This window comes from Nicotiana sylvestris, chromosome 9 (assembly GCF_000393655.2).
Source record: "Nicotiana sylvestris chromosome 9, ASM39365v2, whole genome shotgun sequence".
Lineage (NCBI taxonomy): Eukaryota > Viridiplantae > Streptophyta > Magnoliopsida > Solanales > Solanaceae > Nicotiana > Nicotiana sylvestris.
This window is the reverse complement of record NC_091065.1, coordinates 3,978,548-4,050,636: the sequence shown is the minus strand read 5'-3', so window position 1 is coordinate 4,050,636 and position 72,089 is coordinate 3,978,548. Positions and strand designations below refer to the sequence as shown.

Sequence of the window (72,089 nt, the reverse complement as noted above, 5' to 3'; positions counted from 1 at the left end):
AGTGTGTTATGCAGTGACTTATCTACCGCAAATCGTGCAGGTATCACCCTCGCATCTCTTCATTAAAAGCAAACAAAAAGAAAGTTTTTTTATTTTATCAGAAGCAAAACAAAGAGAAAAAAATGAACGAAGAGAAAAGGAACAAAGAAGGCAAAATCAACTAGTGTGTGATCTAATACCCCAAGTGTGTGCTCATAAACAACGTCACTAGTATGTTTTCCTTTTCCCAATTCCATTATTGCAAGCTTTGGTTGAACATTTATTCCTATTCTTGTTCCCCCTGTTGTTGTTTCATGTTTTCTTTTCTTCTGTGTTTTTCTTTCGTACTTTGTAATTAGATACTTGTTCATAGTTTGCTCTTAGTAAGTAATGTGTTTTGGGGGTGCTGGGTAGTGAAAAATAGGTCCGCCATTACTGAGGGTCAGTTCAAACGTTGGGAACGATGACATTTGCGGCTCACAAAATCAAAATGTCGTCCGCATTTTTGTCGCATAACTGAACCCCAGATTGGCTGAAGAAGATGATGAAATGCGGCGAGTATGCGATCGCATAATTGATATGCGGACCGCAAACTCACCGCATATTGACACAGTACACCAAGTTTCACAACATGATTTTTGCGGCCATTTTGTGATTGCATTTCCTACTTTGCGGTGGAATTTGCGATCGTATTTCATGATTTGGTTTTCTGAGCAATTAGGTTTGTGATGGTTATGCAGTTCGCATAGTGGTTATGTGATTGCATAACCCATCGCATACTTGGATCATTTCAAGAGTTTGCAAGTTTGCGACAAGTTTTCGATCCGCATAGTGGTTATGCGACCGCATACCTGTCTCATTCTGAACTTCTTCTTTGTTTTTCATTGTTGCCTACTCGGTTTCTCACATGGTATTTTTGTGCAGGTATGGCTCCCAAGAAACACGCATCCTCTTCCAAGAAAAGGGCCTCCATCATTCGTCAAGCAACAGCATCAAAATGTCCACGACCGGATCCTACTGCGGCACGTCCCTCTCAGTCTGATGAGGAGGAGACCTTGCCTTCAATAGACCTACAGGAAGAGGCGAGAAGAAAAAGGGGCGATGACTACCAACTCCGGTTTGCAATCGATGGTTCTAGGGAACTCTATAGAGAAGGGCTAACAAAGAGAAAAATCCTTTCCGAGAAACAAGTGAGCATGAACGAACTTAAAGAGCAGCACCCCATATTTGGGAGAACATAAAAGCTAGAAAATGGGAGTGTTTCACTGAGCTACCGGATGACTACAATGAGACCCTTGTCCGTGTGTTTTATGCCTCATACGGAGCTTCCAGGAATTCTCACCACAAGCGCAACAGGGTATTATGTGATACTGTATTAGTTCGGGGGAAAGACGTGAGCTGCAGCGCTAAGACTATTAATAAATTTTATATCCCTGACTGGAGCTCGGGCCAGCTGAGTACCAAGCCAAATGGGTAAACCGGGAGAAAGAGCAGAGTTGGATGGCATCTGTGATAGTAGAGGGGACCCCTGCTTGGATCAATCTTGTGCACAAAATATTCAAGGAGGATCTCACACGAGAGGGTCGATTTTGGCTTAGTTTCGTCACCTCTCGACTCATACCATCCACAAATGAGACTGACATAAGCATTGATAAGGCTCTTCTCATTACATGCATTATGACGGGAATCAAGATCGACGTGGGTGCCCTTATCTTCCAAGAGTTAGGGATCCGAGCAAGGCAGACAGCCACTTCACTGTCATTCCCCTGTTTGATCACAGCCCTTTGCAAGGCTGTGAACTTCCCACTCATGTCACACTCTAACAAGACAAGGAAGGTGCTGAAGGATATTGACATCACACGCATTAGTGATGCGGTTACTCCGCCAGAGGTTCAGACTCTGATTCCAGTTGATGTAGAGCCATCAGAGTCCCAGACTCTTGTGTCCCCTCAGGCTCCGGTTGCATCCACTTCCACTGCATAGCCCGCCTCTCAGTCTACCATTGCTCAGCCTTCTGCTACACTGCCAGCCGTCTCGAGGCTTGGTCTCATTGCTCAGCATGCCAATGCTAAGGTAGACCAGCTCCTAAAGACCTTACCGAACCTCATCAAACAGGCCTTGACTCCGAGACAGTCCTCAGTGACAGCCCTCCAACAACAACAAACAACTTATGGGGATCGCCTAACACAGCTTGAGTTGAGGGTTGAGAAGATAGAGCGAGGTAAGGTTTGTGACCTGCCTAAGCTCCGGGAGGAGGTTGCCACTATGAAGATCGAGCTCCACAAGATGCAGACTTTGGAGTTCGATCTATCATCCCTCCTGCCCAGGGAAGGTGAGCAGGGAGAAGACATAGCAACACCAAATTTGGGTCTTGACTTCACCACTTTGATGACAGACATCGCACCTCCGACTGCCGAGGTTTCCCATTCTCCAGCTCCTCCTGTACGTATTGATATTCCTGATGAAGAGGTTTTCGGACGCTCTATTGAGTCCGAGGGTAACGAGGCTGATGAGGGAGAGGATGAGGAGGATTCATGGTCCACGGATGATGATGGCCCTCAGGAGAAGGGCAAGCAAATTGTTGCTCCTACAGCTGAGAACGAGGAGCAAGCAGCAATTCGGATGGCGATACAACATTCGCTAGCAGATATGGCCACCCTTGCAGATCCATCGGCCACTCAGCCATCAGCGGGCGAGGCTAGCAGCTCACAAGCCCTAGCTCCAGTATTGGGCCAGCCAGAGATCCCTCATCCATCAGTGGAGGTCCCTCCTCAGGCCGAGATCTCATCGGTACCAGCTTCAGCATCAGAGGGCGACCCCACCATCACTCAGCCGGCTGACGACTCCCATAGCGCTTAGTGCACCTCAGGGAGCCCCTTTAACTCTATTCTATGTTCTTATGCATTGGGGACAATGCATGCCTTTTAGTTGGGGGTGGTAGCCTTGTATATACTTTTGTGACATTGGCAACTATTGTACATGTTTATGCTTTTATATGTACTTATGTGTATTCTGTAATTCTGTATATATTAGTATTTGGTGATTTTCGCACATAAGTTATGTTGTATAATTCGTGAGTATATATTGCTTTCAGTACATAAGTTATGTTATCCTTGTGTATATTAAAAAAAACAAAATCAAGTAGATAGTTGTCCATCTTTAGTACTTAGCAATGAATTCTCCTTGGTTTTTCTTCGCCAGGTTCTTTTCCAAGGGTGTAACAATAGAATCGAGACAGTAGAATATAATATGTTGACCAGTTTGTTGTAAGTTTCTAGTCTCAAGCATGCTACGTGTATATAGCCTATACCCTTCCATTCATAATAAAAAAAAGATATATCAACTATGTGAACTTGAGGCTCGCTTTGTGACTCTATGTCTACCTAGAGTTATACATGTATATATGATGAAAGCTTTGAGTTGCCAAGTGTTGACTCGGGGGCTTCAAACTATGCAAGCCAAATAGTTCGTGTGCCATGTGTGTGAGTTCTTTGTGTAAATAATTCTTGTGTTTGCTTCTACCATCTAGAACTTGCCCGGTTGGTTTTTTGATGCTTATAATAATTACATTTGGTTGGAGAAATGACCTTAGGCAGTCTTTGTGATTTTTGGAAAACCAGTTAGCCTTTCAAGCCACCAATTGTACAGATAGTATCACTAGTCACCCCATTTGAGCCTTTGACCTTTTCTTTGACTACCTCATTACAAACCTTTCCCTTTTTGTGAAATAATTCCCTCTTTTGAATCCGTCCCTCCTTGAGCATTAAGAATGAGGCTAAAAGCCTAAGTTGGGAATGTGGTGTCAAGCCGGAAATGGGCTAGGTTGTACAGTGAATGTAGAAAAGTATACTTCAAAGTGTGAAACTACTCAAGATCCAAAGGCAAAATATAGAAAAAACTATTTATATAAAATTGGCAAGAGAAAAAAAAAATCTTGTCTATATATATATATATGGAGTCGTGAAAAGAATTGAAGGGGTATTTAAGGTGGCTAAATGGTGAAAAGGTTGATGCTAATAAAGGTTAGGTGGTTTGAAAAGAAGCAAATAACAACAAGAAAGAAAAAGTTGATGAGTGTTCAAGGAGGGTGCAATCACTTGTACCTAAATGCTTATCCGACTCTTCCCTAAACCTACATTACGAGCTTAAAAAGTCCTTATAGGATCTCCAACCGAGCGTTCTTAGAATTAAGCGACGAATTAAATAAGGGCAAGCCTATGGTATGGTATGGTATGTCGTAATACTTGAAACTCTTTTTGAGAGTGAGTGTATTTGTGAATTCGTCCCATTTTGTTGTCATTATAAATATTGTGATTTTGGGAATTTCTTTCTAGTAATGGCACATGAACTGTGAGGTTGGACAGAAGTTGAGCTTTTGGAATCAAATACAAGTGCACTCACCTGAGGGTAACATTTTGTCAAATTGGTCGAGGCTCAAAGTTTCACAAGTTGATTAGTTCTTTGTAAATATTGATTATTCAGGAAGGGTAAACAATTGAGAACTGCATGCTTGTAGTACTGACAATGGATACCGTCCACGGTCACTATTGTTTCATATCTGTTAGATGGAGTCTAGAATAGGATAGTGTCGTTTTAGTTGCTTGAGGACAAGCAAGAGTCTAAGTTGGGGGTGTTGATATGCCTGAGAATTTCGGCACATTTCAATGCGAATTGCTTAGATTTTAGCTTGTTTTGAATGCAATTATCTCATATACTTATGTAATTTTAGTGTTTTTGCAGTACATGAGGTTTAAGGACCTAAGAGCATGAAAATGAAAGCAAAAGGCCACAAAAAGACAAGAAAAGAGCAAAATGCAGCACAAATGTAGAAATGCGGTCCAAGATGCGATCGCAAATCCTACATACGAACCGCATAATGTGCAAAGGATCGCAAACCACAATAGAATGTTGGCCAAAGTTCAATAAAAGAAATGCGACCCAGAATGCGATTGCATAATAGGTTTGCGGACTGCATAATGGACCGCAAACTCATGGAGAGAAATGCTTATGGTAGAAAATGCGACGCAAATTGCGATTGCATATGTGGAATGCGGACGGCAAATCAACAATGCGATGACGGCCTGAAAACTAGGGTTCTGAAATGCGATGGGCATGAAGAGAATGCGGACCGCATGTCTGTTATGCGACAGATATGCGGTCGCATATTTGACCTGAAAGGGCATTTTTGTCCGCTTTTTGTCCCGAATTTTGGCCCTCTATAAATAGATTTATTGAGGTTTTGTGGGCTCATCTTGTCTGACTTTGATACTACAATACAAGGCTTTAATTTCCTCTCTTTTGGAAGCTTTTGGGTCAAGAATCTTTCACTTTGTAAGCTTTATGGCATTTAATATTCTCTTATTTTTGTATTTTAGTATGAGTAGCTAACTTTAAATACTAAGGTTGTGGACCCTAAATGGGTACTATGTTAATGGGTGTTTAACATTGAATATATATATAATGGTTGGTTGATATTTATTTACTTCTCATTCTTCATTTATTGTTGATGGTTGCAAACATCAACAAGTGCCATTAAATTCTTGCTTTGCTTGGAAAGTGGGTTAGAATTTGGTAGAAGTAAATATCAAAGACTCAAGGCTTTAAACCTTGTTTAATAGAATCGCTTAGGAATAAGTGGGTTTTATTTGGCATATATTGATTGTTCTTAATAGCAACTCTTTTATATTTGGAAAAATCATAAAGAGGAAATACTATCCAACTATTGAAAAATATTGGGTAGTCATTTAGACATCATTTGCATATCAAAAAGGGACCTTCCATTAGAAATATATCATATTAACACCGATAACATTACACTTCATTAAAGGGGACACAACCTTGGTTTCTCTAATCAAATTATTTACATTCTCAATATTACAATTAGTCATTACTTCAAACCAAAATCATTTCATACTCTTGCTACCATTAATTGAATAAAACTACGACTTGAGTCAAGTAACACACTATTTGAGTAATCTTTTCACACCTATTCCCTGTGGGATTCGACCCCAAACTTGTTGGGTTATTATATTTGACATCGACCGCCTTACACTATTTATTAAAGTTTAATTTGAGTGTATCAGTCCCCAATCCGCAGCTACGAAAATGACAGAAGCAGCAAAATCAGCAGCATCAACTCAATGTCAATCTTTCCGATGACCGCCCAAATTCATCCCGAGGCCCTCGATACCTCATCCAAACATACGAACAAGTCATATATCATCATTCAAACTTATTCCAATCTTCGAAAAACTCAAACTAACATCAAAACACCAAATCACCCTCGGATTTGAGCCTAAGGATTTTCAAACTTCCAAATTCCGCAAACGATGCCAAAACTTATCAAACCTTATCCGAACAACCTAAAATTTTGCACAAACATACCAAATGTCCTAACGGACCTTCTCCAATTTCCGTAATTCCATTCCGACCCCGATATCAAGATTTTCATTGCCGACCGAAAATGCCAAATTTCTAATTTTGCCAATTCAAGCCTAATCTACCACGAACCTCCAAATTACATTCCGAACACGCTTCTAAGTCCGAAATCACCTAATGAAGCTATCTGAATCATCAGAATTCACATCCGAGATCTCCTACACATAAGTCAACATCCGGTTGATTTTTCAAACTTAAGCTTCCAAATAAGAGACTAAGTGTCTCATTCCACTCTACGACCACTCCGAACACAAAAAAACCAACACGATGTGATGAAATATAGCTGAACAACATACAAGGAAGTAGAAATGGTGAAAATGGGGTTGTGACTCATGAAACGACTGATCGGGTCGTTATAGTTTGTTCGGCTGAAAAATTATCTATTGGGCTTCAGCAAACATTTCTTCCCTTGCTTGAATTATGTCTGGATAATGATAGTAAAGAGAAATTGTAGGGATCACATCAGTAGAGCTTTAGACAATGTCAAATGGCCTGTGGAATAAAAATATTTTGGCTCTACTAGAATTAAAATGATGAACCCAATATTTTTGAGGTTTGAACCACAACAAAAATATTTTAGGTTGGGCTCAAGATTTTCAAAATTTGGGAAGTCACCGCAATGTAGTATTGATGACATAGATACAAAAGGAACCAAAAGAGCTCTTGTGGAGAATTCCTAATATGTGCTATGAAAATCTGGCAATATGAATACTCCGGATGGATAATGTCTGCTCTAAAAACTTGGAGTTTATAAAAATTCCTGCTTCCAAGTAAGATGAACGGATCAAGAGGATCCAAAAATTCGAATCGCTCCAACGAGTGATGTGATGACATTGATGAGGAACTTGGCCACGGGGTCTCTGAAAACATGAACATTTGGCTTGTCGACCTCTTTTTCCTGTGTCTGATACGACAAGGGGTGGAACCTTTTGAAACCTTTTGAAAAATTCACCTGGCCTTGAAAGGAAATCAACAAGAAAATTATCTTTTCCTTTCAAGTGATTGTCCTAATATTTGTAAGGAGAGAACCACTAAGCCCATCTGATAATTTGTAGATTCGTATGATCTTTGGATTCAGCTGGATCATCCTAGCAAAAACTTTCATATCCATCTCAATAAGAAACTCTGAGTGAATTAGGAAACAATTGAACTTTTTAATCCTATTTTTCACTGCAAGAATCTCCTTGAAAGTGGAATGATAATATTGTTCAGCATCCTTGAATCTTCCACTGATATTCATTACTGGCATCTGCCTACAATATTTTGTTTCCATTGGAGGGAATGTGCAAAGGTTTTACACTTTGGGACACCTCTTTTATTTTGTTAACTGCATCACTTTGCTCCTTGCCTCATGGATGGGCATTCTTCTTCAATATTTTTGTGAGAGGAGAAATATATGTGGAAATATTTTTTGTTTTTCTAATCATAGGAAAGAAAGATTGCTCATGTCAAGCGCCAAGGAAGAAGTTCATAAGATTCAAATTGCCAAAATTCTTAGGCGATAGGTCCAGGTTCAGAAGGAAAACAAAATACTTTCGAATAAGAAGGTCGGGCAATGCAAGGAGAAATACAGCCTATTTTATTTGTAATAAAATAGGACATTTTTCATGGAACTGCTCGTAGTCCAAAAAGTCTATTAGGCTTCTCTCTGAAATTTTAGATTACACAAGCATTCATTTCGGTGAGGATGACGACCTTGAATCAGTTTTGTCACTTGAAGATGAGCCCACAGAAGAGACTCTTATTTCCCTGGATTTTTATGAGGAATATGGTAGTAATCATTACTAAATTTCAGAAACAAGGCCAAAGGTAAAAGAGGTGATTCACAGCATCACAGTAATCCTGGAAGTAGAAATCAAGGTCTATGCATCCAAGTGGGACAAACCAACACATGTCATAGATTTCTTTGACATGGGAGTAGTCTCCTCGCTCATTAATCCCGCAGTCTTTCCAGATGAGTATTGGGTGACGTACTTCAAGAAGTTCAACAGAGCATCAAATGGAATTCTGATCACAACTGTCATTACCAAACACCCGATCACTATCGAATTCTTCCATGACCAAATTGATTGGTTCAGATGTCCCAGGTAAGGATTTGATTATTAGTTTTGACATTTACAGGGGTTTGCAGGACAAATCCATATCAAAGCAAATGGGATAGCATTCAAAAAAAAATTCAATCCATATTGTACAGTTTCGAGATTGTTCCAACTCACAGAAGAAGATTAATTAAGGAAAATTGAAGCATAAATCACACAACACTCCTATGTAGAATCTCATATTGAATTCTTAACCAAATGTGACAATCCTTTTATGGAAAAATAACGAGTTCTTCATCAAGTTGCCTTTCAAGAAAAATGAGAATATCAATCCTACAAAGGCAAGCCACTCTGGTATGAATCCCGACCACCTTCAGCTTGCAAAAAAGGAGTGCCAAGAAGTAGTGGATTTTGATCTCATTGAGCTATCAAATTCACAATGGGCGTGAGAAGCATTTTATGTCAACAAAAGAGCCGAGCAAATAAGAGGTAAACTGATATTGGTAATTAATTACCAACCACTCAATCATTTTCTTTTGGATAAAAAGTTTCCTATCCCGAATAAACTCACTTTTTCCTCCCAACTTGCCAAGGTAAAATATTTTCTAAGTTTGATCTCAAAACAGAATGTTAACAGTTGGAATCTACCGGGATGATAGAGAGAAAAATTTACATCCCGATCACCATTTCAGTGAAGATCATGCCTTTCGATTTAAAAAATGCCCCATCTTTGTTTCAAAAGGCCATGATAAAAATATTTTAGCCCATCATCCACACATCATTTGTTTAGATTGATGTTATTTTGCTATCCATTGATACTCGGGAGGAGCACATTAGTTTTCTCAATCATTTTGCTTCTTTTAGTGCGAAAAATGGCATCATGCTTTCAGCCAAAAAAATGGTTTTTGCAAAAAAAATGCAATTGAGTTTTTGGTCATGCATTTTTTCCATGGAGAAAACACTTCAGATCGTCATATTACTCAAGAACTTCTCAAGTTCCTCAATATCGGTTTCACGTCGAGGCAATCCAGTAATTTTTGGGAATATTAAATTATGTGAGAGATTTTATTCCTAATGTTTCCATATATATTTCTCCTCTCACAAAAATGTTAAAGAAGAATGCTCGGCTATGGGAAAAGAGCAAAGTGATGCAGTTAGAAGTAAAAAGGAGGTGTCTCAAAGTATCAAATCTTTGCACATTCCCTCTAATGAAAAGAAAATATTGCAAATAGATGCCAACAATGAATACTAGAGCACGATTTGTTTGAGGAAGAAAATGGTGAGAGAAAATATGGCCAGGGGAGGAAGGAAGTTGGAATTATTCTTCCACTAACCCGCATTGGAAAAATGTTAAGGCAACACTTAAGGAATACCGGGAGGTGTTAAGACTCACTAGACCCCTATGATATTGATCCAGCTGATTGCGAAGATCAATTTTAATGGAGATATCAATATTTCATTGCAGAAGAATAAAGGCAAAAGAGCAGGAATTATAGAGGAAGATGATCCGCATGCAAAGAAATATTTCACAAGAAATGAAAAAACGAAGGCTAGAAGGGTTAAAGACAAGCATAATGCGTAATCGTGAGCCAAGAAATAATTTGCATAAGTCTTCTAAACCTTTTTAGCCAACAACCCTTCCATAATTCCCTTTTCCCTAAAACTAAAAAATTGCACAAGTGTCTTAATCCATTTTCACATCTTAAGTACTCATTTGAAAAAAAAAGTATGTACACCTTCTTTTCCCTTTTCACAAATCTACCCCACAATAAATTACCATGGAAAAACAAAAACAAATCTTCCTCAACTACTAGAGCAATCTTCGACAACTACTAAAGTATTTCGAGACTCAGCATCAAGAAAATTCATTAACTCGTGTCCGGCTGTAGCATCAATCATTTGATCAATGTTTGAGAATGGGAAAGAGTCTTTGGGGAACGCCTTATTCAAATCCTTATACTCTATGCACATCCTGAATTTGTTATTCTTCTTAGGCACTACTACTACGATAACTAGTCAATCTGGGTACTTTACCTCTCAAATTGAATTGATGTTAAGTAATCGGGTTACCTCTTCCTTAAAGAACTTGTTTCTGACCTCTGTTATCGGTCGTTTCTTCTGGCTTACCAGAGGTAAGTTTGGATCCAGACTCAGTTTGTGGATCGCCATCTCCAATGGAATGCATGTCATATCTGAATACAAGCAAGCAAAACAATCAACGTTAGATTCCAGAAAACCTATAACTTTTAACCTGAGTTCGGGACTCAATCATGTTCCTCAATGGAATTTCCTTTCCAAAAACTCTTCGAACAAAGACACTTGCCCGAGCTCTTCTGCGGTTGACTTGATTGCATCCATATCCTATGGTGCCTGAAAAGACCTCAGCACCTGATATAATTCTAATGACTCCTCGTCTTTATCATGTTCAGTTGGAAAGGGAGAAGGCACCGGATCCTGTAATTTTTATTTGTTGGTATCTTTGCCCTTGCTACTGGAAATTGTTACTTCTTTCATCTCCCTTGCAGCCAGTTGATCTCCTCTGATCTGCTTGATTCCATTTGTTGTCGGAAACATCAGCAATTAATAGTAGGTTGAGGGCACGGTCTTCATTTCATGTATCTATGGCCTCCTAAGGATTACACTATAACCTATGTCGCCATCTACCACTTTGAACAGGGTAGTCTTCGTTACACCTTCGACATGGGTGGCAAAGAAATTTCTCCTCAGGTTGTCACACTTGTTAGATTGAAGCCATCTAGGAGCTTTGCCGCAAAAATTATGTTTCCGATTAACTTCGCTTGCTCCAAGACTTTCCATTATATGATGCTGGTTGAACTTCCTGGATCAACTAAAACACGCTTAATTTTGAAACCTAAAACATTAAGAGAAATTACAAGAGCATCATTGTGCAGTAGAAGAAGTCTATCAGCATCTTCCTTCATGAAGGTGATGTAATCTTCTTAGACTTCTCGGATCCTCTTGCCATAAGTCACTGATATCTTCATCTTTTTTTTTTGCCAAAAAATATCACTCCATTGCTTCATTTCCTCTGTATATCATGTTTCTTTTCATCCGAGGTGACTCCACTGTCGGTTTGATGGCTCTACATTATCCAGGCTTCTCCCATAGTTGTTCTTGGCGCGGTCACTTAAGAACTCTTTGAGGTGACCATTCTTCAGCAGCGTTGCCACTTCTCCTCGAAGATGTCGGTAATCCCCAGTCCTATGGTCGTGAGTCCCATAGAATTAACACTGTAGATTAGGATCTCTCTGGCTAGGATCCGGCCGAATTGGTTTCAGGAACATAGCTTCTTTAATATTTCTTATCACCGACACCATTCATCCAAAATGGTGAGCATCCTTGTCAAAATGCTATGGCCTACCAAATAATAGATGGCATGCATCCATGTCTACTGCATTGTAGTACACTTCATCTTTGTACTTCCCAATTAAGAGAGAAAGTATGCATCTTTCTGCTACTTGGATATTTCCTACTATTTTGATCCATCCAATGTTGTAAGGATTTGGATGTTTCTCCCGTAGTAACTATATCTTCTCAATAATACTCTTTCCAGTGATTTTCTTTTTTCTACCACCATCAATTATAAAGTTTCAATGCGAAAGAGTAAGTGGAGCTGAGTCATCTCTTCCTTCTTTGGGACTAGCATCATCTTTCGAACTACATAGATCTGTCTTTCATCAAAATCCTCTCCATCACTATCACCATCCAGCCCATATATCAATTCATTACCCTTTTCACCATCTTCTATGTGTTCTCCCGACTCTACTATGTTGATTCCCTTTCTCTGTGGACAATCACTAGTATTATGCCCAATTTGATGACAACCGTAGCACTTTTCAGTTGGTCTACCATATGGATTCACATGTGTTTGCTTGTGTGCTCCATTCACTGGTCTTTTCCCAACAGCTCTATCATTAGCAAATTTTTCTGCTTGTTTCTGGGAATTATAGGTGGGTGCATCCTGGTCAACAGTCGTTGGTGCGGACGAAAAGCGATTCTTCTTGCTCCAATCTCCCTTCTTCTCTTGCATCATCATTTCTGCTTTTAATGCCATATTTCGTGCTTCGGCAACATCTGTCAACATCTGTATACCATCTTTTCCTGGATTGAGGGATTTAATCCATTGATATATCTAGCTATTTTTTGGCTGTCAAACTCCATCAGATTGTTGCGTTCAGCAAGCCTCATGAATTTAGTGGTATGATCATGCACAAATCTGTCACCTTAGCTGCACCATTGATACTGCAGAAAAAAATATTGCTCATAATCTAGGGGCAAAAATCGACCCTTGAGCAGTTTCTTCATTCGATACCAAGTACGAACTTGACCCTTTCCTTCACGACGTCTTGTGTCATGTAGACGTTCCCAATAGGAAATGATACACCCTTTAACTTGTAGGCTACTAATTTGACCCTATGCTCCTCGGGAATCTCCATATAGTCAAAGAATCTATCCACTTCTGCAATCCAATCTGTGAACCCCTTAATGCCAGCAAAAGTAGGAAGATCTACCTTTAGGCAAAACTCCTCATTCCGAGGAAATCATTGTGCAGCTTGACGTTGTTGATTTCCTCTCCCCCTGTTGAACAACTCAAGATCTTCTTCGTCTTCGTCTTCGTCCTCCGTGTCTTCTAGAATGACTTGTCGTTTACGTGGACGAACAATGATGCGTCCTTCAACATGTGATGCTTAGGCAAATTCCCCAGCTTCACCCCTTGGCCTCCTACTTGTATTATGAAAATCTATATGTAGATTCATCTCGTCTAATCTACGATCAAGATATTCCTGCAGCGCGCGAAACTCCTCTTGGAAGGTCAAGGAAGTAGCAGTAACGGTAGTTGCTTGATTTCCTTGATCATCTCCTCCTATCTAGTTGTCACGGGATCTTCCAGTTGCTCCGTCAGCCATAGGAAAAGCGTTGGCTCTAACACTAGTTGTTGGGCTAAAACGACCCAAAGATACTCTTAACGTGGTATGATGATATCCGCTTTGAGCCAAGCCCGCATGGATTTTCTCAAAAGGCTCCAACCCATTAAAAGATTCATACACGTTATATGTAGGCTCCCAATCTATTCAACTACTAATGTGGGACTTTGTTCGTACAGTACCCAACAATTCTCACTCGAACTAAGTTTCACGTGGCTCACTATCACGATTCATGGTTCTTCCCTTTGAACTAAGTTCCATGTATCCCATTTCCACAATCAACGAGTCAATTTTTTAGATTCACTATGTGCAACCCACATCTTTATAAGATTTATGGCAATCGAAGCCACAACTAGCTTCTTATTGTATGAGCGTATCCAAACCGAGTCTCGCACCATCACTCTGTCATCATTATACATGTCACGTTGAGCCTGGGCTCGGATACGAGAATTGATGTAGGACGAATAAACAAGAAAATAATTAGATGAATAGAAGACTATTTTACGAATAGTCTTATCAAAGAAATCTTGCTCACGACAAAGCCAGCAGAAAGACACAAGTGTTTAGAGTAATCTTAAGGAGAAAATTGTTATTCTCTTCACGATGATTTACAATGAGTTCTAAAGTGTTACTTATAGGCCACCTCTAATATTAGAATCTTCTTATAATTAAAATCAAATGCAATAAAAACTAAGATCCACGAAATCCTTTCAACCAAGATTATTGCAATACCAATCAAGAGGTAATCTTTTAGAATCTCAAATGGAAATCATTGGATCTAATTCTTTGCCTGATTTTCTACTCGTAGTATCTCAGAATTCTCTACACAAATCAATGTTAGAAAGATGGTCTATTTCATACCTACTCAATACGTGCACATTATGCCTTTTAGAATAAGATAGCTTAGGTACCAATTCCCAAACATCCTCATGATTAAAATAGAAGTTCACTTTATTTATCATCATTCTTTAGATACATCCACATGCAACAATAAAAAAAATAAGGGAATAAGGGATCACATCAACGTATCCTAAGGCATAATGTCTAAATATATCAAGCAGCAAAGAAAAAATGAAACCCCCAATAACAAATATACAAATCCCAAAAAGCCCATAGTTGTTACATATCGGACAAAGAGGACATGGACAACCACAAACAAGAGTGTAAAACAAATCTATAAACGTACAGAAAATATAAATGTACAGAAAATAAATCAGATAACATATTAAACCCCAAGAAAGAGACAATAGTTGCAGGTTTAACAAACCCTATAATTTTTAAACTTAAAGTTGTAAACACTTACATTAATCGAAGAAAGATTGCAAGATAATGCTAAAAATGAAAGATTCTTCAGTTTCGTCCACCAAATCAAAGCGACCAACTAACCTTACAAGAACCCTAAAATTGCCATCTGAACCACCTCTGACCAAACGAGAAGAGAAATGGCAAGAGAGGAGTTTGGTTGGTGGGATTAAGGGTTATTTTTAACACGGATAATTTTGACTTTTTTCGATCATCAATATTCAAGGTTGATGTTTTTTTGATATCGTAGAGAACGGGTATTAATAGTCAACATTTACGAAGTCAATGAAAAATAATCACTATTTTGCTGCAACAAAGGCCGATACAGCATAATATGCTGGAGTCTGGTGCACCTGTGTATGAACTCCAGTATATTATGCTGGACCGATATACTTTGCTGACTCCAGTATAATATACTTGCGTATTTTTCGGGTTTTGAACAGTGTTTTCGCTTAAATTTATCTTTACATGAAAAGTGGCTAAATTTCGATTACTTCTGAAACTGGGCTATTTTTGAACGACCAGTTGTAAATCTGGCTATTTTTGAATTTCTCCTAATAGACAGCGCTCCAAAAGTTGATTTGTTTTCATGACAATCAAAACACTGACTGATGAAACTAACTTAATAAACACATACAATAAGCAAATTAATATAAAACCATTCTCAATATATTTAATTACTTGACGCTATTCCCTCGTCAATGTATCCGATAGTTCAAAGCTGACACATACTGATTGGATACAGCAAAATCATTTGATCCACTATTGCACAATCTCCACGCCTGAAGGATTTTTGCGGCATCGTAAGGTCCCAAAGAGTCCATGAAGCAAGACCTCTCTTCTTCTGTATCCTTTTTTCCTGTTAATATTTCCGTAAGCCTCATTTACACCAAGCTAGCACCTTTATATTCTACTGTTGCTTTCAATAATGCCTTTGACTAATGGTTGTAATCAACAACAACAACAACCACCCAGTATAATCCCACTTAGTGGGGTCTGGGGAGGGTAGTGTGTACGCAGACCTTACCCCTACCCTGGGGTAGAGAGGTTGTTTCCAATAGAAACTCGGCATCCTTCCCTCCAAGAACTTCCCACCTTGCTCTTTGGGGAGACTCGAACTCACAACTTCTTGGTTGGAAGTGGAGGTTGCTTACCATCAGAGCAACCCCTCTTGTCTAATGGTTGTAATCAAAACTTAAATGGTTGTAACCCCTCTTGCTCTTGGGGAGACTAATGGTTGTAATCGAAACATAAAATTGGACAGATAGCTTTCAAGGTCCACATAGACACACTGGATAACAAAATAAAATTTACATTTTCTATTCATCGGACTATCCGAAACAACTACTCACAAGAGAAACCAGAAGCTGTCATGCTATAGATGTAACCCGAACCGAGTGATCTGCAGATCCAGTCAAGAAGATGGGCAACGTCGGATGCCAGTCTACTGTTGTTATAGATGCACTGTGAGGAAGACTTCTCATCCCATATGCATGATCGCGGACCTAAGACAATTAAGAGGAATTATTAATAGTCAAAAAATCTTTAAACTGAAGTAAACCAGCAAGGCAAGAAATAACAGTAACTGGAAATGAAGAGGGGGCATAGCAAGGACCGATGAAACATCATCTTATAAGACTGCTCCTAGGCCTTCTGACACCATATGTGCAGTGCTATTCCCAACAGTACTTGTTAAATACTCATAAACCACTACTAAAAGAGAGATCCTATTGGTTTACTGATGGGAAAATTCAGTGACCCCCACAAGTGATCTCCATTTTCAGATAGAGGCCAACCTAGAGCTTATGAACAAATAGTTAAGCTCTGAAACAATCAAGGCAAAGGGACCTAAACACATCAATCAGCGTGAAACAAATTTACCTGGTAAATAGGCGCTCTCAGGGAGTTGGATGTCACCAGAAGTCTTCTTCCATCAGCATCGAGAGCCATTTCATGTTTATAGTGTAACGAATTCTGAAGGTTACATAATCTGCAACAGGGGAAGAATAGATGTCAAGAGTCTTATTCTACACCAACACAGGGAAAGAGAACATCTTTCAACTTAGAGAACAATTTAATGGGGAAAAGAAGAAATTTTAACAGATATTACCCTGCTACTTGATAGAAAGTATATTCAAGCACAATACAGTCCTTACGAGCAAAAACATTCATGTATATTTCTTTTATTCTTTCCACAGTTGGTATACAGTTCGAAGGTCCAAACAACTTATTTATGCAGTTTTATAGAAAACAAGGAATTTATGGCTGAATCATCCCACAGAGCTAGTATGAACAGTTTGAAGGAGACTTCATGTCAACCTAACCATGTCGTTCTCTTCATTGCCTATTGAATAGAGAGAACTGATCTTTACTCATCAAAACCTTCATAAAGTGTCCTAGCACCATGCCAAAATGAGATGGATATGAGTTTTCATTGCTTGCCAATGAAACCTACTAAATATTCGTACATCCTTCACAAGCACCACAAGATTCCCCTTAAGGTAAATGTCACTATCCTAAAAGTTTTAAAGCCTGCATTATGATGAGCGTAAACGAGTTAGATGCTTTGACAATAGTAACTCTCAGGGGTCATTTGGTAAGCGAACTAAGTTATCCTGGGATAATAATCCCAGGATTATAATCCCTGGACTATTTTATCCCACCTGGGACGTGGGATAAAATAATCCCAAGTTTGATGGGATAAGGGAGGATAATGTGGGATATCCAGTATCAAGTCTGGGATTAGATTTATATCATGTTTGGTTGATGGTATAAATTAATTCCAGGACAAATTTATACCATCAACCAAACATGATATAAATCTAATCCCTTACCTTATCCCACCTTAACCCGTGTACCAAACGACCCCTCAGTGCATGACCAGTTTTTTAGTAAAAAAACATAACTCCACCCACAACTATACAATTATCCATGCAAGTGGAGAAGCCTTCGAAGAAAGGTACTTGTGAGAAATAATGAAAAAAATTATATTATTGATGTCTTGAGTGTTTTTACAATAGCCCTACTCATATACAGTCAAACTTCTCTATAACAGCCTTGTTTGTTCCGAATAATTTTAGATGTTATAGCGAAGTGTTGTTATATAGAACATATATTATAACATAACATGAAAATTGGTTCCGGAAAAGTTTGGCTTTTATAGTGAAGTGTTGTTATATACGGATGTTGTTATAGAGAGGTCTGATTCTATAATGTTTACATAGTATTATATAGCTAGTTTTCTGCTAACTATCTAACACTCTCCCTTAAGCTGGTGCATATAAATCATATGTACCGAGCTTGTTACAAATATAACTAATATGAGGACCAGTAAGGGACTCAGTGAAAATATCTACAAGTTGATCACTCGACTTCACAAACTTTGTAACAATATATCCTGAGAGTATCTTTTCTCTTACAAAATGACAATCAATTTCAATGTATTTAGTCCTTGTTAGATAGTTATGTGTAAATAGTCCTAATCTCATATGTAGTAGGAGTTAGGGGTGGGAATATTTTGGTCGGAACTAAATAAACCGACCGAACCGAAATTTTTTTTTATTTCGGTTTTCGGTTATTAAGTTATTTAGTTCGGTTAACCGAAAAACTGAATTATTAGCATATAGGTTCTTTAACTTATATATAGGCTAAGCCCATAGGTCCAATTATCAAAGACTCAACCCAATTAAGTAAGTTCATCAACTTCCCAATCTTAAAGACTTTCACTCTATTAAAACTTCCATAGCATATATGATAGATACCGGGAGAATTTCACACAGAGTTGTAATTTACACTATGTTTGAATTTTATGATCCATAATAGTGTGCAAAGTTTAGTCTATTTTTTTTTTATAAACACAATATTTCAAATAATTTTGAAGTTTTGGGAAAAAACAACAAATTCGCCGGTCCTATTATTACATAGAAGGAGCCCAATATGATAATGTTCAAACCGAAAACCGAACCAAAATTAGAGAAACCAAACTGAACCGAACCTATTTCAGTTCGGTTTCGGTTACTACTTTTACAAAACCGAATAACCGAACCGAATATCTTCAAACCGAACCGAACCGAACACTCACCCCTAGTAGGAGTAGAATATGTATTATATATAGCGCTCATTGTATCATTGTTAATAGGTCAATAATATAATTTTCCCGTGTATTATTTTTCACAAGGTATCACAGCGTGAGTGAGACACATCTGGGAAAGTCGGACAGTCGTCGCGCGTCAATTTCCGACGACTTTCTAGGGCAGATTTACGGCAAATCAATTTCTCTTGGTATTGTACAAAAACCAACACCACCACAGACCCCCAATCCCCGATGACCAAACCCCAACAAAAATCTCCGGCAGCCGACAGCTCATGCGCTCTCACGCGCCATTCGGAGGTCAGATTTTCTGGCGACATCTACTCCATACGTCGGCGCGTGGAAATGGCCCATCAATTCAGAGCCAACCCATACTTTTTTTTAATTCCGATCACTTTGAAACTTTTCCGACAACTACAGTCCTTTTTTCCCGGGAGGAACGGTGTTTTGGAATTTTCTAGTTATTTTTCTGACTAGTTGAAGCTGGTCATTGATTTGGTTAATTAGAACTCACTTCAATCCAATAATGTCTCTCAATTTAGATGTTTTTGGCTCCAAAAATAGTGGAGCTGGAAATTCAGCCTTTATGATTATTTCTGAACCCTTACTTGGAAGATCAAATTATTTATCTTGGGCTTCATCTGTTAAGTTGTGGTGTAAAGGTCAAGGTATTCAAGTTCACTTAACCAAAAAGGCTAGTGAGGGAGATGAAAAGGCCAAAGAGTTGTGGGAAAAGATCGATGCTCAGTTATATAGTATCGTGTGCCGATCTATTGATTCCAAGTTGATGCTTTTGTTTCGTCCATTCCAGGCATGTCATTTAGTTTGGGAAAAGTCTCGTACTTTATACACTAATGACATATCTCATTTTTTTTTCTTTTTTCCTATTCATAGAGCTATATTTTTGCCTGTTATTTCTTTTGCTTCAATTATTTAACCGTTGTTGTTTATATATCGATGTTGTTACTTCTTATTGCTACTGCTTCTTTTCATTTTGTCTTTGAGTTATTCGAAAACAGCATCTCTACCTCCACGAGGTAGGGATAAGGTCTGCGTACACACTACCCTCCCAAGACCCCACTTGTGGGATTATAATGGGTATGTGGTTGTTGATTATAGTGACACTTTCTCTCCCATGGCTAAAGTAGTATTTGTTCGCCTTTTTCTGTCCATGGTTGTTCGTCATTGGCCTCTTTATCAATTGAACATTAAGAATGCCTTTTTCCATGGTGATGTTGAGGATGAAGTCTATATGGAGCAATCACCTGGTTTTGTTGCTCAGTGGGGAGTCTAGTAGTCTTGTATGTCGATTACACAGGTCACTTTATGCAACAACAACGACCCAGTATAATCTCGCTAGTGGAGTTTGGGGAGGGTAGTGTATACGCAGACCTTACCTCTACCCTGATGGGATAGAGAGGCTGTTTCCGATAGACCCTCGGCTCAAGAAGACGAAAAGACAAAAAAAAAGACAATATATCAGTACCATCATGGAAATAATAACACAAGAAGCAGTGAATAGATGAAAAGCAGAAATAACCAGTAAATAAGGTCTGATAGCAGTGTTTTGGAGAGCGAGAAGCGGAAAAAAGCGAGGAGGCCTCGCTTCACCAAAGCGAGAAGCGCAAAGCGAAGCGCGCGCTTTTTTCATGTGAAGCACAATTTAACACATAAATAAAAAAAATTAAATAGCCACAGAAAAATGGCCAAGAACTCAATAAAAATAACATATTAAGCAAATGTTTCAATTCTTAAATCAAGAATTGATGCCATTGAATAAGATTGAATTTACTACAATCAACAACCACAAAAAAAAGAACAAAACAGAACAGTTAAAAACAGAACAGAACAGTTAATTTTTTTTCGAACCAGAAAAGCCTGAACAGAAAAACAGAGAAATACAAACCAGAAAAACAGAGCATAGATTAGGGCACAAAAACAGAGCAATAAAAAGTGAAAAATAGAAAGAAGAAGAGAAAAGCAGGGCATAGAAAGAACAGAGCGGAAATTAGGGCACAACCGCACACGAACAGAGCAATAAAAAGTGGAAAAAAAAAAAAAAAGAGAAAAGGAGTCGAACAGGAACTGAAGAAAATCAGAGGAAGAGAAGAGAAGAGAAGAAGAAGAGAAGGAGAGAGAAGAAGCACTGAAGCAGTCGTTGGAGCAGCAGTCGCTTGGAGAAGAAGTGTTTGTTTGCGTTAAGTTTTTGCCAATTTATTTTTAAAAAAACCCTAACAGATGCTTAACCTCGCTTAAGCGCGCTTTTTGGATCGCTGCGCTTCTCGCTTAACAGGGTAAAGCGTGCGCTTTTTTCATGTGAGTCGCTTTTATGGTAGAAAAGCGAACTAGCCTCGCCACGCGTCGCTTCAGCGCTTTAAGCGAGAAGCGCACGCTTTTTACAACACTGCCTGATACTATGAAAACAGAAGAGTAATGTAAACACAGCACTGACCACTAGCATCTAAGACTAAATCCTATCAGCCTAGCCTCACACTGGTAGACTAAATATGCTCAACTATCTCCTAACCCACAAACTTAATGCTCAACCTCTATAGCTTCCTATCGAGTGTCATGTCCTCAGAGATCTGAAGTCTCGCCATATCCTGCCTGATCACCTGTCCCCAATACTTCTTAGGCCGCCTTCTACCTCTCCGTGTACCCACCAACGCCAACCGCTCACACCTCCTTACCGGGGCATCCAAGCTCCTCCTCTGAACGCGCCTGAACCATCTGAGCCTCGCTTCCCGCATCTTGTCATCAATAGGAGTCACGTCCACCTTCTCCCGAATACCTTCATTCCTAATCGTATCCATCCTAGTGTGCCCGCACATCTACCTCAACATCCTCATTTCTGCCACTTTCATCTTCTGAGTATGTGAGTTCTTAACTGGCCAACACTCAGCCCCATACAACATGGTCGGGCTAACCACCGCTCTATAACACACAGGTCACTCTATGGTTTGAAATAATCTACTCAAGCATGTTTGGTAAGTTCGACACAGTTATTTAGGAGCTCAGCACGACTCGTACTGAAGCTGATCACTTTGTGTCTTATCGGCATTTTGCTCCTAATCTGTGTATTTATCTGGTGGTTTATGTTGATGATATTGCTATTACTAGCAATGATCAGGATGGTATTACAAATCTGAAGCAACATCTCTTTCAGCACTTCCAGACTAAGGATCTAGGTAGATTGAAGTACTTTCTAGGTATTAAGGTCGCTCAGTCTAGATTTCATATTGTTCCTATTTTTCCTATGATTTCTGTGGTGATACTAATATTGTCTCATTTTTGTCTTTTTGTTTTCTTGAGCCGAGGGTCTTCCGGAAACAGCATCTCTACTCCTTCAGGGTAGGGGTAAGGTCTGCGTACACACTACCCTCCTCAGACCCCACTAGTGGGATTTTACTGGGTTGTTGTTGTTGTTGTATTCTTGAGGAGAAAGGAATGATGGGCTGCAGATCTGTTGACACTCCCAAAGATTTGAATGTTAAGCTTCTGCCATGACAGGGGAAGCCTCTTAGCGATCCTTCGAGATATAGACGATTGGTTGGAAAATTGAATTAACTCACACTGACTAGACCTGACATTTCATTTCCTATGAGTGTTGTGAGTCTCGCAATCTTCGGTATATAAAACCAACTCCATGCAAAGGATTATGATTTGAGGATCGCGGCCACGAGCATATTATTGGATACACAGATGCTGATTGGTCAGGATCATCTTCTAATAGACGTTCTACATCTAGATATTGTGATTTCGTAGAAGGTAATTTGGTCTCTTGAAGAAGTAAGAAACAGAATGTAGTTGCTCGATCGATCGCATAAGCAGAATATTGAGTCATGGTTATGATAACATGTGAGCTAGTTTGAATCAAACAGTTGCTCAAAGAATTAAAATTTGAAGAAAGCAGCCAGATGAAATTTGTGTATGATAAGATAATCAAGCTGCCCTTCATATTGCATCAAATCTAATGTTCCATACGAGGACTAGATTGACGTTCGCTTCATCAGAGAGACTCGAGAGATGTTATTACAAAGTTTGTGAGGTCAAATGATCAACTTGCAGATATTTTCACCATGTCCTTCAAGGGTCCTCGTATTAGTATGTAACAAGCTTAGTACATATAATTTATATGCACCAGCTTGAGGGGAATATTAAAGTTAGTTCATGTAAATATAATCCCACATGGAATAGGAGTAATGTATATATTGTGTATTGTTATAAATAGGGGTCCTTGTATTATAGTTTAAACACATCAATAATATATTTTTCCCGTGTCAATGTTTCTCACAAATAGCATGTGAGATGCACATGCATGAGGCTAGGGCTAGAAAAACCTTGCTAGTTAAGTGGAATTGTCATACAAGAATGAAAAACCAAAACTAAAGGATTAAACAATCCTATTTACCTGCTGCAATCTCTTGACCAAAGTACTTTGCCTTGATTCTGCAAACTCCACTCAAATATCTGCTTCACGAGCTAATGAGTTAGATTCTTCACAATGCAGCTAACAAAGCAAAGCTTTCAGCAAGGAAATAACCGTACATATATGGAGAAGCACTCAAATGCATGAAAGAAAAATAAAGTGGATTTGGTGACTGCTGAATAACTTGCCTTTCCATCTATACCCAAAGTGAAAATGCTTGTCTCATCAGAACCAAACAAAACAGAACTAATTGCAGAATCATGTGCCGGCCATCCGGTAATTTGCAAGCCAACAGACATATCTATCACCTTGTTAAGGTTATGCTGACTATGGAGGCCAGCGGAGTTAGGAAAGCATCTCAACTAACTGAACAGGTTCCTTCCCTAAATACCATTACTCACAATCATCCAGAGAGAGAAATAGGCAGAGACAATGCGAAATAAATTCAAAGGCTTCTAATGCAAGGTATAAGAGAGGACATCGACACGCTATATTCACTAGTTCAGACAAGGATACCAAACATGTGTATCATTCCATCAGTAGCAGCAGCTGCTAAAAGTTTTCCATTGTGATTGAAGCATACTGAAGTAATTGCAGGTGGATCTTCGCCAAGAGGAAGGACCGACTTCAATAAAGTTTGAAGAAAGTTAGGCTTGAGAATCCTCTTGCTGAAAGGAAAAGAAATAGTATTGAAAATTCAGCATTGGATACAACTGGGACCCAGAATATGAACATACCATAGCCTTCCACGTCCTCATGTTCCAGACAGTTAAAGAAGCACAGCCCAATTTGCCAATTTCACTCGAACCACGCCTACAAAACTGCCATTTAGGATCGATTCTTGAGGCTAACAAGAACTATCAAATACATCTTAATTAAGCATATCAGAACTCTCACATAGGTCCCCTAATAATTGTTTAACCAGAATAAATGAATAAACTACAAAGTAAAACAAGTGAATGTTTTAACTGAAAAAAGAATCTTGCTTCCATTAGCAGAACAGTTTTTTTAGAACAGTTTTTTTTTTAGAAAGGTAACAGGTATTTACACTTGCAAAAGGCATTGTTCATCTTACAAAGGCTTCAAAAAATTCAAAAGTTTCTATATCCTCTACATAATTTTCTTTACACCAGAAAAGAAAGGACAAAAAGCACTTCATCTTGATTTTCTGTATAGATCAAGAATTGTCTTCAAAACACCTAGCGACCCTTTCTTGTCATACAGTCCACCAAATGCAGGCAGGAACCACATTCCACCATTTCTTCTGTCTGATACTACCTGCTGCATTCTTTCAGCTCCCCAACAGATCCTTTGTATCTCTAGGCATTACACAATTGATCCCAGCCAAGGACAAAAACCATTGCCATAAGATACAAGTGACCAAAGGATGAAGGAATAAATGGCTATTATTTTCTGCTTGCTCTCGACATCAAAGAGAAGATACTTTCAGAAGATATTATTACAAAGTTTGTGAAGTCAAATGATCAACTTGCAGATATTTTCACCAAACCCCTCACTGGTCCTCGTATTAGTTATATATGTAACAAGCTCGGTACCTATGATTTATATGCACCAACTTGAGGGGCAGTATTAAAGTTAGTTCAAGTATAGAGTGTGTTGTTTGTATAAGTGTCCAACATTGATAGTGAAAATTTTAGGTATATGTACACACCATAAATAAATAAGGCTCCTTGTTTTATACTCCCTTCGTTTCAATTTAGATGATGTAGTTTGACTTGACACAAGGTTTAAGGGAAAAAAATTGAAACATGTGGTCCTAAAAGCTTAAGGGCAAAAGCTTTATCGGGTCATGATATTTGTGTGGCTGTAAAAGCTTCTAATTAAGAGTAAAGTAGGTAAAATGAAATGTTTAAAGTTAAATTGTTTTCAAATATAGAAATATATCATTTTTGGGAACGGATTAATAAGGAAAATGTGACATTTAAGTTGAAACGGAAGGACTAGTAAATTAATTTCAACAATATAATTTTCCTGAGCTATCCTCACATGACCTTTATACCTATTAGGTTTTTTAGAATCAAACCATGTTTTTTTCATGCTTCCTCCTTAGATTGAAGGAGATATTGAAGTAGCTAATTCATTTGAATAAGGCAAGTCACGGTCAAAGCATTAAGGTGACTGGTAACCTTCCCATAACTGGTTTTCTGATATCTAGCATGTTTTCTATTGAATTATGCATGTTTTAAAGGGAAAAAAGGATAGATTTCAGATTTTTTGTTCTTTTTTTTTTAGAGAAACAAAACTATAGATTTTGAGAAAGATAAAATTTCAGAATTTTAAGAATGTCTTTTTGCATATACAATGCAACTTGCATGAGGTGAGAACAAGTGAACGCTTGTGTTGAAGAGTTTTCAATTTTGGCTAATGTTTTAAGTGCTTAAATTAATCTATGCCTATGATAAAATGCATGATGTGTTTTCTTATGTGTATATGCTAAAGCATGTTTCAAATTACTAAATGTTTGTTTTTGACTTGCTAATTTGTTTCAAGTGAAGCTTTTCAGTTATGTTCTAATGCATTGAGATACATTATGCATTCTATACAAGTTTTGCTATATGGCTAAAGTAGAAGTAATGTTTTGGAGGAACCTCTAGTAGGGCTAAGATGATATTCCCTTTCGGAAAGGGGGTATATCGTATAATGCTACACGTCAATGTTATGGTTCTATAACACTTACGCTACTCAATGCTCACACAGTAGCGACAAAATCAGATGTGCTACCACCCTTAGCTGACGAGGTAGCATTATACTTCCGTGATGTACACATGATGTACCAGGATGCCTAGCTGATTGGGTTAGGATCGGATCGCCATGTATGTATGCATGGTCACAAGGATACTTTGCTGACCGATACTAATCACAAAAAGAATAAGAGCGACTTTGCTGAACATTTTGGGACGACGCAAAGTGGTCAGACTCTAAAGATGTGTACTCTCAAAGTAAAGGAATAAGTATCAATTTTCAGCATTCAGCTTGTATACTAAAGAGGATTACTCACGAGTTACAGCCCATGAGCACAATGTACAGATATTCACATTACCGTTTCAGAGACTATTTTTATATTTTAAAAGGTAGAGCTTTCAATTATGTTAACAGCATTTAGCTCATTATATAATCTTTGGCGGATCAGTGTTTTCAACTCTGTACATAGCATGTATTTTGTATAACTTTTTGTCCAAAGGGTTAACACAATTTAAATTTAGCGCCCTCAATTAACTAAATAATAAATAGATTTTAACATAAAAGATTTATAGAAAAATAAGTTAAACAAATTTAACAGAAAAATAAGTTAACTTTCTCTCATATCAAGTACTCCCTTCGTTCCAATTTATGTGAACCTATTTGATTGGGCACGAAGTTTAAGAAAGAAATGAAGACTTTTAAAACTTGTGGTCCTAAATAAGTCATAACATTTGTGTGGCTATAATTCTTTTGAAATGTGTGGTGTTAAACATGTCAGAGTGTTCGTGTGGCTAAAAAAGCTTCTCATCAAGGGTAAAATTGAAACTTCAAATTAAATTGTTTCTAAATATAGAAAGGGGTCATTCTTTTTGGAACGTAACGAAAAGGAAATAGCTTCACATAAAATGGAACGTAGGGAGTAACTAATTGGCATATATGCTATAGTTATACATTTCATAGTCATGTTGCAACACACTTGATCATAGTTATGTTTGTGTACCATACTTGTGTTTTTGTACCATACTTGTGCTTGTCTCCCATACTAATGTTTGTCTCCCTGAATCCTAAAATTTAGTAGATTCCGAATTTGATTCTTAGATCCGTACACTAGTAGGATATTTGCACCCATATCCTTGCAACATAGTCGGTAAGTAGCTGAGACAATATGATACTTGAAGGTGTTGAAGAGGGAGGACGATATAAGGATGTTAAGAAATGGGTCTTAGGACTAACTCAACCCCAAAAGCCACGTCAAGAGAAGAGCGTTGCCCAAGACCATATACGAGAAGACAACAACCCATTTTTTCTACCAATATGGATTCATCCCCCCCCCCCAAAAAAACACAAAGACTAGACATCTGGAGGGGGGACAATATAATTTGAGGGTCTAACATTGGGCAAACCCATATATGAATGAATCCAGCTCGAATACCATGTTGAATTGTGTAACCAACTAGTTTAAAAGCTTAATGAAATGGTCACACACACTTCAACATGTTACCAGAGCAGTTAGAGGTCTTCAGTTTAAGTCTTACTACCACCCATTATCAAAAAGAATTTTTACGAAGGTGCCTGATTCTTTATGTCCAAGCATGTGGAAATTCTTTTTGATAATAGGTGGCAATGAGACACGAACTCAGCACCTCTGTCTGCTCTGGTACCATATAAAGAAATAGACTTTGGGCCTAACTCAACCCCTAAATCAAGACGTGAGGATTTGCCCAAGATAATATAAAAAGACAACATCCTATTTTCTCCACCAATGTGGGACACTTAACACCCCCTTCATGCCTAAGACTGGACATATAGAGCATGGATAATATAACATGGGGCCCAATATTGGGTAAACCAAGATAGAAATGGGTGCAGCTTTGATATCATGTTGAATTGTATAACCAATTCGTTTAAAACCTTAAGCGTTTAGATGAGATGGTCACACATACTGCAACATGGTATCAGAGCAAGTAGAGGTAACTTAGGTCCGAGTCTCAACACCACTCATTATCAAAAAGAATTTTCACGTGTTTGACCCATGAAAAAAGAATCATGCCTGCACGTGAGATGGCGTGCTGAAGACACAATTAAGAAAAATAAGTGTTCTCTTTCTGACGGCATAAGCATTTAGATGAGATGGTTACACACACTTCAACCAAAAAATTGTCTTGCAAAACCTAGAATCTCCAGAAAAATCATCACGGACTTAACTGAGAACAGAAGACAATGAAAGTAAACAATATATATAAGCAATATGTACTAATTGGGTTAAGCCTTAACTGTTGTTGTACTTATATTGAGTACATTGTTTGTCAGGAATTTTTCAATCTTTTTTATATGGTTAGGGATTTGTATGGTAATGTAGGAATAAATGTGTGATTTGAAGGAACCTCTAATTAGAAAACCTCTTAATTTGTACTAAAAGATGACTATTTACTAGTATTGGGATGAAATGGACCCGAATTAAGGAAAAATAAATATCGAGAACTGCTGGTACTAGTTATTAGTATTAGTATTTTCACTAGACAGGTATATATCTACAATAGCTTAACGCAGAGAAATTATAAGAAAAACATTCTTAAGCTATAACCTTTACATAACAAGACATCAAAGTAATAACATTCTTAAGCTATAACTTTTAAGTAACAGGACATCAAGATAATAGATAGAGAACTTTGGAATAAAAAAGTACATCGAGAAAGTAGAAGAACAGGTAGAAGCAGAAGTTACCCTCTCGATGCTGCAGCAGACACAAAAATTGGCTCCACAGGGCTGCATTTTAAGTCCAACACACTACTTCCAGGAAACATGAAATAGGAATGAGAAAAAGAACAAGTAAAATAGTGTCCAAGTATTTCATTTTTTTTCCCCAAATAAGAGAGTAAACCAATGTGTGAGGAACCTCGGGAATGCTTCAGTGCAGCTAAGATCACAGACAACACGCTTAGCATCGACATTCCATACTTTGATTCCTCCATCGGATGTGCCTATGAGAAGCTTTTTCAAGATGAACATTAGTTCCAGAAGCATTAGAGTTCAATCCAGTATTGAAACTAGCAACTGTGAGCACGTGATTTTTGTTTCGCACGACAATCGCTCCAAAAGAAATAAAAAATAATAATAATTGGCCCTGTTGTACAAATTTTGGATTTTACATGGCACTTTGTTGGTTATTTACAATTTTGCCCATTTTTACTTTATTAAAACAAAATACAAAAAATGTGTGTGTCATGCATAATTCGAACCGTAATCCGGTCGTTAAATAGAAAATCATAAATAGGCATCTTCGTCCGTGATTTTGATTTGTTTTGATTTTACCTGTTTTGAAATATCTTAGTGTGCGTGCAAATAATTGTATTGAGTGTGTATTTAATTTTTAATTTGATTTTTTGCTTAGTTTTTGTTTTTAAAATAAAAAAAAAAAAAAAAAAGAAGAAAAAAAGATCAGCAATTATTCCGGATTGGGCCAATTTATTGGCCCAAACAAATAGCCCAGAACCAGGCTTGCCCGGCCCCAGTCCAGCTGATGCCCAGAGAGTCCAAACGACGTCGTATTGATACAGGTTGATCTGGGCCGTTGATCTCAGATTGATCAACGGCCAAGATCACATTTCCCATACCCACGAACAGAACCCGACCCGTTTCCACTCGGACCAACCCAAACCCTTTACCCTCGAAACGACACCGTTCCACTTAAACCCTCAGATCCAGACCGTAGATCTAGATTGATCTAACGGTTGAGATCAACCCACCCATTCCATATATAAGCCCTTAACGTACCCTGCCCCCCCTATCCAATACCCCAGCCTCCGTCTTCAACCTCATCCCCATCAAACCCTAGAGCCGCCCCTGTATCCTTCACCATGAAAGCCGGCGGCATGAACGCCGGTGACCTCGCCCTTAACACCATAGAACCCCCTTACCGTCCTGAACCCAAATCTATCAACCACACACCTCGAATCCTATCCCACCTTCTCGAATCTTCATTTGAAGATTCGAGTCGGAACCCGATTTACACCAACCGACCCCAGCTTCACACCAGACACTCCCCAGACCCTCCTCGTGACCAAACCATACTTGGTTTGGTCCGAATCTGATCAGGGAAGCATGAATCCCAGATCTGAGTTTTGGAACTTTGTAGTTCTTCGTCACTGGTTCAACCGAAGAGATTAAGGTCTAATGGACTTTAATCAAAGTGTTTCTCATCTGAGAAACACTTCGATTAAAGTCCGTTCAGCCTTAAGAAAGGTCTGTTCGAATCCAAGTCAAGACTTCTGATTTTTCGAGTTTTAAGGTGAGTCTGCTTTCTTTCCTTTACTTGTTTTAGTCTGTGTGATTTGTTTTAAAAGTCTGTTCATATTTGTTTTAATTTTATCAACTTTTGTTTGTCCACTTTACCTGAACCTCTGTGTTTGTTTGAATTCCCCCTCCTATTCTGATAAGGCATATGTATTTGTTGTGCAATTAGTTTGAATTTCAAATTTGTACTGATTAACTGATTCCTCGAAGTACAGTTCTGTTTAATCAGTATAAGTCGAGTCATGTGTCCTATACTTTTGAATGTCTGATTTTTGGCTACGATTGTGTATGTTAATGCTAATATAGTCGAGTCGACATGTGTCGTCAATTAGTTTCAACTGCCTGAACAAAATAAATCGATTTGCTTCTGTTGAACATTTGCCTGAATCAATTAAGAACCAAGTTCAGTTAATTATAGTTGTTAATATGATTTCAGAAACCTAAGGCTTGATCTGTAATTGAAATCTGAGTTGATGGCATGTGCACTTGTGCACAGCATGTGCATTGTGCACAGCATGTGCATTGTGCACAGCCTGTTTCCTGCATAAAAGGGTTTTTGAGTTAAAAATGGTTTGACAGCATATGCTGTCAGATATATTCTACTGCCCATACCTTGCTTTAGTTTAAAAGTATTAAACCTTTTAAAAGTTAAGTCTGCCAGGGAATGTTGATGGGGGTTAATACTTAAATAACTAATTGGAAACTGAAAATGGAAGGCACATGGGAGGGGTACTGTGATACTCTAAAACAGGTTGTTAAAAGGGGTAATGGGAAGGCTTATAAAAGGGAGGACCTGGAGATAAAAAAAGGAGACAGAGATATACAGACCTAAAAGAGAATTAGAGGTTAGAGAACCTAGAAGATTTGAGAAGAAAAAAGACACACACTGTGAGGAATTTTTGAAAGGGAGTTTGGAAATAAACACAGATAGAGCATACAGAGATAGGGAGAGACACTGAGAGGGAACACCTGAGAGTTCAAATTCTGGAAACAGAAGACTGGAAAAGAATTTTTGTCTGATAACTCAGACAGATAAAAACTAGAAATTACTTCCTTTCCTTTTGTCTTGATTTCACTAAATCTGGACCTGTTTTGTGCAACACTGATTTCTCCCAACTGAGTCTGCTTGGTTGTTGTTTGTTCTATTCGAGAGTTTGGTCTAGTTGGGGTGTTGATCTCACTCCGATTGTTTTGTGAGTTGTGGCTGCTACTATTCTGTTTCCTGTTGCTGCTGCTATTCTGTCCTGCTGCTGCACTTGTTGTCATTGTTACTCTGCTGACTGCCATCTTCTTCAATTGTCAAATATTTCCAGGTACACAACCTTGAAACCATGTATTGTTGAAAGTTTGAAGTTGAAGCAGAAATAAAGAAATGAACATTTGTTTATGTTATAACATTGGTGTTAAGAATAGGTTGAATGTTAGTTGGGCCTGTGTTTGTTTGACTGCAAACTGCAAACATTCTGTATAAACAAACATACATTCTGTTTGAGATGAACTATTAGATAGCATTGTTTAATAGTAATGACAGTATGACATAGACAGTATGTTTGATTTAGTATACATTCAGTTCAGTATAACATTCTGTTTGATTTAGTTATGACAGTATAACATAGAGTCATGGCAAGCACTTGTATGTATTTTGCCCTGACCACTGAATTGACAAATCTGTGGTACTAGGTCTGGGATAAATGTATCCCAAACAAGCTCTCATGCAGTCACATTAAGAGTCTGGCTATGAATGCCAGCTCTCCTGTCAGATTATTTGTTCCAATATAGGTTCGATATCGGGTCTCGGTATAGATTCCTTGTTTCGAAATGATGTGAAGACTGTTGAAGAAAACTAATAATTGTATTGAATTCAATTAGTAGTAATTTTCCTAATAAACAGCCAATTTCGTTTATCAAGTTCAAATAGGTTAGAGTTTAAAAATAAAACTTGGAGGTCGTTAAATATAACTCAGTATATGTTGTTAGTTTACTTGCAATCTCACTTAGCAAATTAATAAGCGTATTCACTCGATGAAGACAAAGCATGAGGTAACTCTCACCTCATAAACAATCAATCAGGTAATCAAACAAATTTAGGTTCGGCAAACATAATAAAGATTCAGTCTGTATTTGTTCAAACAAGTAAGTTCGGTATCATCTTTCTTTTTTTTTTAGAGACAAACGTAGTAGAAATGTAGTCACTGTAGGATACCCTTCTAAAATAATGAGACGAGCCTCGCCAAATAAAAATGCAAATTGCGGGGCCCTCAATAAATAACCATAATAAATATTTTAGAATTCAGGCTAGGCCGTTTAGTGAATCTCATGGCCTTCCACTAAATAATAACGCGCTAGACTCTTTAGGCGCGACTTAATTAAATTACATTCTTAAATTCGGGTGCACATTTATGTGACCCAAATTCAAATCTCAACGGAGTCGAAATGTGTTAACAACTACGGGTGCATTGATTGTGACGTGGTTCGAGATGCATTTTCACGACGTTGCAATTCTATAAAAATAAATGATAATAATAAAAGCGGTTTAAACTTAATAAAAGCACATAAGTCACAACATGTATTTAAATCAGATATTTAGCCATTATAACAATTTAAGCGACCGTGCTAGAACCACGGGATTCGAGGGTGCCTAACACCTTCCCTCGGGTCAACAGAATTCCTTACTTAGAATTTCTGGTTCGCAGACTTCATTTGGAAAAGTCGAAAATTTCCTCGATTTGGGATTCAAGATAAACCGGTGACTTGGGACACCAAAAGCCAAACCTTTCCCAAGTGGCGACTCTGAATTAAATAAATAATCTCATTTCGAATATTGTCACTTAAATTGGAAAAACTCCCTCGCGCATTTAACCCTTCGGGGGCGGGCGCGCAAAAAGGTGGTGTGACAGCTCTGGCGACTCTGCTGGGGAATGCAAAACCCAGAACCACTGGTTCAGGGTTCAAGAATTCAAGCTTAGAATAATTGTTATATTTGGCTTTATTATCTGATCTTTATTACATGTTTTTGCATAACGTGCTAAATGTTGTCTTTTACCGCTTTGATATTATCTGAACTGTATATAAACTGTGCCGAAACCCTTCTCTTCTTACCTCCGGGGAGAAGCTCGCTGGTCGAGACTCCCTATTCTGTTAGTGTCAATACCTGAAATAAGAAAGAGGTCGGACAAGTTACAAAGCCGGACGATCTCGCGGGTCCCCGGTACGTAGCCCCCTCCTCGACTCGAGTTGTCCGCTCGGGTACACAGTCTAGAACAAATACCCAGGTTACGAACCTAGAATAACTTGACTTCATGCCGGATCCCTAGTAGGAACGCTTATTTGCATCATGTTGCATTTGACTTAGGGGACTCAACACAGGGGTTGGGTCCGTCTAGGACTAGCAACCTGAAATGAAAAGACCATCCTGTTGCATCCTATTTGTTTCCGTGCATTTATTTGTCTCGGACATGCATGCTGCCTGACCTAAAAAGGGAAAAATAGCAGCGTAGGGGAGATATCCCCAATAAAATCCCCGTTGAGAATCTCCAAGCAAGATGGGACCCAAAAAAAAAAAAAAAAAAGAGAGCCTTGCGAGGCAAATCATCACAAAATCTGGAAATACAAAGCCTGAGCAGTCAAAAGAGTTTCGCCATTTGAATCCAATCAACGGCAGGACTTCGCGACAGAAATAAGGACGCAACAAAGCAACATGAACGATCAAGGTCACCAAACCGACCGTCATTTCCGAACTAACAATTGTTCTTTGTCTGAAAAGTTGAAACAGGTATAATCCAAGACAACCGTGCAAGAAGCAGGTGTCACCCAAAGAAGAAGGTACACGGGTACAAGAAATACTTTGGCAATGATGAATTCACTCGAAAGGTAAGTTTCCACGAAACTCCCTTTTATCTTCTACTAAAACAAGAAAATTCAAAAAAAGAGATCGTTTAGTATTCCCGAGCTTTTCCATGCAATCAGCATTAGGGTTTTAAACCCTAAACTGAATTTTTCCTTTAGTCAGCATTAGGGTTTTAAACCCTAAACTGAACTTTTTTCCTTTCAGCCAGCATTAGGGTTTTAAACCCTAAACTGAGTTTTTCCATGCAATCAGCATTAGGGTTTTAAACCCTAAACTGAATTTTTCCTTTAGTCAGCATTAGGGTTTTAAACCCTAAACTGAACTTTTCCTTTCAGTCAGCATTAGGGTTTTAAATCCTAAACTGAATTTTCCCTTTAGTCAGCATTAGGGTTTTAAACCCTAAACTGAACTTTTTTCATTCAGCCAGCATTAGGGTTGTAAACCCTAAACTGAGCTTTCCATGCAGTCAGCATTAGGGTTTTAAACCCTAAACTGAACTTTTTTCCTTTAATCAGCATTAGGGTTTTAAACCCTAAACTGAACTTTTTTCCTTTCAGCCAGCATTAGGGTTTTAAACCCTAAACTGAGTTTTTCCATGCAATCAGCATTAGGGTTTTAAACCCTGAACTGAATTTTTCCTTTAGTCAGCATTAGGGTTTTAAACCCTAAACTGAACTTTTTTCCTTTCAGCCAGCATTAGGGTTTTAAACCCTAAACTGAGCTTCTCCATGCAATCAGCATTAGGGTTTTAAACCCTAAACTGAATTTTTCCTTTAATCAGCATTAGGGTTTTAAACCCTAAACTGAATTTTTCCTTTAGTCAGCATTAGGGTTTTAAACCCTAAACTGAACTTTTTCATTTAGTCAGCATTAGGGTTTTAAACCCTAAACTGAACTTTTTTCCTTTAGTCAGCATTAGGGTTTTAAACCCTAAACTGAACTCTTTCCATTCAGCCAGCATTAGGGTTTTAAACCCTAAACTGAGCTTTTTCCATGCATGTCAGCATTAGGGTTTTTAAACCCTAAACTGAACTCTCTCCTCTAGTCAGCATTAGGGTTTTAAACCCTGAACTGAACTTTTTCCTTTAATCAGCATTAGGGTTTTAAACCCTAAACTGAACTTTTCCCCAGTTGGTCAGTATTAGAGTTTCAACTCTAAACTGAACCTTTCCCCAGCTAGTCGATATTAGGGCTCCAACCCTGAACTAAGCATGCATATCCTTTTTCATCAATTTTATGAACTTCTGGCGAATAATTCACGAAATTTTCCTAGTGAAACTGGGGCAGAAAATTTCGTTCATTTGTTTTTCCCGCAGGTCTAACCTTGAGCCACACGGATCGAAACGACCCACAAGATGAGTCTCAACTCAGATTCTAAGAAGAAAACGAAAAAAGATGTCCCGAGGCACCGGAGAAAATGGAAGGCTACGATAGAAGTCCCCAGCACTCAATCCAAGATAGAAGCAACAAGATGCTCGCCCCAAGAATGCGAGTCAACAGTCTGAGAGGGTCAACAAAAGCTAGTCACAAAAACAAAAAGAAAAAAAAAGAAGAAAAAGAAAAAATGAATGAATCCGAAGCACGGATGTGGAGAACAGATGTGGTCTGCTCAAGAACTAGCGCCTACAACTAGCAAGTATCAAGGTTCAAATCCAAAAGTCTGTATGAAGCACCATTCAAGACTCAAGATCAAGTTTCAGAAGACTTAGAGATAGGAATCCTTGTAACTAGTAGCTGATAGGTTTAGTTAGTCTTTTTTCAGTTATCATTTTTTGTTGTAATGACAGGACCGCGGACCGGAACCTCAACGGAACGGCACCTCGATCGGCTCTTCACCTCGGTACACTTTACCATCTCTCTCATATCCGAACTACACGTGGCCTGATTCCTGTAAAACCAAGGATATGTAGGCAGCTCAGATGTCAGGGCTCGGTCACATTCCCTCCCTTTCCTTAGTGTAGTCCGTCCAAGTAATGGTCGGGTCAAAAACACGTCTAGTCGTTCTTTGTCGGAAAACTCTTCGTGTTTCCAGTCAAAGAGGGGCAGCTGTAAGCACGTGATTTTTGACCCTCCCCGAGAATTTTCACATTTTTAGCGTGAATATGTGAAATTGGGTCTAGTATAGCTATTTTAACTATTTTTACTTTATTTCGTTGCAAAAAGAAAAATTTCAAAAAAATATATATATAAATTTTAGTTTATGTATCTCTCATAAACTTGAAAAATACAAAAATTGCACTTTATTTTGTACTTTATATAATTTCGAAAATTACAAAAAAATAAATAAAATATAGTTCTATTAAGGTTTTATAGTCATTTTAACTTTGAAAAATACAAAAATATTACCTCATATTTTATCTTAATATTTAAAACGAAAATTACAAAAAAAATAGTTTCATTAATATTTTGTAGCTATTTTAAATCTTGAAAAAATATTTAAAAAGATATAGTTTTGTTTAAATACTAGTCTTATTTTTGGTAGTTATTTTGCTTACATAGGACTAGTTAAGCAACGTGTTCCTATTTCTCGGGTCCGGGCAAAAGAATAATATTCGGGTTCAAACTACCCGGTTTTAGGCCTAATTTTCGGACCTAGCCCACAATAAACCGTGTCCAGGACACGTGGGGAACCCCACCACGCGTGGGGGACATATGCCTCGAACCCCACCACGCGTGGGGCTCATTTTTCTTGGCAAAGCATTACAAAACACGGACAAGGGGGACCAACAAGGGGGACTTTTGAAAAATTTTGGGAGAAGAAAGCACTATTCATCTTTCTTCTTCCTGAGAAGAATGAAAGAGAACCCTAGCCAACCCTACACCAAACAGACCCTCCCCGGCGCCCCCTACAGTCGCAACGCCCCCAACGCCTAAACACCAACTCCCTCCACCCCGTCCAGCGTCCTCGTCGACCACCTGCCCCGACGCCATAACCACCAACCTTCGACGTAAAACCAGTCGCACCCCGTCAACCAGTCGCACCCCGTCTACTACTAACTCCCTCCACCTCCATCAATGTCCAAACACCACCACCACACGGACCCTCCTCCTCCTAGCTCCACCATCATCACTACCCAGCCCGACGAGTAGCAGCAGCGTCGTCACCTTCACTGCCTCCTCGCCGCCGTCCTCACCTTCCCAGAAACCCCAAAACCAGTCAAAACCATCGTCAAAAACCACCCGACACCACCACGACCTTCCACCTCCAGCTACCAACCTCACCATCAAACACCATCGCCCAAACACCATAACCAACACCCAAACACCATCACCCTCGTCCCCAGCTGTTCGTCGAAGCTGCGTCTGCGTCCTCACCTTCCCATCGTAACCCACCAAACCAGTCGCAACCCTCCGACGCCGGAACTCCAGCTCAACCTCACGTCCAAACCCACCTGCTCGTCGACCTCTTGCTGCATCCTCCTCGCAGCTTCAACCTACTCCCTCACGTCGCTGCTGCCCAGTTCCGTCGACCACTACCCACGACGACTCCCGTTGTCATTGCACCCCAAAACCACTGCCCAAACAGCCCGTTGCACCCCCCGTCGTCAAACACTGCCCGTTGGCCCCACAGTCGTCGACCAAACAGTCTGTCAGTGAGGTCGAGTTGAAGTCGAGTTCCAGTCCAAAGTCCAAAAGTTGAGTCGAGGTCCGGTTCGTCGAGTTTGTTCCGGTGTTTTCGTTGTTGTTCCTTGTTCAGTGAAGTCCGGTTCGAGTTCCGTAGGGAGCACTGTTTGTCGTTCTAGGATTGTCGAGGTTCGAAGGTTGGTGTTCTTCGTCCTTTGTTTCTTTTCATTCATTTTTGCATATTATGGTTCAAGGCAATAAATGAGAATATTCGATATATATGAATGTCAACAATGTAATTTTTGTTGTTGTGTTGAGAAGTAAATGTGAGCATATGAACGAGGTTATTCTATTTTTTCATTTTTACCCTGGATATTATTACCTGTTAGAATCGTTGTTTTTTTGTTTAACCTCAGATGACGTCATGGGTAGAAAATCTTAATTATTTTTAGGCTTGCCTTTAATAAAAATGAGACGAGCCTCGAAAAATGCACAAGTTGCGGGGCCCTCACAGATATATGTATCATAATGAACACTTAGATTCTGGGACGGGCCGTTTAACAAATTTCACGGCCCTAGCCCAAAATAATAATGCGTTAGTTGCTTTAGGAGCGCCTTTAATAATGTTATCTCCCTAAACTCGGGTGCACATTTATGTGACCCAAATCCAAATCTCAACGAAATCGAAATGTGTCTCTAATCACGGGTACATTGACTGTGACGTGGTATGAGATGCATTTCCACGACGTTGCAAATTCCTTTTAAAAATAAGAATGAGATGAGCCTCGCCGAATAAAAGCACAAATTGCGGGGCCCTCAGTAAATACTTGTTTAAAATTACTTAGAATTCAGGAGGGTCGTTTAGCGAATTTCACGGCCTCCGCAAAATAATAACGCGATAGTCTCTTTAGGCGCGTGTTTAATAATTTACTTTCTTAAGCTCGGGTGTGCATTTCATGCGACCCAAATCCAAATCTCAAAACATCAAATAAAATGCGTTCCGGATTGTGGGTGCATTTCATGTGACGCAGTCCAAAGACGTGTTTTAAGCGATGTTCACATTCTTGTAAAAACAATAATAATAAAGCGGTTAAAAGTTAAAATTTGCACATAAGTTCATACTTGTATAAAATCAGATAATCAAGCCGAATATAACAATTGAGCGACCGTGCTAGAACCACGGAACTCGGGAATGCCTAACACCTTCTCCCGGGTTAACAGAATTCCTTATCCGGATTTCTGGTACGCAGACTATAATATAGAGTCATTATTTTCCTCGATTCGGGATTAAAATTGGTGACTTGGGACACCCTAAATCTCCCAAGTGGCGACTCTGAAATAAATAAATAAATCCCGTTTCGATTGTCCTTTAATTGGAAAAACTCCCTGCGCCCCCTCGGGTGCGGAAAAAGGATTTGTCCGAAGGCGGACTTGCTGGGGAAGATTTCAAGATTTCTCTCTTTCCTCTTTACTCTGAAACACCATCAAACGTCATGATTCATCATGCTTGGGCAATCATACCAACGAGATGAGGCGCTTTCCTTCATGAGACGGGATTCCGTGCAAACAAACCTGCCACCTGCCCTTTCTGGTGTGTCCTGAACTCGGGGTTAAAATGCAAAAGGGATTCGAAAAGAAACAAAGAAAAGGGAAAACAAATCAGAAAAGGAATACCCTTTTCGGGACGAGAAAGACTTATCTGAGGAAGATAACGCTGGCTTTAAATGATATGACATGCTCTTTGGACTGGACGTCCGACCTTCAAGAACTTGCGTTTTCCTGAACCAGAACGGATCTGTGATTCCAAACTGGTGGCACTCTGCCGAAACTTTCTTGGGGTGGCGTCATTCTTTTCGGCCAACAGCGCCCTTTGCGGGTTTTCGCTGGCTGACCTCTCTCATTTCTCTTCCTGTCATCGCTTGATAGCACTCTTTGCGAGTTTTTACTAAACAAGCTCTCTCATTTTGGTTTCTCTACTCCCGTCGCCTCGTGGTGCCCGAAGGTTTTCACCGCCGAGACTCTCTCATTTTATCTCTCTCAATTCAGAGTGTGCTGGTCTCCATTTGTGACGCTTATTGGTTCCCCACCATATTTGGTAATTGATTTGAAGGCTTGTGCTTGGTAAAGAGAGGTAGTGATACTAACTTCTCAACTGCTCGACGTGCCCCGGTTTTCAATTTCAGGGTGAATGGGATTTTATTGTTGGTGTGACTGAACCTCAGGGAGAGGCTGCCTACGTATCCTTTCGGAATCAAGTCAAACGTAGTTCAGGCCTCAATCAATGTTTTGTTTTGTTTTTTTTTTTTTGTGTTTTGTAAGCGGCTCAAAAGTTGGTAGAGAGAATTGGGTAGTGTTTGGGGAGTAGTGGGGAATAAAACCTTCGCCATTTTCAAACGTGTCAGGACCACTGGAGTATGATTTAGACGTAGTATCTCTTGACTGCATCTGCATTTACTGCTGTGTCGGGGTCATTTCCTTCGATATCACCTAGATACAATGCTCCTCTCGGCAATATCTTCCTTACGATGTATGGGCCTTTCCAATTTGGGGCAAACTTTCCTTTTGCTTCTTCATGATGCGGCAGAATACGCCTTAGTACCAGCTGACCTACTTCGAAATTCCGGGGTCGGACTTTCTTGTTGTAAGCACGGGCCATCCTTCGTTGGTATAACTGTCCGTGACAAACTGCGGCCATTCGCTTTTCATCAATCAACGTTAATTGCTCCAGTCGAGCCTTAACCCACTCGCTGTCTTCGATTTCTGCTTCGACAATGATTCGAAGCGAAGGAATTTCTACCTCTGCCGGTATTACAGCCTCGGTCCCATAAACCAAAAGATAAGGAGTCGCTCCCACCGATGTGCGTACCGTAGTGCGGTACCCCAATAATGCAAATGGTAACTGCTCATGCCACTGTCGGGAACTTTGGATGGTCTTCCTCAAAATCTTCTTGATGTTTTTGTTTGCCGCTTCCACAGCACCATTGGCCTTTGGCCGATAAGGCGTGGAATTCCTATGCGTTATCTTGAATTGCTCGCATACATCTCCCATCAAGTGACTGTTCAAGTTTGCTGCGTTATCTGTAATGATAGTCGCAGGAATACCGAAACGACAGATAAGATTTGAGTGTACAAAATCCACCACAGCTTTCTTAGTGACCGACTTGAGAGTGACAGCCTCTACCCATTTTGTGAAGTAGTCTATGGCAACCAGTATAAACCTGTGTCCATTCGAGGCCTTTGGTTCAATTGGTCCAATGACGTCCATGCCCCAGGCGACAAATGGCCAAGGTGCGGACATGGGATGCAGTTCCGTGGGAGGTGCATGAATCAGATCACCGTGCACCTGACACTGATGACACTTCCGAACGAAGCTAAAGCAATCCTTTTCCATGGTCATCCAGTAATAACCTGCTCTAAGGATTTTCTTCGCTAAGACATACCCGTTCATGTGAGGTCCGCACACACCAGCGTGTACTTCGTGCATGATCTTTCTCGCTTCCTCGATATCGACACATCTTAGGAGATTGAGGTCCGGGGTCCTCTTATATAACAATTCACCGCTTAAAAAGAAACCACTTGCATGTCGCCTAATGGTCCTCTTTTGATCTCCAGTAGCGTGCTCGGGGTATTCTTGCGTCTTCAGGAACCTCTTGATGTCGTGGTACCAAGGCTGCGTATTTGATCCCGCCTCGATTACACTGCAGTAACCGTGTCTTTCCTTGATTTGGATTTCCAAAGGATCGACGTGGGCGTTGCCTGGGTAGGGTAGCATTGAAGCCAAAGTAGCAAGTGCATCTGCCAGTTCATTGTGACACCTCGGAATATACCTGAACTCTATTGAGGTAAAGCGCTTGCTGAGGTCCTCCACATGTTGTCGGTATGGGATAAGTTTGACATCCCGAGTTTCCCATTCGCCTTGAGCTTGCCGGATGATCAGGTCAGAATCTCCCATAATCAGTAAGTCTTCGACATCCTGATCGATTGCCATATGCATGCCCATAATGCAGGCTTCATACTCAGCTGTATTATTTGTGCAAAAGAAACGAAGTCTAGCTGTGGCGGGATAATGCTGACCGGAAGGCGAGGATCAAAATTGCCCCAATCCCTATACCCTTGGCGTTCACGGCTCCGTCAAAGAACATCTTCCAAACATGAGCTTCCTCCGAGATCACTTCTACGGTGTTTACCTCTTCATCTGGAAAGTAGGTATCTAATGGCTGGTATTCCTCATCGACCGGATTTTCGGCCAAATGATCTGCTAACGCCTGGGCTTTCATTGCCGTGCGAGTGACATAAACTATGTCGAATTCCGTAAGCAAGATTTGCCATTTAGCCAGTCTCCCAGTAGGCATTGGTTTCTGGAATATATACTTCAAAGGATCCAACCTGCTTATGAGGAATGTAGTGTGGGCTTGGAGATAATGTCTCAGCTTTTGAGCAACCCATGTGAGAGCGCAGCATGTCCTTTCCAGCAGAGTGTATTTGGCCTCGTAGCCGGTGAATTTCTTGCTCAAGTAGTAAATTGCTTGTTCCTTCTTTCCGGTTATGTCGTGTTGCCCGAGGACGCAACCGAAAGAGTTCTCCAAGACTGTTAGATACAAGAAAAGTGGCCTTCCCGGTTCTGGAGGGACCAAGACCGGGGGATTCGAAAGGTATTCTTTGACTTTATCAAAGGCTTCTTGACACTCAACTGTCCATTTGATCGCCGCGTCTTTCCTTAACAGCTTGAATATGGGCTCGCACGTGCTTGTCAGCTGGGCAATAAACCGACTGATGTAGTTCAACCTGCCCAACAGACTCATCACGTCTTTCTTTGTTCTCGGGGGAGGTAGATCTCTGATGGATTTTATCTTAGTTGGATCTAGCTCGATTCCTCTCCTGCTTACGATGAAGCCCAAAAGTTTGCCCGACGGAACTCCGAAAGCGCATTTGGCTGGGTTTAGCTTCAAGTCATACTTCCTTAATCTCTCGAAGAATTTCCTCAAGTCTTGGATGTGATTATCCTGCGTCCTGGACTTGACTATCACGTCGTCCACGTACACCTCTATTTCCTGATGCATCATGTCATGGAAAATGGCAGTCATGGCCCTCATGTAAGTAGCCCCCGCATTCTTCAGACCAAATGGCATGACCCGGTAGCAGTAGGTGCCCCAAGGCGTGGTAAAGGCAGTTTTCTCGGCGTCTTCTTCATCCATCAATACCTGGTGATACCCAGCATAACAGTCTACAAAAGACTGTATCTCGTGTTTGGCACAATTGTCAACGAGGATGTGGATGTTGGGCAGCGGGAAGTTATCTTTAGGACTCGCTCTGTTCAGATCTCGGTAATCTACACATACCCGAGTTTTCCCGTCCTTTTTGGTACTGGAACCACATTCGCCAACCATGTTGTATATTGGACTACCCGGATCACTCCTGTTTTCAGTTGCTTGGTGATCTCCTCCTTAATCTTGTCACTGACCTCAGTTTTGAACTTTCGTTGCTTTTGTTGAACTGGAGGAACAATCAGGATGAATCGGCAATTTATGAACCACTAGATCAACACCTAGTCCCGGCATGTCATCATATGACCAAGCAAACACATCTTTGAATTCAAAAAGAAGTTGAATTATCGCCTCTCGCGTTTTCTTGTCCGTGTGAATGCTTATCTTGGTCTCCCGGATTTCTTCCGGGGTTCCTAAATTTACCGGTTCAGTGTCATTCAGATTTGGCTTAGGTTTATTCTCGAAATATTCCAACTCTCGGTTTATCTCCCTAAAAGCCTCTTCCGCATCATATTCTGGTTCTGGGTTCATTAATTCGCAGTTAAATAACTCATTGTGATCTGGGCGTGAAGTCCGCAAGCATGTCATATTTAAAGCCGCATTATTAGGACTGAAAAGGAAGATAAAAGGAAAAATGATAAAAATCAGAATAAAAGAAAGAATAGGAAAGCAATGATGATTTTTTTATATTTTCTTTGGAAAGTTGGAAGACAACAATGTTTACAACTAGGAATTCAAAGCAACAATTGAAAAGAAGAAAACGTTCAAATTATGTCCTGGAGATAACTTGTGACACAGGAAAGGTGGCAGGACAGGTCTACCCGGACTTCCGTCTAGTCGGGAATGGCGTAGCCTCCCAGTTTTGGAGTTGGGCGCTCGGCCCCATGTACAGCATCTCAGCAGTGCTCGTTCCTTCACCTGGCTGAACCATGTGGATCTCGTAGAGCATCTCTCTCATTGCCCCACATATCTCCTCGATTTCCTCAGCCGTGAAGACCTCATCATCTTCTTGTTCAATGTACCTCGGCCTGATGAAAGTTGCATATAAATCCGGCAGTGGTTGTGGTAACTTCCAACCCTCATTTTTCCTTTTCTTTGCCCACTCTTCGTCTGCTGGAGTAGGTTTGAAACCTAGTCCAAAAGGTTTCTTGATGATTGGCAAAGTAATGGGTTCTGTTATTCCCTGAAGGGTTCGCCCAAGCCCCTTCCCTGGCCTAAATCCGTGCCGGATCATCTCTTTGGCCACCATAACCGAAGCGTTAGACAAGAAAGGCTGGGGGCAGGGTATTCCTTCTTCGTGCTGCTCTGCCAGTACAATCTCGAAAGCTTGATAAACCGTATGTTCGCTTCCTTCTCTCGGTTCAAGGTACGAGATGGATGGGTCCCGATAAATGGCATGCTCATCTTCCCCATGGACCACGATTTCTTGGTCTTCGTACTCGAATTTCACCATCTGGTGAAGAGTGGAAGGCACGGCTCCTGCCGCATGGATCCAAGGTCTGCCAAGGAGGAAATTGTAGGATGTGTCCATGTCGATCACCTGGAAGGTTACTCGAAATTCGACTGGTCCTATGACCAACAACAGGTCTATTTCTCCCATGGTATCTCTCTTGATGCCGTCGAAAGCTCTTACGCAGACATTGTTGGGTCGGATTCTTCCGGTCCCAATTTCCATTCTTTGTAGCGTGGAGAGCGGGCAAATGTCAACGCCTGAGCCTCCATCCAACATTACCCGCTTGACATAATAGTCTTCGCATTTAACTGTTAGATGCAAAGCCTTGTTGTGTGCCGCTCCTTCCGGGGGTAAATCATTCTTGCTGAAAGAGATTTGGTTGACGGCGAAGAATCTTTCTGTCATCCGCTCTAGTTGCTCCACCGAGGTTTCAACTGGTACATATGCTTCATTCAGGGTTTTCAGCAGGATCTTTTGATGCTCGGTTGACCTCATCAATAATGACAGCATGGATACTTGCTCAGGGTACTTGCGCAGCTGATCTATCACTTCGTAATCCGGCATTTTCATTTGTTGGAAGAACACTTCCGCTTCCTCAACACTCACGGGCTTCTTTGGCGGGAAGCGCCTTTGTGTGGCGTTGTTCAGTTCTTGGGTATTTGAATACCTTCCAATGAAAGTATTTTCTGGAAGTTCTCCCATGACCTCTTTACCTTTGTACATCACCAAAGTCTTTTGATAATTCCACGGCACTGTGGACGGGTTGGTCATTGGCTTTTGTGGCACGCGTCCGATAACCACTGGCTCATTCAGCCGAGGTGGTTGAATCGTCCCCCGGACCACATAGGCCCCTTTTGGCACGTACATAGGTTTTGTCTTTTTGATCCCGAAGTTCTGCGTCTTCTCAGCTCGACCTCGTGGTATGTAAAGAACTTCATCTTTTACAGGTACTACTTTCTTCTCCACCTTCTTTTCAGGCACTTTCTTTATAGCTTTGACCTCTTCCCTCTTTTCTGGTTTCTGGTCCATTTCGGGCCTCTTCCCCGTGTCGACAATGGCAATTATGGCTTTCAGAGCAGGGTCGAACTCTTTGTCTTCACAAATCATTCCGATCATCGGCCCATTATTGTGAGCAGGTAGTGGATTGTTAGTTACATTCGGGATCTCCTCGTCCCTTAGCACTATTTTCCCTTGCTCTATCAAATTTTCGACCACTCTTTTCAATGACCAGCAGTCATTTGTATCATGTCCCTCGGCCCCTGAATGATAGGCGCATCTGACTCCGGCTTTGTAAGAAGGCGATGTTGGGTTTTGCCTCGTTTGGGGAATTGGTTGCAAGAAACCCAACTGGACTAGCTTAGGGAACAAAGTAGAGTATTGTTCACCGATGGGCGTGAAAGTCCGCCGTCGAGGTGGCTCCTGGGGGCGGTAGTTATTCTGCGGGGGTTGTGGGTTATAGTGGTTGCGGTAAGGAGGCTGATTTCTGGGAGGTGGAGCTGGGCCTCGGTTGGCTTGTTGTGGTGGATGGTTATAAGGTTGGGCATTCATGACCATATAAGGTTGATGAGCATATGCCAAATTTGAGTGGGGGTAGTAGTGTTGTGGGGCTCTTTCCGGAAAATGGGGCCTGGGATGACGATACTCCCTTGCTTCAGAGGCTGCCATAGTCGTTTCTTCCTTCTTCTTCCCCCTCGTCGTTCCTCCAGACCCGCTTTGGACGGCCTGGGAAGTTGCCCTTATGGCTGCTTGACTCAGAATCCTACCCGTTTTCAACCCATTTTCCACCATCTCTCCAATCTTGATCGCTTCCGCGAATGGCTTACCCATGGCTGACATCATGTTTTGGAAATAGTCAGACTCTTGAGCCTGGAGAAAGGTAGTGACCATTTCCACTTCATCCATGGGAGGCTTCACTCTCGACGCCCGCTCACGCCACTTAATAGCATACTCTCTAAAGCTTTCCGAAGGCTTCTTCTTCAAATTCGACAGAGAGTTTCGGTCTGGCGCAATGTCGATGTTATACTGGAATTGTTTTACAAAATCTCTGGCGAGATCATCCCATATATGCCATCGGGACATTTCCTGATCCATATACCATTCCGAAGCTATCCCTACTAGACTTTCCCCAAAATATGCCATTAGCAGTTCTTCTTTTCCGCCGGCTCCCCGCAATTGGTTGCAGTATTTCTTAAGATGTGCAATGGGGTCACCGTGCCCATCGTATTTCTCGAACTTTGGGGTCTTGAAACCCGTTGGCAGGTGCACGTGAGGGAACATGCACAGGTCGGCGTAAGAGACGCTCTTTTGTCCGCTCAATCCTTGCATATTCTTCAAACTTTGTTCAAGGCTTCTCATTCTCTTGGCAATCTCATTTTGTTCTGCAATTCTGGGGTTCTGATCCTGCCCGGGTGCAAGCTCGCACTGAGGCGGTAGAGGATTAGTACTGGTAGCGAACCTAGTTGGTTCCATTGAGAACGATGGGGCTTGGAATGTAAAAGAGGATGAGTCAAAGCTTGGCTTGTACGTGGTAGGCTGTGCCGTAACCGGGCAAGGCGATGCAGTAAAGATGTTCATGCTCGCATCAGTGGTCGACATTCGGGGATGAGGCTCAGAAGGCGATACAAGAGAGAGCTGGCTGCACTTGAGATCGCTGCATAATTTGATCTCAAGTGCAGCCAGCTCTCTCTTGTATCGCCTTCTGAGCCTCATCCCCGAATGTCGACCACTGATGCGAGCATGAACATCTTTACTGCATCGCCTTGCCCGGTTACGGCACAGCCTACCACGTACAAGCCAAGCTTTGACTCATCCTCTTTTACATTCCAAGCCCCATCGTTCTCAATGGAACCAACTAGGTTCGCTACCAGTACTAATCCTCTACCGCCTCAGTGCGAGCTTGCACCCGGGCAGGATCAGAACCCCAGAATTGCAGAACAAAATGAGATTGCCAAGAGAATGAGAAGCCTTGAACAAAGTTTGAAGAATATGCAAGGATTGAGCGGACAAAAGAGCGTCTCTTACGCCGACCTGTGCATGTTCCCTCACGTGCACCTGCCAACGGGTTTCAAGACCCCAAAGTTCGAGAAATACGATGGGCACGGTGACCCCATTGCACATCTTAAGAAATACTGCAACCAATTGCGGGGAGCCGGCGGAAAAGAAGAACTGCTAATGGCATATTTTGGGGAAAGTCTAGTAGGGATAGCTTCGGAATGGTATATGGATCAGGAAATGTCCCGATGGCATATATGGGATGATCTCGCCAGAGATTTTGTAAAACAATTCCAGTATAACATCGACATTGCGCCAGACCGAAACTCTCTGTCGAATTTAAAGAAGAAACCTTCTGAAAGCTTTAGAGAGTATGCTATTAAGTGGCGTGAGCGGGCGTCGAGAGTGAAGCCTCCATGGATGAAGTGGAAATGGTCACTACCTTTCTCCAGGCTCAAGAGTCTGACTATTTCCAAAACATGATGTCAGCCATGGGTAAGCCATTCGCGGAAGCGATCAAGATTGGAGAGATGGTGGAAAATGGGTTGAAAACGGGTAGGATTCTGAGTCAAGCAGCCATAAGGGCAACCTCCCAGGCCGTCCAAAGCGGGTCTGGAGGAACGACAAGGGGGAAGAAGAAGGAAGAAACGACTATGGCAGCCTCGGAAGCAAGGGAGTATCGTCATCCCAGGCCCCATTTTCCGGAAAGAGCCCCACAACACTACTACCCCCACTCAAATTTGGCATATGCTCATCAACCTTATATGGTCATGAATGCCCAACCTTATAACCATCCACCACAACAAGCCAACCGAGGCCCAGCTCCACCTCCCAGAAATCAGCCTCCTTACCGCAACCACTATAACCCACAACCCCCGCAGAATAACTACCGCCCCCAGGAGCCACCTCGACGGCGGACTTTCACGCCCATCGGTGAACAATACTCTACTTTGTTCCCTAAGCTAGTCCAGTTGGGTTTCTTGCAACCAATTCCCCAAACGAGGCAAAACCCAACATCGCCTTCTTACAAAGCCGGAGTCAGATGCGCCTATCATTCAGGGGCCGAGGGACATGATACAAATGACTGCTGGTCATTGAAAAAGGTGGTCAAAAATCTGATAGAGCAAGGGAAGATAGTGCTAAGGGACGAGGAGATCCCGAATGTAACTAACAATCCACTACCTGCTCACAATAATGGGCCGATGATCGGAATGATTTGTGAAGACAAAGAGTTCGACCCTGCTCTGAAAGCCATAATTGCCATTGTCGACACGGGGAAGAGGCCCGAAATGGACCAGAAACCAGAAAAGAGGGAAGAGGTCAAAGCTATAAAGAAAGTGCCTGAAAAGAAGGTGGAGAAGAAAGTAGTACCTGTAAAAAATGAAGTTCTTTACATACCACGAGGTCGAGCTGAGAAGACGCAGAACTTCGGGATCAAAAAGACAAAACCTATGTACGTGCCAAAAGGGGCCTATGTGGTCCGGGGGACGATTCAACCACCTCGGCTGAATGAGCCAGTGGTTATCGGACGCGTGCCACAAAAGCCAATGACCAACCCGTCCACAGTGCCGTGGAATTATCAAAAGACTTTGGTGATGTACAAAGGTAAAGAGGTCATGGGAGAACTTCCAGAAAATACTTTCATTGGAGGGTACTCAAATACCCAAGAACTGAACAACGCCACACAAAGGCGCTTCCCTCCAAAGAAGCCCGTGAGTGTTGAAGAAGCGGAAGTGTTCTTCCAACAAATGAAAATGCCGGATTACGAAGTGATAGATCAGCTGCGCAAGTACCCTGAGCAAGTATCCATGCTGTCATTATTGATGAGGTCAACCGAGCATCAAAAGATCCTGCTGAAAACCCTGAATGAAGCATATGTACCAGTTGAAACCTCGGTGGAGCAACTAGAGCGGATGACAGAAAGATTCTTCGCCGTCAACCAAATCTCTTTCAGCAAGAATGATTTACCCCCGGAAGGAGCAGCACACAACAAGGCTTTGCATCTAACAGTTAAATGCGAAGACTATTATGTCAAGCGGGTAATGTTGGATGGAGGCTCAGGCGTTGACATTTGCCCGCTCTCCACGCTACAAAGAATGGAAATTGGGACCGGAAGAATCCGACCCAACAATGTCTGCGTAAGAGCTTTCGACGGCATCAAGAGAGATACCATGGGAGAAATAGACCTGTTGTTGGTCATAGGACCAGTCGAATTTCGAGTAACCTTCCAGGTGATCGACATGGACACATCCTACAATTTCCTCCTTGGCAGACCTTGGATCCATGCGGCAGGAGCCGTGCCTTCCACTCTTCACCAGATGGTGAAATTCGAGTACGAAGACCAAGAAATCGTGGTCCATGGGGAAGATGAGCATGCCATTTATCGGGACCCATCCATCTCGTACCTTGAACCGAGAGAAGGAAGCGAACATACGGTTTATCAAGCTTTCGAGATTGTACTGGCAGAGCAGCACGAAGAAGGAATACCCTGCCCCCAGCCTTTCTTGTCTAACGCCTCGGTTATGGTGGCCAAAGAGATGATCCGGCACGGGTTTAGGCCAGGGAAGGGGCTTGGGCGAACCCTTCAGGGAATAACAGAACCCATTACTTTGCCAATCATCAAGAAACCTTTTGGACTAGGTTTCAAACCTACTCCAGCAGACGAAGAGTGGGCAAAGAAAAGGAAAAATGAGGGTTGGAAGTTACCACAACCACTGCCGGATTTATATGCAACTTTCATCAGGCCGAGGTACATTGAACAAGAAGATGATGAGGTCTTCACGGCTGAGGAAATCGAGGAGATATGTGGGGCAATGAGAGAGATGCTCTACGAGATCCACATGGTTCAGCCAGGTGAAGGAACGAGCACTGCTGAGATGCTGTACATGGGGCCGAGCGCCCAACTCCAAAACTGGGAGGCTACGCCATTCCCGACTAGACGGAAGTCCGGGTAGACCTGTCCTGCCACCTTTCCTGTGTCACAAGTTATCTCCAGGACATAATTTGAACGTTTTCTTCTTTTCAATTGTTGCTTTGAATTCCTAGTTGTAAACATTGTTGTCTTCCAACTTTCCAAAGAAAATATAAAAAAAATCATCATTGCTTTCCTATTCTTTCTTTTGTTCTGATTTTTATCATTTTTCCTTTTATCTTCCTTTTCAGTCCTAATAATGCGGCTTTAAATATGACATGCTTGCGGACTTCACGCCCAGATCACAATGAGTTATTTAACTGCGAATTAATGAACCCAGAACCAGAATATGATGCGGAAGAGGCTTTTAGGGAGATAAACCGAGAGTTGGAATATTTCGAGAATAAACCTAAGCCAAATCTGAATGACACTGAACCGGTAAATTTAGGAACCCCGGAAGAAATCCGGGAGACCAAGATAAGCATTCACACGGACAAGAAAACGCGAGAGGCGATAATTCAACTTCTTTTTGAATTCAAAGATGTGTTTGCTTGGTCATATGATGACATGCCGGGACTAGGTGTTGATCTAGTGGTTCATAAATTGCCGATTCATCCTGATTGTCCTCCAGTTCAACAAAAGCAACGAAAGTTCAAAACTGAGGTCAGTGACAAGATTAAGGAGGAGATCACCAAGCAACTGAAAACAGGAGTGATCCGGGTAGTCCAATATACAACATGGTTGGCGAATGTGGTTCCAGTACCAAAAAGGACGGGAAAACTCGGGTATGTGTAGATTACCGAGATCTGAACAGAGCGAGTCCTAAAGATAACTTCCCGCTGCCCAACATCCACATCCTCGTTGACAATTGTGCCAAACACGAGATACAGTCTTTTGTAGACTGTTATGCTGGGTATCACCAGGTATTGATGGATGAAGAAGACGCCGAGAAAACTGCCTTCACCACGCCTTGGGGCACCTACTGCTACCGGGTCATGCCATTTGGTCTGAAGAATGCGGGGGCTACTTACATGAGGGCCATGACTGCCATTTTCCATGACATGATGCATCAGGAAATAGAGGTGTACGTGGACGACGTGATAGTCAAGTCCAGGACGCAGGATAATCACATCCAAGACTTGAGGAAATTCTTCGAGAGATTAAGGAAGTATGACTTGAAGCTAAACCCAGCCAAATGCGCTTTCGGAGTTCCGTCGGGCAAACTTTTGGGCTTCATCGTAAGCAGGAGAGGAATCGAGCTAGATCCAACTAAGATAAAATCCATCAGGGATCTACCTCCCCCGAGAACAAAGAAATACGTGATGAGTCTGTTGGGCAGGTTCAACTACATCAGTCGGTTTATTGCCCAGCTGACAAGCACGTGCGAGCCCATATTCAAGCTGTTAAGGAAAGATGCGACGATCAAATGGACAGTTGAGTGTCAAGAAGCCTTTGATAAAGTCAAAGAATACCTTTCGAATCCCCCGGTCTTGGTCCCTCCAGAACCGGGAAGGCCACTTTTCTTGCATCTAACAGTCTTGGAGAACTCTTTTGGTTGCGTCCTCGGGCAACACGACATAACCGGAAAGAAGGAACAAGCAATTTACTACTTGAGCAAGAAATTCACCGGCTACGAGGCCAAATACACTCTGCTGGAAAGGACATGCTGCGCTCTCACATGGGTTGCTCAAAAGCTGAGACATTATCTCCAAGCCCACACTACATTCCTCATAAGCAGGTTGGATCCTTTGAAGTATATATTCCAGAAACCAATGCCTACTGGGAGACTGGCTAAATGGCAAATCTTGCTTACGGAATTCGACATAGTTTATGTCACTCGCACGGCAATGAAAGCCCAGGCGTTAGCAGATCATTTGGCCGAAAATCCGGTCGATGAGGAATACCAGCCATTGGATACCTACTTTCCAGATGAAGAGGTAAACACCGTAGAAGTGATCTCGGAGGAAGCTCATGTTTGGAAGATGTTCTTTGACGGAGCCGTGAACGCCAAGGGTGTAGGGATTGGGGCAATTTTGATCTCGCCTTCTGGTCAGCATTATCCCGCCACAGCTAGACTTCGTTTCTTTTGCACAAATAATACAGCTGAGTATGAAGCCTGCATTATGGGCATGCATATGGCAATCGATCAGGATGTCGAAGACTTACTGATTATGGGAGATTCTGACCTGATCATCCGGCAAGCTCAAGGCGAATGGGAAACTCGGGATGTCAAACTTATCCCATACCGACAACATGTGGAGGACCTCAGCAAGCGCTTTACCTCAATAGAGTTCAGGTATATTCCGAGGTGTCACAATGAACTGGCAGATGCACTTGCTACTTTGGCTTCAATGCTACCCTACCCAGGCAACGCCCACGTCGATCCTTTGGAAATCCAAATCAAGGAAAGACACGGTTACTGCAGTGTAATCGAGGCGGGATCAAATACGCAGCCTTGGTACCACGACATCAAGAGGTTCCTGAAGACGCAAGAATACCCCGAGCACGCTACTGGAGATCAAAAGAGGACCATTAGGCGACATGCAAGTGGTTTCTTTTTAAGCGGTGAATTGTTATATAAGAGGACCCCGGACCTCAATCTCCTAAGATGTGTCGATATCGAGGAAGCGAGAAAGATCATGCACGAAGTACACGCTGGTGTGTGCGGACCTCACATGAACGGGTATGTCTTAGCGAAGAAAATCCTTAGAGCAGGTTATTACTGGATGACCATGGAAAAGGATTGCTTTAGCTTCGTTCGGAAGTGTCATCAGTGTCAGGTGCACGGTGATCTGATTCATGCACCTCCCACGGAACTGCATCCCATGTCCGCACCTTGGCCATTTGTCGCCTGGGGCATGGACGTCATTGGACCAATTGAACCAAAGGCCTCGAATGGACACAGGTTTATACTGGTTGCCATAGACTACTTCACAAAATGGGTAGAGGCTGTCACTCTCAAGTCGGTCACTAAGAAAGCTGTGGTGGATTTTGTACACTCAAATCTTATCTGTCGTTTCGGTATTCCTGCGACTATCATTACAGATAACGCAGCAAACTTGAACAGTCACTTGATGGGAGATGTATGCGAGCAATTCAAGATAACGCATAGGAATTCCACGCCTTATCGGCCAAAGGCCAATGGTGCTGTGGAAGCGGCAAACAAAAACATCAAGAAGATTTTGAGGAAGACCATCCAAAGTTCCCGACAGTGGCATGAGCAGTTACCATTTGCATTATTGGGGTACCGCACTACGGTACGCACATCGGTGGGAGCGACTCCTTATCTTTTGGTTTATGGGACCGAGGCTGTAATACCGGCAGAGGTAGAAATTCCTTCGCTTCGAATCATTGTCGAAGCAGAAATCGAAGACAGCGAGTGGGTTAAGGCTCGACTGGAGCAATTAACGTTGATTGATGAAAAGCGAATGGCCGCAGTTTGTCACGGACAGTTATACCAACGAAGGATGGCCCGTGCTTACAACAAGAAAGTCCGACCCCGGAATTTCGAAGTAGGTCAGCTGGTACTAAGGCGTATTCTGCCGCATCATGAAGAAGCAAAAGGAAAGTTTGCCCCAAATTGGAAAGGCCCATACATCGTAAGGAAGATATTGCCGAGAGGAGCATTGTATCTAGGTGATATCGAAGGAAATGACCCCGACACAGCAGTAAATGCAGATGCAGTCAAGAGATACTACGTCTAAATCATACTCCAGTGGTCCTGACACGTTTGAAAATGGCGAAGGTTTTATTCCCCACTACTCCCCAAACACTACCCAATTCTCTCTACCAACTTTTGAGCCGCTTACAAAACAAAAAAAAAAAAAAAACATTGATTGAGGCCTGAACTACGTTTGACTTGATTCCGAAAGGATACGTAGGCAGCCTCTCCCTGAGGTTCAGTCACACCAACAATAAAATCCCATTCACCCTGAAATTGAAAACCGGGGCACGTCGAGCAGTTGAGAAGTTAGTATCACTACCTCTCTTTACCAAGCACAAGCCTTCAAATCAATTACCAAATATGGTGGGGAATCAATAAGCGTCACAAACGAAGACCATCACACTCTGAATTGAGAGAGATAAAATGAGAGAGTCTCGGCGGTGAAAACCTTCGGGCACCACGAGGCGACGGGAGAAGAGAAACCAAAATGAGAGAGCTTGTTTAGTAAAAACTCGCAAAGAGTGCTATCAAGCGATGACAGGAAGAGAAATGAGAGAGGTCAGCCAGCGAAAACCCGCAAAGGGCGCTGTTGGCCGAAAAAGAATGACGCCACCCCAAGAAAGTTTCGGCAGAGTGCCACCGGTTTGGAATCACAGATCAGTTCTGGTTCAGGAAAACGCAAGTTTTTAGAAGGTCAGACGTCCAGTCCAAAGAGCATGTCATATCATTTAAAGCCAGCGTTATCTTCCTCAGATAAGTCTTTCTCGTCCCGAAAAGGGTATTCCTTTTCTGATTTGTTTTCCCTTTTCTTTGTTTCTTTTCGAATCCCTTTTGCATTTTAACCCCGAGTTCAGGACACACCAGAAAGGGCAGGTGGCAGGTTTGTTTGCACGGAATCCCGTCTCATGAAGGAAAGCGCCTCATCTCGTTGGTATGATTGCCCAAGCATGATGAATCATGACGTTTGATGGTGTTTCAGAGTAAAGAGGAAAGAGAGAAATCTTGAAATCTTCCCCAGCAAGTCCGCCTGCGGACAAATCCCCACAGAATCTCCCCCTGTACAAATCCCCACAGAGTCTCTCCTTTTGTACAATCTCCCACAGAGTCTCCCCAATATAAATGAAAAAAAAAAATCCCCGTCGGAATTCTATCAGCACATCCCCAGCGAGTCCTTTTGTAAATATTCCCCAACAAGCTTACCCCAACAAACCCTGGGAAACTCGTTTTGAAACAAAAACCCAGCATACCCCATTGTACAGAATCCGCACAAAGAATCCACTTTGTAAATGTTCCCCCCACAGAGCTTCCTTTTGTACAAATTCCCACAGAGCACCTCCAATAAAATCCCCGTTGAGAACCTTCAATCAAAACGGGACAAAAAGAAAAAAAAGAGGCCTTACGAGGCAAATCATCGCAGAATCTGGAAATACAAGCCTGAACAGTCTAGAAGGGTTTTCGTCATTCGAATCAAATCAAGGGCGGAACTTCACAACAGAAATAAAGACGCAAGAAAGCAATTGGGAACGATCAAGGTCACCAAACCGACCGTCATTTCCGAACTAACAAATGATTCTTTGTCTGAAAGGTTGAAACATGTCTAATCCAAGACAACCGTGCAAGAAGCAGGTGTCGCCCAAAGAAGAAGGTACACGAGTACAGGAAGTACTTCGGCAATGATGAATTCACTCGAAAGGTAAGCTTCCACGAAACTCCCTTTTATCTTCTATTAAAACAAGAAAACTCAAAAAATAGATCGTGTAGTATTCTCGAGCTTTATTCCCAGCCAGTCAGCATTAGGGTTTTAAACCCTAAACCGAATTTTTTTTTTTTTTTCATTCAGCCAGCATTAGGGTTTTAAACCCTAAACTGAACTTTTTCCCTTCAGCCAGCATTAGGGTTTTAAACCCTAAACTGAGCTTTTCCATGCAATCAGCATTAGGGTTTTAAACCCTAAACTGAATTTTCCTTTTAGTCAGCATTAGGGTTTTAAACCCTAAACTGAACTTTTTCCTTTCAGCCAGCATTAGGGTTTTAAACCCTAAACTGAGCTTTTCCATGCAATCAGCATTAGGGTTTTAAACCCTAAACTGAATTTTCCTTTTAGTCAGCATTAGGGTTTTAAACCCTAAACTGAACCTTTTCCATTCAGCCAGCATTAGGGTTTTAAACCCTAAACTGAGCTTTTCCATGTAATCAGCATTAGGGTTTTAAACCCTAAACTGAATTTTCCTTTTAGTCAGCATTAGGGTTTTAAACCTTAAACTGAACTTTTTCCTTTCAGCCAGCATTAGGGTTTTAAACCCTAAACTGAGCTTTTCCATGCAATCAGCATTAGGGTTTTAAACCCTACACTGAATTTTCCTTTTAGTCAGCATTAGGGTTTTAAACCCTAAAACTTGGAGGTCGTTAAATATAACTCAGTATATGTTGTTAGTTTGCTTGCAATCTCACTTAGCAAATTAATAAGCGTATTCACTCGATGAAGACAAAGCATGAGGTAACTCTCACCTCATAAACAATCAATCAGGTAATCAAACAAATTTAGGTTCGGCAAACATAATAAAGATTCAGTCTGTATTCGTTCAAACAAGTAAGTTCGGTATCATCTTTCTTTTTTTTTTAGAGAAAACGTAGTAGAAATGTAGTCACTGTAGGTACCCTTCTAAAATAATGAGACGAGCCTCGCCAAATAAAAATGCAAATTGCGGGGCCCTCAATAAATAACCATAATAAATATTTTAGAATTAAGGCTAGGTCGTTTAGTGAATCTCATGGCCTTCCACTAAATAATAACGCGTTAGACTCTTTAGGCGCGACTTAATTAAATTACATTCTTAAATTCGGGTGCGCATTTATGTGACCCAAATTCAAATCTCAACGGAGTCGAAATGTGTTAACAACTACGGGTGCATTGATTGTGACGTGGTTCGAGATGCATTTTCACGACGTTGCAATTCTATAAAATAAATGATAATAATAAAAGCGGTTTAAACTTAATAAAAGCACATAAGTCACAACATGTATTTAAATCAGATATTTAGCCATTATAACAATTTAAGCGACCGTGCTAGAACCACGGGATTCGAGGGTGCCTAACACCTTCCCTCGGGTCAACAGAATTCCTTACTTAGAATTTCTGGTTCGCAGACTTCATTTGGAAAAGTCGAAAATTTCCTCGATTTGGGATTCAAGATAAACCGGTGACTTGGGACACCAAAAGCCAAACCTTTCCCAAGTGGCGACTCTGAATTAAATAAATAATCCCATTTCGAATATTGTCACTTAAATTGGAAAAACTCCCCTCGCGCATTTAACCCTTCGGGGGCGGGCGCGCAAAAAGGTGGTGTGACAGCAACTATACTAATTTTCATGAAAAAGAAACAAGAATCATGGAAACATAATGTATGTATATAATATTGGCAGTGTCTATACCAAACGGTCAGATTTGCACTCCCACTCAAGTGACATGATCTCTGCCCCACAATAGATGGTTGCATTTCTTGATGCTGGTGCTGATGAGTCATATGTCCATATCCTTCATAAAAATACATTAACATCAATACAAGTATCGGATTCAGATATTTTTGGGCAAGTCAAAAAGTTTCATCGATAATACACCAAGATGGTGACACTCTACAGAGTGCGGATATACATCAAACCCCATATATATTTAAATCCTTTTACACCAAAGAATAAATGAGCAAAGAGTGATCTCAGGAAAAAGAATAAATGAAACAAAAGGGAGCTCTTAAATCTCCAGAAAGAGTTCTCTACACCCTTGAAATTCTATTATTTTCTCTCTAAATTACCCAAAAAATACAATGAGAAGTATCCTTGCATAGTTCTTTTTTCTGGTTTCCAGCCTTTTCATCCCCCAGCTCCATAACCTCTGCTGCCGTTCTAGGCAGCTCTCCATCAATTAGACATGGAGAAAACTAGAGCTCAAAACTGTCAGAAAATGCAATTTAGTAAAAGATGATTCACCTCCCATATGCTTCTTACACCAACACCAATTTACTATGCATTTTCATTCCTTCAGATAATCTGCCGTCAGAATGGCATCCCAGCCATAAAACATGTAAGAAATGTTAGTGCTATCCTCATGCACTCGCGTCTCTAGTGCTACACAAACAATTATAATATGATTTAACTGAAAATTGTTGTGAAGCTTCTCCTTCTAGCAATCTCTCGACCTCCCCAAACTGTTTACATCAATAGACGTTCTGTAAGAAATGGTTCAACTAATCCCGTTCTAAGATCTATTGTGGGTTTTTGAACAGGTCTCCTGAAAGAGAAGTCACAGGATACAATCTCCTTCCTTGAAATCTTGGCCATCATAGCCTCCTTATCCATCTTTATACAGTTATAGAAATGGAGTGATAAATTCATGTTTTTAGGAGTTGTGCCACTATACCAAACATCCAACCAAAATAAAACATGCCTACTATTACCACTTGCAAAATTAATGAATTATAAATCTTTTTTCCTTATCTTTCACAGTTCCTGTTAGATAGCTATGTAAATAACCCTAGTCTCACATGGAATAGGAGTAAAATATGTATTGTGTATAGTTATAAATAGGGCTATTGTAAAACACTTAATAGAATATCAATGATATATTTTTCTTCTGTGCTTTCTCACATGGTATCAGAGCGGTAGTGAGAAAATACTCGTGCAATCTACCAACGATTCCAAGAAGAAACAGTCGTCGTGCAACTTTTCCAGTGGTTGTTTGCGCCAACACCATTTGTTACCGGTGTTGTGCATAAACCAATACCACCACAGTGTAGTGAGTTAGTTTATGAATTCTCCCTGTGATAGTCATTGGGATGTAGTTGACACATTCTTCGATATATAAAATCAGCTACAGGCTAAGGATTATTGTTTGAAGATCGAGGCCATGAGCAAATTGTTGGATACTAAGATGTTGACTGGGCAAGATCACCTTCTTGGATATTGTGTTTTAATAGGAGGTAATTTGGTCTTGGAAGAGCAAGAAACAGAATGTGGTTGCTCGATCTAGTGCAGAAGCAGAATATCGAGCAATGGTTGTGGCAACATGTGAGCTAGTTTGGATCAAACATTTGCTCAAGGAATTGAAATTTGGTGAGATCACTAAGATGGAACTTGTGTGTGATAATTAAGCTGCCCTTCATATTGCACCAAATCTGATGCTCCATAAAAGAACTAAACACATTGAGATTGATTGTCACTTTGTCAGAGAAAAGATACTCTCAGGAAATATTGCTACAAAATTTGTGAAGTCAAATGATCAACTTGCAGATATTTTTACCAAGTCTCTCACTAGTCCTCGTATTAGTTATATATATAATAAGCTCGGTACATATGATTTGTATGCACCGGCTTAAGGGGGAGTATTAGATAGTTATGTAAATAACCCTAGTCTCACATGGAATAGGAGCAGAATATGTATTGTGTATAGTTATAAATAAGGCTATTGAAAAACACTTAAAGAGAATATCAATAATATATTTTTCTCTCGTGTTTTCTCACAATTCCCTTCCACACACTGGTTTCATACTTGTATCGGCTACTCCCATTTTTTTCTTGAACATCTTTATTCACGTGACTTGGTTTCATGCTTTCATTGAGCTGATGGTCTATCGAAAACAGACTCCCTATCTTCACAAAGTCAAGAGTAAAGTCTGCGTACACACAACTCTCCCAGACCCCGCTTGTGGGATTTCACTAGGTATATTGTTATTATTATTTTGGTCTTCATGTGCAAACCTCCATAATTGCTGGCCTAAAAAAGTTTGGCAAAGTACATGTGTAAATTTACAATCCTCCTACTCCATATATAGCATGTTTGACCAAGTTTCTCCAAAGCCAAAAGCATTTTTTTTTCCAAAGTTGAGGTGTTTGACCAAGCTTCTGGGAAGAAAAGGAGTGTACGGAGTAGAAGCAAAAAAAAGTAGTTTCTTCCCAAAGTACTTTTTTGAAAAGCGCTTTTGGGAAAAATATACTTAAAACATTTTCTAAAAGCTTGGTCAAACGCTAATTGCTACTCAAAAGTGCTTTCACATTGATTAGCCAAACACAATCTAATTTTCACCAAAAGTACTTTTCTGAAATGCACTTTTCAAAATAAGATAATTTTAGAAGCTTGGCCAAACAGGCTATTAGTGCAGTAACGCTTATCTTACCTACCAAATGGAATCATCCTTCTCCCTCTGTCCCATTTGATAAAATATCTCTCATCAACTACTCAAGCATTTACTGACATATGACGCAATGGAAAACAATAACATGAAGAATGTAGGAAATATTAAGTGTATACAATTTGGTAAGTGCATAATTACAAAATTAAATCAAATGAAAAACTTCAAGTGCATAATTACAATATTAAATCAAATAAAATCCTAATCAAATCTCTGATAAGGTACATCAAAGCTGTTTTCAGCTTTACTTTATCACTTTAGATAAGGTACTTCAAACAATTTAGCCATTTTTTCAGCAACATTTACACGAGGATGCATGTAAGTTAGGGGAACATACCTAACTGTCCCATCCACAGAAGCACTGGCAACATTGTCCCCAGTAGCAGAAAAACGGCAACGACTTATTGGACTTGTGTGGCCCAAGAATGTCTCCTGTAAAATATGATTGCAGAGTTATCAATTAACCCCACCTCAGTGTCCAAAGGAAGAATAAATACCGCTTATATGTCTATTATGTTAGAATAAGCATCAATCGAAAATGAAGACAGGAGCTGCTGAAGTAATTAGAGAGAAAAGACCTGAAACCCAGCCTATTAAACTCAATATTGTCTCTTAAAAGAGTCTACCTGGAAGTCCACTCTCACTTCAGAGAATTCTTCTTCTCTCTGCGCTCCATTTCCAGTGTCTGTCGAAAGATCACGTAATAGCTCATTTCAGAATGAATCATCATCATCAGAAGAAGAAGAAGGAAGAGGAGGAGGAGGGGGAGGAGACATCACTTCTCTCACTCTGAGTTTGACTACTAATTTTAGAAGTTGAAACTTGAGTATCATCAGGCCTGATATCATCAATGTGTTTAGGTTCTCTTTCACCTGCTTGTGAAGTTGCAGAAACACAAATATCACGAGATGCCATAGGTCTGAAAACTGTAGGTTCCCCCGAACCAGGATGAGGATTCAATGAGCTGTTTGTCCCGACAATGACTTCTGTTGCTAACAAAGCATTACTGAGATCAAACAATGCAGTTAGTAGCCTTTAAACTTTCAGTAAGAACCCAATGTAACTGCTCTCACCTCCTAAACTGGTGTAGCTGAGCCTCTTTTTCCTCCAACAATGCTTGAAGTTGTGCAAGTTTGAAATTAAGTTGCTTGATATCTCCTTTGAGGCGACTCACCATGTTCCTTTCAGAACTGATCTTCATTAACGCAGGGATACGTGACATGGCTAAGGAGAAACTCAATGAAAGCACAGTGGTAAAGAAAACATATGGTTAACAATTAAAAAGCAAACATCTGCAACATGGTAGACTGTCCATCATCGATGACATGCATCAGGGTGAGTGAATCTACTTCCTAAACAACCAAGTCCAAAGATATCAACAGAACTATTATTATTATCACTTGTAGAGCAACTACTCGAATTAAAAGCTAGAAAATTTATGTGATAACTAGGATAAAAAATGTGACAATATATACTTAAGGATATGAGTGCCATTAAACATCTTGCTTACAAAATTTCTAAGAGATAGATGTAGAGCATTGGACCACTCCTTAGAAAAGTATACCCGAAACTGGGGATCTGATTGAGGAGTTTTAATATATGGAATTGCTGCATGAAATGTTTACATGTCAATTTAATATGAGAAGAAAGTTTCATAATTTAGTAAGATAGATAACTGAAAGAGGACCCACCAAACCACGAGGCCCACTCTTGGTCTTTTTGCAGCAATTCACTCCCATGTATGTCAAACAACTCTATCACTTTGTCCTTTCTGCCAGCTTGTATGGCATAAACGATATAATACCGTAAAATAGAGACATCTAAGTTTGATATGATAGAAATAAGTTCTGTCTCATAAGAAGAAAAGCACTGCTTGAAAAAGCGAAGGAGTTCAATCAGGTTTTCAGCTTGGAACTTGGGCACGTAAATGGAGAAAATTAAGTCTAATATCTTATCAACTTGAAATACTTTGCCAATATCAGTACCCAACTCTTTGTCAAAAGCCTGCAGGGTGTTCGTAAAGCCTCTGAATACTAGAAATTCCCTGACAAGCTCCTCTGCATACAGCATATTCTCCATCTTTCCTTGAGCACTTACAAGGACAGGCATGCCTTCAGAACCTGGGAAAGACAAAAAGATGCTTACTCCCCTCATAAGACAAGTACCCACGAGCACACAGCCATTAGATATGGCAATACGAAACACTCTGTAACTTCACAAGTACTTTGAACTGTAAATATGGTGGCAATCTGCTGAATCCTTACCACAGGACAATAGAAAATTTACCCTTTGAACTTATATGGAATAAAAAGAAATCCAGGAATCAATAACCACTGCTGAACTCCAGCTGCTCCAGAAACAGTCTGGCAAGCTCTGCAAACATAGGCATAAATTGGTTCCATGATTATTCTGAAAATAGAGAGAAAAAAGGACCCAAAAAAAGAAGAATTTGTCTTGAATTGAGTGTGGGTCGAGTTTACTATTAGAGAAAAGGAAAGTTAGACTACATGGAATAAGAAAATTACTTAAATACCGAGATTTCTAAGTATGACAAAATTAGGAAGAATTTTCTATACTACTAACCTGAAACAGAATGAATCTAGAACATTCTGTTATATAACTAAATTAATTTTCTTTGACTTTCAACATGTCCCACTCAAGGTATCTAAACAACTTGAATTAGCAAATCAAAACTAGAAAGCCGATCCGAGTATGCCGGAAAAAGTTATTGTTGAACAGTTATATGTGAGAAAGCACGGGAGAAAAATATATTATCGATATTTTATTCAATTATAATACAAGGAACAATATTTATACAATACATATCCTACTCTTATTCTATGTGGGACGAGGATCAGTGAGGCACTTGGTGAAAATATCTGCAAGTTGATCATTCGACTTCATAAACTTTATAGTAATATCTCCTTAGAGTATCTTTTCTCTAATAAAGTGACAGTCAATATCAATGTGTTTAGTTCTCTCATGGAACACCGGATTTGATGTAATATGAAAGGCAGCTTGATTATCACACACAAGTTCCATCTTGTTGATCTCACCAAATTTCAACTCCTTGAGCAACTGTTTTATCCAAACTAGCTCACATGTTGCCATAGCTATTGCCTGATACTCTGCTTTTGCACTAGACCGAACAACAACATTCTGTTTCTTGCTCTTCCAAGATACCAAATTACCTCCTACTAAAACACAATATCCAAACATAGAACGTCTATTAGAAGGTGATCTTGCCCAATCAGCATCTGAGTATCCAAAGATCTGCTCATGGCCTCGTCCTCAAACAATAATCCTTTGCCTGGAGCTGATTTTATATACCGAACAATGTGGACAACTGCATCTCGATGACTATCATTGGGAGAATCCATAAACTGACTCACAACACTCACCAAAAAGGAAATGTCATGTCTGGTTACTGTGAGGTAATTTAATTTACAACCCAGCCGCTTATATCTTGCAGGATCACTAAGCGGCTCCCCCTGTCCTGATAGAAGTTTAGATTTGGTTGGATCCATAGGAGTGTCAACAGGTCTACAACCTGTCATTCTTGTTTCCTCAAGAATGTCCAAGGCATACTTTCATTGTGAGATCACAATACCTGAGCTAGATTGAGCGACCTCAATATTTAGAAAATACTTTAATCTGCCCAGATCCTTAGTCTGAAAGTGCTGAAAGAGATGGTTTTCAACCTAGTAATACCATCCTGATCATTGCCGGTAATAACAAGATCATCAACATAAACTACCAAATAAATACAGAAATTTGGAGCAGAATGCCGATAAAATATAGAGTGATCGGCTTCACTAGGAGTCATGCCAAACTCCTGAATCACTGTACTGAACTTACCAAACTAGGCTCGAGGAGACTGCTTTAGACCATAGAGGGACTGACACAACCGACATACAAGGCCAATAGCCTCCCTCTGAGTAACAAAACCAGGTGGTTGCTCCATATAAACCTCATTCTCGAGATCACCGTGAAGAAAAACATTCTTAATGTCCAACTAATAGAAAGGCCAATGGCAGACAGCAGCAATGGATAGAAAAAGGTGGACTAATGCTATTTTAGTCATGGGAGAGAAAGTATCATTATAATCGAGCCCAAATATCTGAGTATACCCATTGGCAACAAGACGATCCTTAAGTCGATCAACCTGGCCATCTGGACCAACTTTGACTGCATACACCCAACGACAACCAATAGTAGATTTACCTGAAGGAAAAGGAACAAGCTCTCAAGTACCACTCGTATGTAAAGCAGACATCTCGTCAATCATAGTCTGTCGCCATCCTGGATGAGACAGTGATTCACCTGTAGACTTATAGATGGAAACAGAGGACAAAGACGATACAAACACATAATGGGGTGATGACAGACGATGATAACTTAAACCGACATAGTGGGGATTAGGATTAAGTGTGGACCGTATACCTTTGCGAAGTGCAATCGGTTGACTAAGAGGAGACAAGTCTGCAATAGGCGCAGGGTCAAGTGCTGGACGTGAATCAGCTAGGCCTGATGTTGGGCGCAGACGACGATGATAAGCAGGCGTGGTGGAGTTGTAGGTGGTGGAGCTGAAACTCGAATTGTAGGTGGTAGAGCTGGAACTCGAACTATAGGTGGTGGAGCTGGGACTGGAACTGTAGGTGGTAGAGCTAGAGTTGTGGAGGAAGATGAATGGGAAATAGTGACTGAATCTCCAAAAGATGGAACTGGTAGCACCTCAGAAATATCTAAGTAATCACCTGGATCTATGAAGTATGACTGGGTTTCAAAGAAGGTAACATCAATGGGCATAAGGTACAACCGGAGGTCAGGAGAATAGCATCGATATCCCTTTTGTGTTCTCGAGTAACCCAAAAATATGCACTTAAAAGCACGAGGAGCTAACTTATCTTTTCCTGGAGTAAGGTTATGAACAAAACACGTGCTCCTAAGATACGGGGTGGAAGAGAACAAAGGTGAGCCGTGAGCGGGGAAATAAGACAGAAAATAGAACTTGATTTTGGATAGCTGAGGATGGCATATGATTCATAAGATAACAAGAAGTGAAAACGCATCCCGCCCAAAAGCGCAACGGAAAGATGAGATTGCATGAGTAGGATATGAGCAGTTTCATAGGATCCAACATAAGAAAGGTGTGAGGATACTTATATTTTAAATTAATTTAAAAAAAAAAAAAAATAATATTATAAAATATTATTGATAGACTTAGATAGTAAAAGAATTCTGAATAATAGGATAAAAGCACAAAAAACATTAAATTTCAAGAATAAAAATAACTATTTATCGATGATTATAAAAGGAAGATATATTACAACTATAACCAAAGAACCAAAAATTTGTGAAAAAATTCAAAATAATAAAACTTATTTGAGTTGAGATGAAAAATAAAGTGATAGTAATTTTTTTATTAAAATAGTATGATCTAATATGCTCAAACAAGACAAATCACCGCATGATATATATATAATTTTTTTTAATATTAATAACAAAATGAAATGCAAATACTAAAATTAAGATGTTGGATTATTATAAATATAGAAAAAGAAAACAGGTTATCCACTATGAGATTTGCAAAATGATTTCATGTCCTGCTTCATATTAATCTAATAATTATCTATAGTTTTTATCTGGAACGTTTATATTTTAAGATTATTTACATATAATTCAAATCACAATTTGATATGATTTGTGTTAGCGCATCCAACGGTAGTAATAAATTTAATAATACGATGCAATCAATTTTAAATAAAGAATCAAAATAAACGTACAAACCATCCAAACAAGTGATGACTGCAGCTCCTCCATCTCATCAAGCCACTTCTGTTTTTCCACACTCCCATCCTCGCCGTCCGGATATTCCCTCCACCTTTCACTCCCTCATCTCTTTTGCTTACAAGGCGTAGTCAATTGATCCAAAATCAAGTCTCAAATTCTGCATTCCATACACAGAAGCCAACTTTAAGAGAGATAATTTCCCACGAATCGTCGAACTTACACAATACGCCATTTTCTGTTTCTTTCCAACCTTGTTTTTTTTAATTCATGGCGGTGGTGTTCGGACCGACTTGGGTGTTGCACCTGACTATTCCAATCTTGCTTTTTTCTTCCGTCCCCCTCCCTTTTTTTACAATGAAAAGCAAATAAAAAAGATGACAAAGTGATATATGAAGTGGCAAAGTTCTATTTTTGTTTCTGTATTCTTTTAAAATACTAGCTAGTAGCTATGACACATAAACCTTGCAGGACATCTTTAGCTAACTAAAAAAACTGCACTTTTGTACTCCAATAAATTTATAAACTAGAGCCCTGAACTTTAGAATATTAGGACTACAGACAGTAGTTTCCACTTCCTAAATGATTGAACAGTAGTCTAGCAGGATTGAAATCAAGATATAGATTATGTATCCCTTAAGTGAACTATGCTAACACCATTTAAGTTATAGCTAGATAAACTGATAAGAGGCCACAAACAAATTAAAGACTAGAAGTAGTTCAAATCTTCTTTGTCAACTTTAATGGGATAGATTCCACTTTAGAACTAGCTAGCCTAATTTGTACTCCCCCGTAGACCATCTGGTATACTTCATTATTACATAGACCTCATATGATCTCAGAACCACATGCTCCTAAATGTATAATGCAGCAAGCCACAGGCAAAGAAAATCGCACCATAGTAAAAGTTCGACTTATCTAGAAAATCATCAAAATCAATTCTCGACGAAGCTTCAATCACAAATTCGAAAGTCGGTCATGCACATAACCACTTTGCAACCAGAAAGTTGAATATAGCTCAATTTATCTATATTTGAACTCTTTAACACCCAAATTTCAGTGCATTTAACATCTGTATGCTCTATTATGCGAGCTGATAAAAAAACTCAAGTACTAAACACCAAGCACTACATTCTAAAAGAATGTACACAACATTGAGTGTGCTAACATACATATTTAAAGCATTTCACCTCTGCTAAACTTGTCACCAACTCAGCAGCACAAAGATTCACTACACTCGCAGCAGGAGAGAAGCAACTCAGATGTATGTAAATAGGACATCCGTAAAATCCTAAACATTATCATACCGTACTCCAGGAAACAAGCGGCTTTGGCGTGCTTATATGACCAAATGAGATCAGCAAGTAAATGAAATACCAAGGAATGGATATGACTAATGCCAGGTGGTACTTACACCAGTGAAGACAGATCATCTGAATATATCGAATCTAAAGATATGGCTATCCCCAATTTAAAGTGCATAGAATATATTTCACAGAAAAAAGAAATATATATTAATATCAAAGAGGTAAACTCACGTAGTAAAAATGCCTAAGAGGCACAACTAAAAGAAGAGGAGACCTTTGAACCGTGCCAAACAAATAGTATTGGAATACTATAATCTCACAAAGATAAGGGGATTATGAGTTTGAGATGAAAGAAAAAAGTGTGATTTTTTTCTAAGAGATCAATAATAAACAAGAGTTCTATCTAAGATGATTTTCATCCATCAGGAAAGAAGAAGGAATATATTTTTTTAAACTGTTAAAACTAACCTGCCAGACAAACTCAATGCACAATTCTTAAACAATATTCATAAACTGATTCATTAGCAACTAGGCAGTAGAATAACATCAATGTACAACAATCAACAAATGAAACAGGGATTTGAGACATGCTTTTGCACGATATAACAAAGGATAATTCATAGAATCACCAAAAGGGTGCAGTAACCACCCACAAAATATCAATGTCAGCTGAAGAACCTCACAAATATTAACAGACCACAGACAAGAAAGCGACCGCAAGTCGCGATAACATCCAAAGCCGGCAAGGCTGATATTATAAAATACGTAGTAACAACGCCACAAGGCAAAGATTAGAAAAGATTGTACCCGGATAATAAAGCAGCATCAAGCGGATCCAGTCGCAACTTCAAATCGGCGTCTCAGTCACAGTAGTAGCCTCAAATGTGCAGTTAGGGCGAGAGAGACGGTCTGGTAACAGATCTTCAAAAGCTCGCTGGTGGAGCCTAACTTTTTGTTTAGCCTCAAAATCAAATACATAACAACTTAATTTGTAACAGGTTTTAAGGATACGTGTGATTAACTTAACACAAAATGATAAGTAGATTGCAATTGAAATAAATAATAATAATGAAGTAAATGTAAACTGTAGCCATGTAAAATTTATTGGATTCAAATTCAATAAATAATTTGAATTATATTTTAAATATACTAGTCCAAATAAATATTATGTGCTAATATAATTGAATTAATTATATAAACAATATATATTGATTAAATAAATGTCCTAATCATTGGGTTAGCTCATTTAATTGGGCTAAAGTGATGAGCCCACTTCATTAGGCCCAAGATGTCATCTTATTAGAGGTCCAGTTTGTTGTCACGTGTCAAATGACGTGGCGCGCCAAAGTCTAGCGGAAGCTCCAAGAGGATCGTGTCACGTGTCAAAATGACAAGGCACGCCAAGTAAAATTAAAGAGCCAGTGAAACCGTGCCATGTGTGCAAGTGACATGTTCCGGCCAATCAAATGCGGCCTTGTCATAGTTCAATTTGATTGGTCAGAAATAGTTTGTTCTTATCGCAACTACTCCCTTCCACAACTATAAATAGGGGTCTTCATAACTCAGAAAAAATACCAAAAGTTATAACAAGAAGCAAGAAAGAGCTCGTGGATCAAACGCTGCAAATTCCTCCACAAGTGTCAAGCTTCAAGCACAAGTTCAAGTTCAAGAAATCAAGTTCAAGCTCAAGAACGAAGAACAAATTAAGTTCAAGCTCAAGAACGAAGAACAAATTAAGTTCAAGCTCAAGAACGAAGAACAAATTAAGGTTCAAGGAGTATGAGTTCAAACAAAAGTTCGTACTAGTTGAATTCAAGATCATCGTGCGTGACAACAAATATATATTCAAGATCAAGCTCAAAGGCCCTTGAATTTATTTACTATTGGAAAGAAGAATTAGAGGATTCATACAGATTGTATACTTATATTATTTGAAATAAAATACTAAGATTGTTGCGATATTTTTCGGTCTTGATTTTATTTTCTCGACACAAATTTATTGTCTACAAATTCTGGCACTCCCGGTGGGACAATCTCTACCTCTCATCTCTACTTTTCAATTACTAAAGTTCAAGAACATTGAAATGGCTTCAAAGAAAATCAACTCCAGTTCAACTTCCACCAAGGCTGCTAATCCCAGGTTCTATGCTGATGTGGAAAGCATCCTCGATGTTACCTTTGCAAGCTTTGGACCAGTTACGAGGAACTAAGCAAGCTCGTTAAGACAACAAACACCCAAGTGTTGTCCGCATCAACCCATGTTTTCGATCTTCATCCTCAAAAGGAGCAAGATTTTCTACATACGCACCTGAAGAAGGAAGCGATGTTGCTGAAAAGATCAAGAAAACTCTTGCTCTGCTTGACCTCTCCGGATCCAAGCACTCTGTTGTGAAGGAAGATGATAATGCTTCAAGTGATGGATCCTCCCCACTTACACCACATAGCACGAGCCAATCAAGGATCAATCTGTGTGAAATTCCATGCTACTCTCCATCGTCCATGACAATTATGCAAGCCATGGTGACAAACACTTCATCTGTGGAGGAGCAGTTGGCAAATTTGACAAAAGCAATCACTGGCTTGACCAAGTGCATGCAAAATCAAGATGCTAGAATCGACAAGCTAACAGATAGGGTGGGAGTCTTGATGGAAGAAGAATACACCCATGCACCTGGCAAACTCCCAGAAGTTCAAGAGATTGATCCTCCACCACGACAAATTACTTCCACTAAGGAAAATCCAGTCTCTTCGGAAGGGATGATTCCAATCAATCAACTAAAGAAGTTCATTGAAGGGACTATAAAAAGCAAATATGAAGTCTTTTCCAAGTCCTTCTTTACCTACGCAAAGTCGTACACTTCAAGGATCGATATGTTGAAGATGTCTGCTGGCTATCAACCTCCAAAATTTCAATAGTTTGATGGCAAAGGCAATCCAAAGCAACATGTGGCGCACTTCATTGAAACATGCCACAATGCTGGGACTTATGGAGATTACTTTATCAAGCAGTTTGTTCGCTCATTCAAAGCTTTTGATTGGTACACGAACCTTGAGGCTGGATCTATTGATAGTTGGGATCAACTAGAGCAAGAATTCCTCAATCGCTTTTATAGCACGAGACGTATTGTGAGTATGATAGAACTTACAAATACTCATTAAAGAAAGGGTGAACCAGTTATCGACTTTATCAATCGTTGGAAGAATGCAAGCCTCAACTGCAAAGACAGGCTTAATGAAGCTTCGGGCATACAGATGTGCATCCAGGGCATGCAATGGGGACTATGCTAGCTACATCTTGCAAGGTATCAAGCCTGCCACATTTGAAGAACTTGCGACCCGTGCCCATGACATGGAGTTGAGCATGGCCTCCGAGGGAAATGAAAGGTTGCCTATCTATAAGCCTTGCAAAGGGAACGATAAGCAAGAAGTTGGAAAATATGGCAAGTTCGTACCCAAATCTGAAAACAAAGAAGCTATGAATGTCAACACATCATCTGAGAAGTTCACAACGAAGGTGAGCAAGAAGAAGAGTATGAAATCCACTTCTTTTCAAGATAAGCCAAGTGGAAAGTTGACTATAAAAGAAATGCAAGAGAAAGAGTACCCATTTCTGGATTCTAATGTGCCAGCTATTTTTGAAGAACTCCTCGAGTTAAATCTCATTGAGCTTCAGGAGATGAAGCGACCAAATAAAGCTAGGAAAATAAATGACCCAAATTACTGCAAATACCATGGACTTGTGAGCCACCCTCTGGAGAAGTGCTTTGTCTTCAAGGATAAAGTTATGGACCTGGCTAGCGAAAAGAAGAACGTGCTTGAAGATGAGAAAACAAGCGTAAACCAAGTCCCTATCACCTTTGGCTCATTCAGTTTGGATGAATTATGTGGTTTTAAAGAAAGTAAATATAAAAAATTATTGGAGAACGACGAAGCTGAAGTCAATCAACCTGATGATGATGAAGGTTGGACATTGGTAACTCGTCGTAGGCACCACAGAAGGAGCACATAAAAAGAATCAATTGAACAACCAACAAGGAAGATGATGGTAAAAAGACCAAAGAGATGGAATCCAGTTAAACACTTAAAGAGAGCAAAAGTGGAGGTGCACCACTCTCAAAAGCCACGAAATCTAGTGACCTTGGAGGAGTTTTTACCAAGTTGGTTCCGCACGAAGATTTCCTATGAGGGTATCGATGCCTCTTGTTGCCATGCTGACAAAAGGGAAGAAAAGAGTGATAACCTAACATTGTCACCATCTTCGGAAAAGCTCATCGAGTCCACTCCTGAAGAAGTTAATGCTTGTGAGGAAAAAGTCACGTTTACAAATGACGATCTTCTGCTAGTGACACTCTTCATAACCGCCCATTGTACCTGGTTGGCTATATGTGTGATAAAAAGGTAAATAGAATTTTGGTTGATGGAGGATCCTCAATGAACATTTTGCCAATTTGCACTGTGAAAGAACTTGGTATTCCCATTAACGAACTCTCAGAAAGTTGTGTGATGATCCAAGGATTCAACCAAGGGGCAAAGAGCCATAGGCGCGATCAGGATGGAAATCATCATTGGAGATATGCAATCAAGTGCATGGTTGCATGTGATCGATGCAAAGACTTCATACAACATCTTGCTTGGAAGGCATTAGATACATGAGAATAAAGTGGTTCCATCTACCTACCATCAATGTTTGAAATACTACGAAGGTGAAGTCGAGAAGAAGATAATTAACAATGATGAGCCATTCACCGAGGCTGAGTTACACTTCGTTGATGCAAAGTTCTACTTGAAGAACTGCACTGCGAAGGAGCTAAAAGTTGATGATGTTATGAATGACAAGAATGATGAGTCCACGGCTAAGAGAGTTGAGGTGGTTGCTGACAAAACCAAAGTTGTTGTT

The 72,089-nt window shown here is 40.3% G+C and overlaps 1 protein-coding gene across 8 annotated transcripts; it reads right to left on the bottom strand.

Annotated features, from left to right (window-relative positions):
• Positions 1–15,313: 15,313 nt before the first annotated feature.
• On the bottom strand, positions 15,314–68,164 carry LOC104250087 (uncharacterized). 8 transcript variants are annotated; one of them, XM_070155762.1, is made up of 19 exons: positions 68,000–68,164; positions 66,139–66,231; positions 65,886–66,045; positions 62,360–62,468; positions 61,787–62,215; positions 61,582–61,703; positions 61,169–61,311; positions 60,875–61,101; positions 60,722–60,780; positions 60,433–60,527; positions 57,346–57,448; positions 28,823–28,917; positions 28,651–28,713; positions 23,961–24,036; positions 23,740–23,848; positions 23,412–23,524; positions 23,206–23,264; positions 16,586–16,694; positions 15,314–16,209 (listed from the first exon to the last, which is right to left on the bottom strand). In XM_070155762.1, the coding sequence occupies exons 5-19, from the start codon at positions 62,202–62,204 to the stop codon at positions 16,075–16,077; spliced, it is 1,926 nt and encodes a 641-aa protein (XP_070011863.1). In that variant the 5' UTR covers positions 62,205–62,215; positions 62,360–62,468; positions 65,886–66,045; positions 66,139–66,231; positions 68,000–68,164; the 3' UTR covers positions 15,314–16,074. The 8 variants fall into 8 exon arrangements, with proteins under 8 accessions (XP_070011863.1, XP_070011865.1, XP_070011864.1 ...); XM_070155764.1 differs by lacking the exon at positions 66,139–66,231 and having other exon boundaries at positions 15,314–15,563; positions 16,057–16,209; XM_070155763.1 differs by lacking the exon at positions 66,139–66,231 and having other exon boundaries at positions 65,882–66,045.
• Between the last annotated feature and the right edge of the window lie 3,925 nt (positions 68,165–72,089).

Coding starts and splice junctions, on each gene's coding strand:
- LOC104250087 (XM_070155762.1), bottom strand. CDS start 62,204: ATGCCTGTCCTTGTAAGTGCTCAAGGAAAGATGGAGAATATGCTGTAT. Junction 57,449..60,432: donor TCTGTGGATGGGACAGTTAG/GTATGTTCCCCT, acceptor ATTTTTATGAAG/GATATGGACATATGACTCAT. Junction 23,265..23,411: donor CTTTGGGTATAGATGGAAAG/GCAAGTTATTCA, acceptor CTCGTGAAGCAG/ATATTTGAGTGGAGTTTGCA.